This window comes from Camelus ferus, chromosome 17 (assembly GCF_009834535.1).
Source record: "Camelus ferus isolate YT-003-E chromosome 17, BCGSAC_Cfer_1.0, whole genome shotgun sequence".
Classification (NCBI taxonomy): domain Eukaryota; kingdom Metazoa; phylum Chordata; class Mammalia; order Artiodactyla; family Camelidae; genus Camelus; species Camelus ferus.
The window spans coordinates 16,543,892-16,615,980 of record NC_045712.1 but is presented as its reverse complement, the minus strand read 5'-3'; the positions used below and the strand labels follow the sequence as shown (position 1 = coordinate 16,615,980).

At 38.4% G+C, this 72,089-nt stretch overlaps 1 pseudogene; it reads right to left on the bottom strand.

Annotated features, from left to right (window-relative positions):
- Positions 1-50,375: 50,375 nt before the first annotated feature.
- LOC102511532 lies at positions 50,376-69,011 on the bottom strand (annotated as a pseudogene).
- Positions 69,012-72,089: the final 3,078 nt, after the last annotated feature.

Here is a 72,089-nt window from a genome sequence, read left to right as displayed (position 1 = left end):
TTTCCTAATAACTTCCAATGAAACCAGGACTATAAAGAGGAAGTGCAGCTATGAAAATGGTATAGGACCACTCATAACTCCCCTGCTTGTTACTTCCTGGCCAATTTCACCATGGTAATTATCTATAAACGTCCTTACAATAGAAAGGGATAATGTGCTTATTTTCAGGGGCAGCAAAAGGGTGAGGAGGGCTGAGGACCCTTGATGCCATTCCACGGCCAGGCTTAGGAAGAAAGGACCCTCAAGAAGATGAACATGTCATCATAGCTCTGAAAAGGGAAGACAGAGAGGCATGGTGAGTGTGTCCAGGAGTAACAGTTAACTCCATGGAAAATTCATCCTAGTTCCCCAGCACTCTTCAACACTGAACTTGGGCAAGTTATCAATTAGGATTATGTTCAGCAATGTGAAACAGGAACCCCTCAAGTAACACTGGCTTAAAGGAAAATGAGCCTGCTTCTTTGTTACACAGGAGAATTCTCACATAGTAGGAGGTCATCTGAGGACTGATCTAGCAGCTCCATGATGTCATGCCGGTCTAGGCTCCTCCCATTCATCCTTGAGGAGATGCCTGGAGGGCAGCCCCACCCTCCTGGTCTCACATGGCTGTTTGATCTCTGCACGAATATCTTCATTCCAGCAAGGAAGGGTACACTCATCCTTTCCAGTAGACCTCCTGGAGTCCCATGTGACTCTTCTGTTTATTTCTCATTGGCCAGAACTTATTCACACAGGCATGCCTAGCTGCAAAGGAGGGAGTGAAATGCACCCAGCGTTCTGTTACTAAAAGGAAAGGAAGGCAAGCAGTAACCTTTGCTACAGGTGACAAGACTGGCAGAGCACCAGATGGTTTGTTATTTTAAGATTTCCAGGATCTGACTCATCCCACATTTTCAGTTTTATCTCTCTCTTTCTCTCTCTCTAGCAGGACTAGACACCACTCTTTTTGTCTTTCCATCATCATACCTTTGCCCCTGCTGGTGCTGGTGCTAGAGTCCCAGCCCCCACCACCCATATTCACTCAGCTCCAAATGCCACTTCTGTGATTCTTTTCTCAAGCCTCTCCTTCCTCTGAAAACTCATCGCACTTATTTGTACCTTTTCCCATTTTAACAGAGGAGATAAATATTATCATGCACTTTTCAGCTACCAGACAATATGTTAGGATGCAAATGTGAATAAGAGGAGGACCCAGCCTTCTAAAAATGTATAGCACTCAATTGATAAATGTTGAATAACAAAAGACTAATCTGCTTTGAAGCCTCAGATCAAGCTTTGATTACATATGGTTTTCATAATCATATGCATTACTAACGTTGAAATGTGGCCCATGTATATCTAACTCAATAGGATTTCTTTAACACCTCCTTTGTGCTTGATACTGTTTCACACAAGATCCATCCATCTTGCACTCATATAGAGTTTATTTAATATCTACTACGTGCCTAACATGGTGCAAGGCACTGGGCATAGAAAGAAAGGCCTGATCCCTCTCTTTAGAAACTTGGGGAAAAGACAGACAAATAGATTATCACGATACGATACAATAAAGAACTAGGTTGGAGACACCTGTGGAGTGATAACAATGTGAAGCCTCGCCTAGAAGGTTTAGAAAACTCCCATCCAGAAGTGGCACTTAAATCTGAAAGGTAAGCAGAAGTTGACCAGGCCTAAGAGAGAAAGGGTAATATTGTAGGGTTGAGGGTACATCATCTACAAAGGCCCAGTGGCGAACAACAGAACACGGTGCATTTATGGTGCAGGGGCACAGCCAGAACTTAGGATACGAAGTTGGGAACAATAGGAGATGAAACTGGAGGTGTATGAGGTAGACAGCTTCTCAAATTCAGTAAGGAACTATATCTGACTGTGAGTAACATCTGCCCAAAGAGTATCATAAATAAATAAAAGGTTCTATTTTTCTCTTTATTTAATTTTTCCTTTTTTAGCTTTATTGAGGTAAAATTGACAAGTAGAAATAGTTTATATTTAAGGTGTACAACGTGATGTTTTAATACATGCACATATTGTGAAATGTTTACCACAGTCAAGTGAAATAACACTTCCCTTACCTTTCATAGTTACCTTGTTTTTATTTTTTGTTTTTGATGAGAACCATTAAGACGTACCGGCAAATTTCAAGTATACAGTACAGTATTGTTAACTATAGTCACCCTATTGTACATTAGATCCCCAGAACTCATTTATCTTGTATATCTGAAGCTTTGTGCCCTTTGACCAACATTTAAACGTTTTGATTTTTCTAATACAACAGTGACTCCCAGGGTCAGCAGTCTGGGGGTGGTACAGGAGCAAGAAGGTGCCACCAGGGACTCAGGGCCCTTCTATCACTAGGCTTGGCATCCTTAGGGTACTCTTGACCCTCATGGTCACAGGATGGCTGCTCCCCCTTCAGCATCTGTTCTGCAGTAGCAAGCAGGAAGAGAATGAAGGCTGAGGGCAAAACCTATGTACCAGTCGAATCTGCCTACCTTTGCTAGAAGTCCCATCTTGCAATTTATTTCTTATTGGCCAGAACTACGCCACAGTCCCCAACAAAAACACAACTGCTGGAGAGGCTGGTAAAGAGAGCTGGGCCTATTGTTGCCCCAAACTTTGAGGGCTCTGTCCCTAGGGAAGAGGGGGGAAGGGATGCTGGGTAGACAGTCATCCACGTACATTCAGAAAGTTATAAAGAGCCTAGAAGGCCCCAGCCACAGCTTAAAGACTATTCCTCTAGCATTGGGAGGGAGGGGCCTGAAAAAGTTTAAGCATCAGAGCTAGAAACTAAAAAGACAGGCATTTTAGAAAGTCCTGAAGATTAAGTAAAGGGTGGATTGGGGCGTGAGGAGAAAACAAAGCTGGAGACAGAGAGTTTACCATTAGAAGGCTGTTGTAGGAAGGGCCAAAACTTAGAACATGACAATGGAATGAAAAAGTCTGAAGTAGGTCAATTAGTGGGCTCCCCTCTACCTGAAAGTCATGTCCACCCAGAACCTCAGAATGTGCCTTTCTGGGGGAGATAGGGTCTTTGCAGACACAAGTAAAGTAAGTATCAAGGTGAGATCACAGTGGATGAGAGTGGGCACTAAATCCAGTAAGAGTGTCCTTATAAGAGACATGAAAGGAGAAGGTGATGTGAAGGTGGAAACAGAGGTTGGACTAATGCAGCACGAAGCCAAAGAACATTGAAGATTGTTGGCCTACCAGAAACTAGGAGAGAATCATGGAACACTTCTCCCTCAGAGCTTCCAGAAGGAACCAACCCTGCTGACATCTTGACTTAGGACTTTTGGATTCCTGAAATGTGAGAGAATAAACAATAAATTTCTGCCGGCTGAGCCACCCAGTTTGTGGTAATTCATTATGGCCACCCTAGAAAACTAACATAAGGTTTAAAGAAGCATTAAATGAGATCAAGTTGACAAGACTGAGTAGGCGTGAGAAAAGAGTCCCTGCTTTCTGGTTTGGCTAACTGGGCAAATGCTGGTGCTGTCACTGAGGTGAGCAACAGAAGAGGAAGGACAGAAACAGGAGAGGAAAAATAGGTTCCACTGTAGACAAGTTGCTTTGGAGGTGCCTGCGGGACATGGAGGTGACAGGTCTGGGATGGAAATCAGAGGGAGCAGCACTTGAAGCCATTACAGTGGATCTTGCCTGCAGGCTGCGTAACATTTTGCCAGAGGGACGAGACTTTCATGTGGGAGGTGGTTCGGGAACACCCTGGGAGAGTGTACCACATTGCCAGAATGTGGAGCATAGCTATTTCAGGAAGCTTGAATTAGGGGAAATTAATGTAAGGTGGAGAAAATGGCCCATGACTCTATACTTATGAGCAGGGTTGTTTCATTTTTATTATTAATTGGCACAAACCTGCATTAGCCTCTGACCAAACAGGCTGTACCAACTCAGAGACTGGTTTTCATCACACGTGCAGATAGTTACTGAACATTAGAACCGGAAAGGACACATCCTGCCCAAACTCCTCCTCTTACAGATGGAAAAGCAGAGACTTTGAAGGAGGACTTGCCTAAAGTCAGTAAGAGAACCAAATGAGATCGCAGCTCAGGCTTGGCCTCCACCGTGAAACTCACATAATAAAGTGAATCATGAAAAGCCTTACCTGAAGGAAAATCATGTGTGGTTTGATCTATAAAAGTTGAAGGATGTAGAAAATGAGCAGATGAAAATACTATCAGGTTCCAGAGCCAGAAAGACCTGGTTTCCAGTCCAAATGCAATCAGGGCATATTAGTAAGAATGCCTTCGGTTTACAGAAAAATCACAACAATAAGAAAATTATTGGTTGGCACAATTGAAAAAAGTCCAGTGGCAGGAAAGACTTGGAGTGTGGTTTGAGAAGGGTTTCAGTTTTGTTTCTGCTGCTAGCTGGGCTCTCCTCTGCTCTCTGTAGCTTCACCCTCAGACTAGTTTTCTACCGCAGCCTTACGGAGCACACAGCATCTGTACTGTGTGCAGATGGTGGCTCACTAAGGGCAGGGAGCAGGGGTTGGTCCACCCAAGGTGCAGACAATAGGAGACATGTTAGCTGTAGAGAATGTTAAAGCAACAATAAAAACCAATAAAAGTGGGTCTGTTATTAGCATTACTGTCCAGTAGCATTTTGAAACAAGGTCAGTGACGAAATGCTCCAACTGCAGCCACACCCAATGCCTGGCACCCTAGTGCATCTGTGCACTAGAATCTCCAGCAGAAGAAAAGAGAGCCACACTCTGGACAAGGTTAAGTCACCTGGCTACACCTAAACGAGCCGTGGGCAGCGGGAGTGTGAAGTGTGCTGAGTGGCTTAGCTTAAGTCACAGGCTGATTCCAGAGGTGGAATCGGCTTTCTCAGACTCCTAGATGTTCCCAGTTGAAACCTTAAATGGGAGAGATGGGGAAAGATGAACGGACGCTGGTGAAGCAACCACCAGATGTTCACCGCACCTTGTGATCTTAGGCAAGTTTTTTGACTCAAGTCTTAGACACGTGCTAGATACTGTCCTAGGATCTCTACATGTACATAAACTCCAGCCACAGGAGGTAGCTATTCTGATTATCTCCATGCATCTGTCAGGATCCTAACAGAAAACAAACAGCACACTCAAGTTAAAGCACCTTGAGGAGGGCTTAGGTGCAAAGAGGCTACTTACAAAGGTAGAGGCTGGGTGTCGGAAACTACAAGGGTGAGTGCGGGACCTAAGGAAGGGAGCAGCAGAGCTGTCACCACCCCTGAGCCTACAAAGAGAGCGAGGAGTTACCGGAAGCTGAAGGAGAGAGTGAGTTGTAAAGAGATGGTCTCAGAAGCCATGACGTTTGCCTGTGAGCACAGTTAACCCAAGTCAGCCTCACAGCAAGAGAGCCTGGGAAATAAACGCCCTACCCTCATGCCTGTTCCTCCCAGCTGTAGCAGGGTCTCCCTGTGGGCCGGCCTTAATGGGAAGCACAGGGTGCCATAGTCTGCTGATGATATCCTCACAGCTTATCTCCTGGAGCAGAAATCAGGGGAGGAGTGGGGAGCAGACTTGGAGGGACAGAGAGAAAACAGCCAACCCACTCCATTTCACAGATGAGGAAACTGAGATCTGGAGAGGTTAATTTACTTGTCTGGTCCAGAGCATATACTCTTTTTTTTTTTTCCCCCTTTTTTCCAGCTTTACTGAAATACAACTGCTAAATCAGAGCATATTACTGTTAAACACTATACTGTGTAATCTCTCAGAGCAAGTGAAAATCCAGGCAGTGTCGTATACATAATACATGCTTCACAGATGTTATTTTTTCCGCTTCATTTTAACCTCCACTGGCAAAGAGAAACCATTGATAAAATCACAGTGCCCTGGCCTTCCCCACGCAGGGTGCTCCCCCCCAGTGAGTGAACTAAGGCTCCCTCCCAAGGAGTCAGCCCACATCTCACAGTCCACACGGTTCCAAAGCACCAGGGAGACCACAATATAAATGTAAAAGACATGCTGCTTCTGCTCTCTGCATTTCTAAACTAACTTGAATCGCTGGCTGCACCATGAAAATAAATCAAAATGTGAGAGTCTGTGAACAGCTCCCATTCAAGGTGCAATTGATTTGTTACACAATGCACACAGTAACCAGAGCCACACAGACTAAGTAAACAGGGTGTCTGACAATAGGCACAGACTCCAGCAAGCGGTGCCGGCGCATCCCCTCTCCAAGAAAATCAAAATCAGAGAGCTTGACTGGCTTCTTCTTAATCCAATTCATGCTCTCGCCTCACTCTTGTCAGAAAGGTGGGTGGCAGATACTATTTATCATTCCTGTGTCGCTGGTGGGCTCCGAGAGTGACATGATTTACCTATTGTCAAACGAGTTTTCATAACAGCCTAACTCCGTTTGACACATTCTTTTCAGCAAGCCAAATATGCTGTCGGTCCATACCTTGAATGTTGTCAAAATAATTTGCAAGTGACACCCACATCCCCATCCCATTTGATAGAGTTGGGTTAATCACTTGGAAGAGTCGCTAGGGAGGTTATTCAGAAAGGAGGAATGCCGGAAAATTGGAGCTTTGGGGGCTGTGTCTCACATGGACAAGGCTCATAATTAATTATAACACTGATGTAAATGAGTGAGAGGTTAGTGCAGGCAGGGCTTTTCGGCTATGCCCTGCGCTTGTGTGATCCCATTTAATGTGCACAAACACCCTATGAGAGGGTACTCCTGTCTCTTACCATTTTACAGAGGAAGACTTTGAGTCCAGAGAGATTGAGTAACTTGCCTGGAAGCAGGGCTGGCTTCTTGGATGTGCAGCTTAGAAGGGATCAGCACTTGGTTCAATGCTCTACTGTCTCCATCTTGAAATTCTTAATAACTTCTGAATAAGGGACCTCCATTTTTATTGTGCCCTGGGCCCTGTAAATAATGTATCAGGCCCTGCCTGGAGGCATCTGTCCTACAAACACCTACACAGTATGTCCCAGGCACTGAACTGGGCAGAGGTCAACAAGATGTTCATGTCTTTGCTCTCACAAAGCTGCCATTCCGCAGAAGGAGAAAGATGACAATTAAGGGAACAGCAAGATAACTAAAGATGATGATGAATGCTGTGAAGAAAGTAGACAGGGTGGTGAGATGAAGTAAATGTTGTAGGGGAGGGTGCTGCCTTATGGGGGGGGGGGGTCATCTGCAAACAGGTGACACTTAACCAGACCTGAGGCTGAGGAGGAGCCAGCCTGGAAGGACCCAGAGAGAGGTTCAGGCCACGGGCCTACAAACAGGGCAAGGGACCAAAGGAGGCAAAAGCTGGACAAGCTGAAGTACCTCAGGTACTTCAGCTGTGCGATGGAGCTGAAGCACAGACAGAGAGATGCAAGGTAAGTTGAGAATTAAGCAGAAACCAGATCACACAGGGCCTTTTAGGACAAGGTAAGGAGCTTGGATTGGATGCTCCCGCATTGGGAAACCAAGGAAGCATGCTCAATGAAGGCAAGAGAGTAGTTGATGCATAAGATCACTCAAGCTATTGTATGGAGAACAGATTAGAGGAGGGCGAGAGACATGGGAGCAAATCACAACTATAACCCCCTGCCCCACATTCCAGCTTCCAACAGGAGCAGTTAGATGGAATGGGGATTCTATGAAGGGACCCACAGAACCTACATATAACTAATTCACATTTCATATGCATAGGTGTGTGTGTATGTATATACACACATGTACATTTATAAGGCATCAGAAGAATCCACATATAACTGATTCGCATTTTGTATGTGAGTATAAATATACATATACATACATTTTAAGTAAAATGTAAAAAATCAATATGCACACACAAATATATCGTATTCCAAATTTACATCCAATGTATTAATTTGTGAAGCCAGATTAATTCGTGTTTGTATGTAAACCTGATATTTAAAATTCCTTTGCTTTCTCTGCTTATTTGGAGAGTCTCCTAAGATTGCACAATGAGATGATTAACAGCACCGTCACTATTTAAAACCATTTATTAAGCACTTTCTAATACTGTGCAACCAGAACAAAATAAACAGGATGCTGGGACCAACAGAAAATTTTAACTATTATCCAAAGTCCACAGTTTCACGTTTGGTGATCCCTAGCTTGTCACTTGCTATCGTTAAAGAAAGTAAAATGCTACACATTTAAAGGCATCCCTGTGTTTTTTACTCTTAAAGACCAACTTACCTAATGTTGATTCAGCAAACAGTAATAATAATGAATACTGACACAAGGCAGATCCTTATCCTAAAGCCTCACACATACTCACTCATAAAACCTGACAACAGCAGAAGGATTCTATTCTTACCACCCCTCCCACTTACACAGAACTTAATGACTCCTCATATGAGTAACTGAATAACAAGGTCACAGCTCATAAGTGGCAGTGCCAGGATAAACACCCAGGCACTCTAGCTGAAGAATCCATGTTCCAAGCTAGAGGTGGGCAGATGCGGCTGGTAAACTACAGTGCATGGGCCAAATGCGGTTCTTCACCGGTTTTTGTAAATAAAGGTTTATTGGAACAGCCATGCTCACTGGTCTACATGTCGTCCAAGCCTGCTTTTGCTCCCGCAGCAGAGTTGAGTAGTTGTGGCAGAGATCACACGGCCTACAAACCCTAAAATACTTACCACTGGTCCTTTAGAGGGAAAGTTTGTTTTTCTGAAACCTGCTCTAAACTATACTGCATCTACTGCTTGGCAGCCACCGTTCGAGGCACTAGGGAGGGAGTGCAAACAGAACGAATGAGACTCCTACTGTCACAGTGCTTATAACTGCATAATGGACTTTGTAAGACTGTATGAGTACGCACACACATACGTGCCGAGGAGCAGCGTTCTGCTGCTAGAAATGTTGACCGTCCAAATACAGATGCTCCCTTACATCTTATTCCTTTGTTTTAAAAAAAAAATCTAGTAGTAGCAGAGCCTTGGGTGTCTTCAAATTGCTTTGGAAGGGAAACCAATTGATACAATTCTAGGACCTTCTGTCATAGGCGAGTTACAAAAAGCATGGCTCTGACTCAGCAGGGTAATTCTCATGTATAAAATACACCTGCCTATTAGATTGTACAGCTGCCTTGTTCTTGACAAATATGCCAATAAAAGGATAATTAATAGAAACAAAGATTGCTACAATTGATAAATGTTTCTAGTAACCAAATCTGAGCTTGCAACTGAAAAGGGAAACCTGGCTAGTACCGCCGGAATTAAAATGTTTCCGAATCAAAACTCTACCTGCAATATTTATTTTTTCCTCACGCTCTCAGTGGTCTCTATTAAGAATTTGTGATTGTCAACATTACCATAGCAACCTGTCTGAGAAGGGCTGCAAAAAGATGCACCTCAGGCTTCCTTCTAGCTGATACTCGCCAATAATGCTCATCTTTGACTCAATGGGTGAAGCACAAACTCTTGATGTAACCAGCATCCTATCCCTAAGGACTTGCTTTTTAAATTTTTTTTTTTTTTTGGCAGTCTATCAGATAATTAAGAAAGTCACTGAATTCCTAATACGAACTGAATTTTGGTAAGATTTCACATTTGTAATCAAAACGTGGTGAAAATCCATCAATAGAGAACAGTTTGCTGATCATATTATCATAATTGTTGATTGAGTGATAGATGACATTAACAGTCTAAACACAGATTTTCTTTTCTTTTAAAAATTCACTCTTAATTCTAACTTGTAGCCTTATCTCATGAATTTTGAAGCCACTAATTTAGAATTTGTGATTCAAATTCAATCAAAATGTATTGAGTTCCTCCCAGGTGCCTTCACATGCATCTTTCATTAATTCTGTTAGCTGCACAACCATTCTTGGAAGTAGGTATTGTCACACCTATTTTGTAGATGAGTAAACAGAAACTCAAAGAGGTTAAGTAACCTGCCCAAGGTTACCTAACAAGAAAAAAGCAGACCCAAGAGTCTAGTGTCTACTTGTCTGCTTATGATATTTCCAGGCTGAAGCTAATGTCTACCGTTCTTGAGCAATATGTTCTTCATAGACTGTTGATTATAGATAGGGTGAGGAGAAGGGTGGTATTAAAATAAGTGAGGCAATTATTTTCAGGTAGCTCCAGCTCTTTAAAATCTAATGCCTCTATTCAAATTCCTACATGTTTGATGATTAAAAATAGCTCTCTTGTTAAAGTAGTCTACAGAATTTTCTAGAAAACACTTGGCCTATAGTTGAAGTTATTGGATGAGCTTGAAAGAGACTGTGCTGAATATTCTCCATTTGTCCCTTCAGACACACCCTCCATCACTGTCCAGCCTATTCTGTGCTCTAGGAGGCTTTTCTTACCCTCTGGCTTCCTTTTGGGTTCAATCAATGGGCAGCACCATAGGAGACCAGAGGACAGAAGGAGAGAGAAGTCAGGCTATTTATTCCCGACTGCCTTCCTGCAAGCTGGTATTGGCTGCGTTCTTCTAATGAATGCTGACCACCTTCCAGGCCACCTTATCCTAGAGCTGTAGTTCTCACTGGGTTTCAGCTGAAACTCTCTTTTCTTGTGCCTTCAGGCCTAAAGGGTGGTAGTATTCTGGACCACGGCTAAACCTGGGGTGCTTCACCATCCCTTGTTAGTTCCCTTTAACCCGGCCCTGACCTTTATCAACAGTCCCTTCATTGAGTGCTTTTCAGTGTAGGCTCTGGAAGTGAGAGCTTAAATTAGTGAACTGAAAACTTTCCTCTTTTCTAATATAAGCATTAATGCTGTAAATCTTCCTCTCAGCATTGCTTTTGCTGTTTCCCATAAATTTGATATGAAGTATTTTATTCAGTTCAAAGTTCTGTTTATTTCACTTGAACCCATGGATTTTAAAAGTATGTTGTTTAGTTCCCAAGTGTTGGTAAACTTTTCTGTTATCTTTCTGATATTGGTTTTCTTGTCCATTTGCGGTCAAAGAACACACTCTGGTTTCAGTTCTTTTAAATTTGTTAAAGTTTGCTTTATGGCCCAACATATAGTTTACATAGGTATATACACCATGGGCACACAAAAAGAATGTATATTCTGCTTTTGTTGGATGGAGTGTTCTGTAAATGTCAGTGAGATTATGGGTCGAGGGTGCTGATGAGTTCTTTTGCATCCTTGCTGATTTTCTGTCTAGCTGCTCGTCAGTTTTCAGCTATAATGGTGGGTTTGTCCTTTTCTGTTTTAGCTCTGTCACTTTTGTTTTGCATGTTTTGCAACTCTGTTGTCCTGGCACCTCAGTTGTCACCTGGCATGGTTGGGGCTTGGCCCCCTAGTCCATATTTGCAGGTGGGAGTAAGGGTGGGGCAACAATTTTTTCTGTACAGCAGCTTTTTTCTAAAAGGTTTCTGTCTTGCGAGGTTACCCTTTCCCAGTCCTTTAGTTAAAGAAAGCAGGCTTTTGCTGGGGCTCATTTTATTTGTACCCATTGGTCATTCTGGGTTGCCGGTTTCTTCAGTAGCCAGTCTAGCATGTATGAGACAAAACAAACCAAGAAACAAAACCCAGGGGACTGACTGCCATGTTGTTATCTGGATGCTGAGGTCCCTAGCCAGTCTGCCTTCTCTCCACCTTTCACAGTCTTCTTATATATGCTTTATATTTGTATAGTAGTATAATTATTGTATAAATATATGTTATTTATATTTATAATATACATAATTTGTATTTATATAATTATTATATTATATTGTATTGTATTATTTCTAGGGGTTTTAGTTACACTTAGCAGAAGGAACAGGGAAAATCTGGAAGCCACATGTCAAGGGAGCTGAGGAAACATCACTTACAGGGACACTGAGTAGAGCAGGGGGAGGCAGGGAGCAGATATGAAGAGAAATAGATGACTGGCACACAGATGAATGTTTATTTTAGAGCAGCCTTGGATATGGGGTCAAGGATCCTTAAGAGAAGTATAGGATAATGGCAAGAATATAGTAAATATGTCAGAAGCCACAGGAAGGTATCATTAATGGATGGCCCAGTGTGTGCCTGGAGTAGGAGAAAGACCAGCCTGACATCCCCTAAAACATCCAGGCAATTTCCTTAAAATCCATCCACCTTCCTCTGGCTATAACCACCTAGCTTGAAAGATAATAAACACCAAATATTTATTCTTGTGACTCTGCAATCTTTAGACTCCAGTGTTCTGATAATTGGGGGAAAATAATCCCAAAGGTCTTAGGTATGCACACCTCAGTAGTTCTTCTTTACTGAGCTAGACTTCTTGGGATGTGTTTTCTTTTCACTCAGTAGTGAAATGATGCATGTTTCCGTGCACCTAGGTGATCTGAGTAGAAGTTGGCTGTGTTCTCCTTTCAGATGGATACATGAACTTAAAAAGAACATTAGAAGAAGTTCCATTTGAACAGGGAAAAGTCAACATTACTACAAGTAGATGTCCCATGCCTAGAAGTCTTATGAGTAGATCAACCCACAGAGAAGACTAACAGTCTTTAGACAGACAACTACCATTTGCCATCAGTGATGTTAACTTGGTGGCAGTCCATGTGAAACATCTGGGAAAGGGTCTGGGATAAAGTTTAATTCAGCAGAATCTATGAAGTTAGCAATGAAGACGGATAAGTGGAAGAACTTAAGCCAAATATTTTAAAGAATGCTTTCAAAGAACCCATTTTGATGAACAAATACTGCATTCATCTAAATTCTTATCCTTTCACTGTATTTTGGAAATGCATTTCTAAACCTGAGAGACTAAATCAACATTTCCAAAATATTTTTTAAAATATTTTAAAATAAATATTAAATATTTTATAACTCTGATTTATTAGTATACTTCTCTCAATGGTGTGGGGGGTTAGTTCTGTACTCCATGAAGGAATTTATGTACAGGACAAATAAGCTATGTCTTTTCTCACAAGTGAGTAACTGTCTTGATTGACTTTTTTTCCCCTAATTAGCAAACTATAGCTGACTATACTAGTGTGAGAAGGCCAGTACAATAAATTATCCTTCAATTGTCATTCAAAACAAAGTTCAAGAAAGAACTAAATACCAGGCAGGGGTGGGGGGAAGACACAGTATGCATGGTTTATTAGTAATGTACAAGGATAGCCAGCACAGTCCTTGAATGAGATGGGGGTGACAAAAGTCAATTAAAATCTTGAGACAGTTTTTTGAGATTCGGAATATTAATTAGAGAAAGCAACAGCAGAATACTGGCATAACTAGGCACACATTTGAAATCTTGTTTGTAGTTCAAGAAGCCATTTCTTAAAGAGCACTTGAGAGACTGAAAAGATGCATCTAGAAAAGAAAGCAATTAAAATAATTCAGAGCTGGAAGATGTTAGGGCAACTTGATGCATGTAATATAAAAGGATATGGTGGTCAGTAGGGCACTCCAGGAAAACTACTAGGACAGCTACTTCCGTGGGACCCTGTAGGGTTTTTATTTTTTTCTGGCAAAGGCCACTTTAAAAACACAAACGTGAGAAAGTCCATTACAAGTGTGTAGAGTTGCAAACCATTATGAATTGCCTCTTTCAAGCATAAGTGAAAGGAAGGCCATTTCTGCTCTGGTTAAGCAAATCATATTTGTCTACAATAGGATTAGAGCTGCCACAGGCTGGGCAGCTTGGCTTTATTTCTGTGACAGGATGTCTACCCTGCAAGAATAAAAATAACTAACATCTTTCGAGAGCCTTCTTGTGTATCACGCCCTGCAGTAAGTTTCTAAATGCTTCAGTCCTTCCAGAATGTCAGCTACAGGAAGGCAGGGAAACTTACTTGCTTTGGACATTATTGTATCCCACATGCCTGGCACACAGTAGGGACTCAATACATAGTTCATCAATGAATGGCATTTTTCAACAGTTGAACTTTTATGCATACATTACTTTTGTAATAAGAGAAAATTAAATTGTGGTTTACCACCTCCTAATAGTCATGCCCTTGGGTAAGTCCCTCTCATTGAGGGTAGGCTGGATATAAGGGCTCACTTCTAATAAATAAGAATATAATGAAAGTAGTGGAATGCCACTTCTGAGATTAGGTTACAAAATAACCTGGATTTCTGTCCTGCCCTCTATTGTTCTTTCACTTGCTTATTCTGATGGAAGCCAGTTGCCCTGTTGTCAGGAACCCTATGAAAGGGTTCAAGTGGCAAGGAACTGAAGGTGGCCCCTGGCCAACAGCCAGTGAGGAACTGAGGCCGTCAGTCCAGTGCCCCATGAGGAACTGGATCCTGCCACCAACTACATGAGTGAGCTTGGGAGTAGACTCTCCAGCCTCAGTTGAGTCTAGAGATGATTGCAGTCCTGGCCATATAGTCTGTGAGACCTTGAGCCAGTTACCCATTCAGTCTATGCCTGGATTCCTGACACATAGAAACTGTGAGATTAAAAAGCATTTGTTGTTTTGAGCTGATAAGATTACATAATTTATTACATAGCCATAGATAATTAATACATAAATCTACAGAAAAGTAGTTTTCTTTTTTAAGGGTTTTGTTTTGTCTTCTTAATGGCATTATCATTTTCTACTTTCTACTCTTCATGGAATGTATTTGCTTCTCTCAAAAATTGACCCTGCTTTGGCAGTGTGGTAACAGCTGCTCCTTCCATGACCAAGGGATGGAGGTAGTATTACAACTGAACATTTATTTTCCCATTTTAAAATGGTACCCCAGCATATTTACAAAGGGAGCTTTAAATAGTTCCTAGATAACTATAATTAAATCAAAGTTTAGAAGACACTTTAAAATCCACTGGTTTATTCAACATAGCATTGTACATATCATAATGATACTAAGGGTTAAAATTGATCTTCAGTCTCCTTCCTGTTGAAGGTAAAATGAGTTCTCTCTATCTGGTTGTATCTATGGTATAATGACATCCATCTGTTTTCTTTCTAATAGGGCCAGACAACAGCTGTACAAATGAGTCCTAAAGATTCACAACAGTGCACCATTCCATTCCAAATATAGTTAACACCCTGTTGTCTAACACCCTGCCCCCAAATTCCAATGATACCTACACATTACAGCTTACTTTTGTACTGCCAATGTATAAATCCTTAAAATCTACAAGATACATCTAATACTACAATGGAACCAAAATAATTTAATCTTTGACACTGGAAGGGTCTTATGAGTCACCATAATGAATAGCAAGTATTATTCTCTTTAATTAATGTGGGCCTCTTACAATGTCCCTTTATCACAGGCCTTTAACTTATCTCCCCAGGCTGCAGGTATTCTGTTCTATCACTGAGGAGTACCTGACATATAGTAGAAACTCATTAATATATGCCTAATGATTTAGCACAGGAACTGAACCCTCATTTGTTCATTCAAAGACACTTCAGCATGACCCTAGCCCTCAAGAGTTGATGGGAAAGGAGAGGAAATACACAAATAATCATGATATAAAACAGTAATAAGAACTGCTTTGAGAAGTATTTAAAATGATACTGGGGATTCATTAAAAATACACAAACCCCTGGGCCCCAGCCTCCAGATGAATCTCTAATTTACTATATAAGGGGTGTTACAAGCAAACTTTTTCTATAAAAGGCCAGATAGTAAGTGTTTTGGGCTTTGCTGGCCATATAATCTCTGTTGCAGCTACTCAACTCTGCTACGGTGGTGTGAAAGCAACTATGGACAACAGATAAACGGACGTGGCTGTGTCCCAATAAAACACTGTATGTGGACAGCGAAATTTGAATTTCATATAACTCTCACATGGCAGGAAATACTGTTTTAAAAAAATCTTTTTTTCAACCATTAAAACCATTCTTAGCTCTTGGACTGTACAAAACCAGACAGCTGGCCATATGTGGCCAACTCTTGGCACAGAAGGAAGAGCGCAGATCCTGGAATCTTCTCGGCCTAAGTTTGTATTCCAGCTCTGCTCTTTACTAGCCGGTGACTTGGGCAAGATACTTACCCATGGGAGTCTGTGTCTTCACCTGAGAGATGAGAGACCTCAGGAATACCTACTTCATGCTTGAGGTGCAAAGAAACTTGAAGACCAAAAGGGAAAGAAAAAACAAAACAAAAAACAAAACAAAAAACCAACAGGCTAAAAGGCCTGTCTGCTAAAACAACAACTGTGCTACTTGAACTAACATAGTAAACATGTTTTCTTTTAACATGCCAATCAAGGAACTAATTTGGACATGGGATTTAATTAAATGCAGTTGGCTGCACCACTAATATACTCCTCTCCCTTCATTATATTCTATTACACAGTAGTCGCTTCTTTTTGGCATTTGTTATTGTAACGTGATGAGACCTCACCATAGTGTGTCACGGAGTGCACCAGGCAGCATCTTTTATTTTTATATGACTAGGTTTTAATGGGATTTTACAATTTAGCTCTAGGATGTCTAGCCTGCCAAATCATTCAGCATAATGCTAAGGAAATTGTCTTAACTAGCATACTGCAAGTAAATGGTTCAATTTAATGCATCATAAAAATAATAAAAAGAGGAAAATAAAATGGATAAGGAAAAAAATCATTTTGGAGAAAAGCCTAGTTTTCTCCTGAATTAAGATGTTAAGAAACAGAGTTTATCTTTAATTTCTCCTATTTAAAGAGGGAGAGGCATTACAGCTACTGTGATCATGATTCCCTGCAACTCCCCCCACCCCCCTGAAAAGACACATTCTTAGTTTAATCACATTTACTTTACACCGCGCCTGACAAGTGGTCAGACATCCTGAGTCATTTCAAGTCTTTCCCTGATAAAGGGGAGTCTTAAAGGAATGCCTTAACCCAAGAAAATGAATATCTAAATAACAGAATATTATACATTAAACTAGAGGCAAGTGTGCAGTGGTGAGGGTGGTGCAACAGTAGAGTTATAGATAGAAAATAAGTCCTTCCCTGTTATTTTTGGGACCCAGGGAAAGAGTACAAATAGAGACCACACAGCATGTTGAAATATTTAGAAATTATAAACCAACCTAATCCCCAGCCAGCAACTCTCCCAAAGCCCTGCAGCCCAATATCTAGGACTAGCCCTCCAGCCTGGATGTTAAAAGCCTGTGCGACTGTGTGATAGCACAGGGCTATCTGGGTGGTAACTAGACTAAAAAACCATTTGAACTCATGATCAAGTTCAGCAAGGTTGCAGGATACAAGATCGGTATATAAGTATCAGTGGTATTTCCAGATACTAGCAATGAACAATTCAAAGCCAAAATTAAGAAAACAATTCCATTCACAGTAGCATCAAAAAAAATAAAATAATTAGGCATAAACTTAACAAAAGAAGTGCAAAGTATATACTCTGAAAACTAGAAAATATTTTTGAAAGAAATTTTTAAAAGAACTAAATAAATAGAAAGATAGTCTATATTCAAGTATTAGGAGACTTAATATAGTTAAGATAGTAATACTTTCTAAATTGATCAACAGAGTCAATGCAATCTATATCAAAATCTCAGCTGGCTTTTTTTTTTTTTTTTTTTTGCAGAAATTGACAAGTAGATCCTTTTCATATGAAAATGCAAGGGACCCAGAATGGACAAAACAACTTGGAAAAAAGAAAAGCAGAATTGCAGGACTCATAGTTCCTAGTTTCAAAACTAACCACAAAGCTGTAGTAATCAAGACAGTGTGGTATATGTCTACAAGGCTAGATATGTAAATTAATGAAAGAGACTTAAAATCCAGAAATATAATGTGAGTTGATTTCCCACAAGAGTGCCAAGACAATTCAAAGGGGAAAATATTGATCTTCTCAACAAATGGTTCTGGGATATTCACAAACAAAATAATGAGGTTTGATCCATACCATGCAGAAAATTTGACTTGAAATGGATCAAAGAACTAAATTTAAGAGGTATAACTATAAAAGTTTTAGAAGAAAATATAGAAGTAAATCTTTATGACCTCATTAGGCAAAGCCTTCTTAGGTATAACACCAAAAGCATAAACAGCAAAATAAAAAATAGGTACATTAGACTTCATCAAAAATTCAGACCATTGTGCTTCAAAGGGCACCAAGGAGAAAATACTTGCAAATCACATATCAGATAAGGGACATGAATCCAGGATATACAAAGAACATTTACAATCAATCATAAAAAGACAAATAACACATTTTAGAAATGGACAAAGATTTGAATAGACATTTCTCTCAAGAAGGTATACAAATAGCCAATAAACACTCAAAAAAACCCCAAAAAAACCCGCCCGATATCATTACTCTTAGGGAAATATAAACCAAAGTCACAACAAGATACCACTTCATACCCACTAGAATGGCTATAACCAAAAAGAGACAATAATAAGTGTTGGTAAGAATGTGGAGAAACTGGAACCCTCCAACATTTCTGGTGTGAAGGTAAACTAGTGCAGGCACTTTGCAAAACATTTTGGGATTTCCTCAAAAAGTTAAACAGCCTTATTATGTCACCCCACAGCTCTACTCCTAGGTAGCCAAGAGAAGTAAAAATACATGTCCACACAAAAACTTGTACGTGAGTGTTCACAGCAACATTATTCTTAACAGCCAAAAGGTAGAAACAACCCAGGTGTCCATCAGTTGATGAATAGACGACGGAGTATGTGACGGTAAAAAGGAGTGAAGAACTAATATGTGCTATGACATAGATGAGCCTTGAAAACATTCCTTGAAGTGAAAGCAATCACAGAATACCATATATTGTATGATTCCATTTATACAAAATGCCTAGAATAGGCAATGCTCTAGGGACAGAAATTAGATTAGAGATTGTCTATGGCTGAGGTGATTGGGAGGAAATGGAGAGTGACTGCTAACGGGTAGGGATTTTGTTTTGGTGTGATGAAAATGTTCTAAAATTGATTGTGGTGATGGCTGCATAACTGAATATACTAAAAACCACTGGACTGTACGTTTTAAATGAGTGAATTGTATGGTATATGATTATATCTCAAAAGGCTGTTTTTTTAAAAAGCCCCAAATTCTATCACCCAGTTATCTGAGGAACCCTGTCTATCCAGACATCTGCTTACTTACTGATTCATTTAGTCATCAAATATTGATGATGTACCCACTTATGTGCAAAGTACTAGATTGAGACTTTTTGTGGGCAGGAAACGTTTCTTCACTGACATCCCTAATTCATAGGACTGTGCCTGGCACAGAGGCTGTGATTTTCCCTCCCCATCCCTCACCTCCTAAACTTCAAAGCTTTCAGGTTCAAAGGTCATTCATTCCTCCTTAGTTGCCATACATTCAATTGCTTACTCATCTTTCTTACAAGAGTGAAAAGAAAAAGAACCTTTGCGCTTGGATATCTGTCCTATGGGGGATCGTTTAAAACTTGGTTCTTCTCTTGGCTTGTGTCTAAGGGCAGAACCAAAAGGGACTTCTGGGAGACCCACTAAAGCACATGGGCAAGGCAGTCAGGAAACTCCTGGATACCCAGTTACTTCTATTTGGTACTCAGAGAACATAAAGGACTTGTCAGTGTCCTCCCCCGGTTTGAAGGTTGAGCATCACTGAGTTGATTAGTTCCCTTGACCCCCACACTACTCACCCATGCACATGGATGAAGATTTCAGTGTTCTTTAACAAATCCAATGACAACCTCAATGGTCTAGTGTAGGAATTGGCAAACTTTTTTTTAAAGGGGATAGATATTACACATTTTAGGCTTGTGGAACATACATCTAGATAGTCTATGGCTGCTTTCAGGCTACAACACAACTTAGACAAATGTGTATGGCTGTGTTCCAATAAAGTTTTGTTTATAAAATCAGGCAAGGGGTAGCTACCAGCCTTGTTTGTCAATCCTCATCTAGAGGAGGCCTGCACTATCTTAAAACCAAGCCTTCTAATGCAACAAGATACACACGTTGAGAAATAATCTTTAAACTTTCTGGATATTTTTATCCTCTCCTCCCTAGAGTGGAGCCAAGCTTTGCATCCTGTAGAACTAAGCTTCCCCTTATTTCAGAGGAGAGTTGAAGACTATTTTATAAAACTTTCAAATCACAGAGCAATGTATTGATAATTATAATAATAGCTGACATTTACTAAGTGCCAGGCACAGAGCAAATCAATCTTTATGACAATTAAATTATTTCATCTTCACCATAACCCTATGCAGTACGATTCATTATCGTTCTCATTAGGTAGGAGACTGAGGCTTAGGAAGCTCCAAGGCATAGACAGCTCTGGAAAGAGTAACAGTTGCAGCCTGGGAAGAGCCTACAATTTTAATTGCTACACATTTTAGAAAGTTAGAACCTGGTTGTGGCGCAGGTAAAGGCTTTTGAAGGGGTGGAAAGTAGTCTGACCCCTTAAAAAACTGGATTCCCCTAAAACTAGGGAAATGGAAGGGCTCAATGAAGACGAAGATGCCCATGGGCAAAAACTTTGACGGGGGAACATGTGGGACTGAGCACCAAGCTTAATGGTGTTGAAAGATGGTAGGAAGTCTCAGTAGCCAAGCATGGCATGACAAAGAGGGAGGAGGAGTGTCTTCAGAGTCCCCCTCCCCCAGATGAACCCAGGTTAGGGAGAAACAGAAGAGTCAACTACCTGGTTTTTCTGGACACTCTTAAGTTTCTGTGACCATTTCATAGCCCTGGGAAGAGGGCCCAAAATACCACTGATTAGACTTCATACCAACAAGACTGTTGAGATCTGGGTTAGATGCAGTTTAATTTGGCAAACTAAAATATGTTTTGTTATAACCCAGAATCACAGAACAAATTCATACTACAAAGTTTGGGAGAGGGGGCATGGATGCTATCTGGGGATGAAATAGAAAGTTTCTCATTTGAAGGAGTAGAGTTGGTCACTGGAGGAACTAGCTTTGAGGAATGAGGTGGGGGGGGTGATGTAAATAATCTAATTCAGTCTTCATGAATCGTGGCAGGAAGTTAGGCAACACTGTCCTAAGAACCCAGACCAAATTTGCTTTCTGTTTCTGTGCTAAACAATATTGGGACCAAATTATAAGTAACTTACTTGTTTGCTCCGAGGAATGCCAGTTCCTGGAAGATAAAACTGAACTAAATAATGTAGCGTACTTATCAAGACTAGCAGCTTGTTCACCAACATTTGCTTCAAAATTTCATCTGTGCCTATCAATCCAAAATTAGTTTCCCACAAACTCAGCCCAATTTCAGTCAGTTTCTGCCTTGTAAGATTTGCCTTAAAAACACCTGAAGCTCTATAAATAGCCTTCTCGGACCTCCCCTTTCTAAGACACTGGTAGGATTCTGTGAATGTGTTCTCCCTACTGCAGTTAAGTCCAATAAACTTAGCTTTGCTTGATCAACAGGTTTTCCTGGTGGTCTTTTTGAGGAGTATGCAGTCAACAATCCAAAGTGGATAAATTAAAAAGTAGTAGGAAATGAATGTTGTTGAGAGATATTGAAGTAATCACAGAGAACAGAAATGATTAAAAGAGTCTCCCTCTGGTGGTGGGGAGGAGTAGAGCGGGGGACAATGGCATTTCATGTTAAGTCTTTCTGTGCAGTTGCATTTCATGTTTTCTTCCTGTATGACTAGGTTTTTAAATATGTGTACATATTACTCTGATAAAAACATATTAAAAATTTTTAAATATTAGTAACAGTAACACAATGGGTATCAGGCCATTTCTCCCAACTTTTGTGTGTATCAGGAGAGCTGGCATTCCTCTTTCTAGAGTTAGCCCTGAAAAAATAATACTGAGCTAACAAACATTAAAAGTTATGGCCATGCCTGTTGCAGCACCACAAAAGTCACAGCATAATAGGCATGTTTTACAGACACAAAGATGAAGCCAAGAGAATCGAAAATATTGCCAGAGTCCGTAATACCCTTTATCTGCTGCTGTAGGACTTATTAGGTATTGATTATATCTTATGAATTGACATAAACAGTTTTGAGACTGGGTCTTCCTTCTGCCTGCTCCTAATAAGAAAATATCACAAAGGAAAAAGTCATTTTTCTTATAGGAAAGACCTTTTTCCTGAGCCCCAATTATAATCTTACACCTTAAAGAGGGAATTAACCTTTTTAGATTGGAAACTGCACTTTCTGCCTAGCTCCAGCCTGAGTTTGCATATGAAGTATGTACTCTGCTATGAGACATTATTGGGAAGGCTGATGGGAGAACTCAGAGAGGGATTATAGAAGTTATTTAAGGGGTCTCAACAGACCAAATGCAGATACACAGCAGTTCAAATAATAAATATTTATGTGGAGCACTTCTTTGAAAGTACATCTCTAAATACACATACACACACGTACACACACAAATGTCATGTGCACAGAGCCTCTTTCCACAGTCAGAGACCATAAAACAAGTTGAGTCTGGATCCCAGGAGGCCTTCTTCCCCAGACCTTGGAACAAAAAGGAACTATCCACTGAGGCAAGCCCCGACACGTCAGAATCCAATCCCAGAGTGGCTAAGAGACACACATTCATGGCAATGATGTGGCTTTTTTTTTTTTTAAGCTTCAACCCTTGGTTGGGGTGGGAGATAGCAGAAATACCAATAAGTGTTCATTTAATAATCATTCATTCAACAATATCCACTGAGCATCTCCACATGCCAGGCACAGTTCTAGGCACTAGGGATAGGGGTGAACAACATCAAAGTCCCTGCCACAACGAGTCCTAATCTAGTACTTTACACATAGCGAACATATCATAAATATTTGATGATCAAATGAACCAATAAATAAGTGTTAAAAATTAAGTCAAAAGATAATAAACTCACTTAAGCATTAGACTTTTCTAATTCTTTGAAAGTATAGTTTTAAATGCTAATAAAAAGTAAACTGGGAAAATATTCATTGATGGGAAATGTCTACAATACTACCTTAGGGAAAAAGGACAATAAAAACTCTATATACAGTTTCATTTATTAACAAGAAAAAAAATATGAAACATATATATGTGTGTATGTGTGTGTGTGTATATACACATACATATCACTCCATAGGAGGGAAAAATCTATAATGCAACATTCCAAAATGTTAACTGTAATTTTCTTTAGGATTATAAAGTATTTGTTTTTATATTTTTACTTTTCCATTAAAAATTTTTTCTATACTGAAAATACATTATTTGTATAAGGGAAGAGAGCTATTTTAAAAAGAGAGCAATATTTCTGTGGTAATTCTGCACTTAGCAATGGAAGTAAGATCTTCAGGAAACATACTGGATTGACAAGGTAACTAGTTTCTGTCAACTTTGTCCTTGATACCAAAAGACAACTTTATTTTCTCTTCTCAAATCTTATCCCTGTATTGTGAGGAAGTTGCTAATTCACCGAAAAGGAACCAGCAACTCTGTCTCCAAGAAGAAAACAGAGGAGAAAGCACAGAATCCAGGACACAATGAGGAATCTGTTTAAGGCAGCATACACCTGGCACAGGGGAGCTCTTAAACTCACAAAGGGCTGGAAACGTTTCAACTTATTTTTATTTCATCAGTTCCCTAAGTCATGAAACTCGTAATAGTATATTTCACATTTAGCATCTATAAAAAGAAACTTTCTTTAAAACGTAAATGGTAGGTATCGTGAAACAAATAGCCACTAACAATTACAATAATAGCTATTGTTTCTGAGTGATTGCTCCATTCTAGGCACTGTGCCATCGCTGTACATGATGAGCATGCATTATGTCACTGAATCCTCAGTCCCATGAAATAGCACCATTATCTATCACACCTGGAGATGGGAGAGATGGAGAGGAACTCGCCCCAGGTCACAGTGTTGCATGAAAGAGGTGCCCTCAAACCCAGGGCATCTCATACTCCTAATGCATAAGATTCTTAGTTATTTACTATTATCTTTCTCTTCCTGTACTAAAAAGTTTTCAGAACATGATATTAGATATTTCTTTCCAAAAACTGAAAGGGGAAAAAAATGTAAGGCTTAAGCATTAGCAACCTCTGTTTACCCATTCACCCATCTTTTCTTCATTTTTTCAAGAAAGTGATACTTTGAGGAAGGAGACATGCTAAAATAATTTAAGTCTGAAAGAGTTAGCTGTTACATGATATGTGATCATTTCTACATCACTTTTTGTCTTGTATTTTATGCTGGAAAAAAACACAGGCCATACCACTGTTTGGTATTTCCGCCAGTCTCAGGGTGTCTGATATAGAAAACTGCGTAGGCAGAATAATATTCCTTCTGATGAATTTATTGCTACAACTTAACATTTAGAATGTAGTGGAAAGAATCACTAGGCATATACTCTTCTTGGGAGTCATAAACATTTATTTAAACAAACTCAATATTCCTTTTGTGTACATTTGACACATAAGCAGCTTGAAATTGGCTAGGAAAGGAACTATACCCTTAACAATCTCAGATGGAATGGAAGGGAATGGGAGAGGGATTGTATGAGAAAACACAGCATGTATACACTCAAGGAGCATTATTCTCTTTTATTATTTGATATTTGTATAAATTTGGTAGGTTGGGTTTGGATAAAATATTAGAGCAGAAAGTAGTGGTTCTCAACCTTAGGACCATGAAGAAAAAAATGAGACTCATTGTATCTCCCATTTCAGAGAATTGGCCTGCCCCGGGCATCTGGGAATCTATACTTGACAAGTGTCCCCTGGGATGAGATACAGGTGGCACATGACTCACACTTCAGAAATACTGCTGTGAGTAACAGTGAATAAGAGCGTGGGCTCAAGAGCCAGCCGCCCGGGTTTGAATCATGGCCTTCCACTTACGCACAGGCTGTCCTTAGTTAAGCAACTTAATCTCTCTAAACCTCAGTTGCTTCATCTGTGAAATACGAGAAGAGCAAGAGTTTCTTCCACAGTTGTGTGAATTTTTTTAAAGATTATATAATACTGATACCTATAACTATACAGAGAGAGAGATAGATACACTTATGGAGAGAGAGAGAGAAGGAGATAAACTTCCCACACTGCCCAAGACAAAGTAAATGCTCAAGAATTGTAGCTCACTGATAACAAATTATTATTTTAAAAGAGGAAGCCCCAAAGCTCTAAAACCCCCTGCTTTCATGCTCTCTCTATTTCTCAGCCTCCTCTCAGGGATATTGATTCACTTTCACATTTTCTCTTAGTTAAATCTTCCAAGAGTATTAATCTTAACTTGCTTTGATCGTGAGGTGCCCACATTTTGTAAAAGCATTTTTTAGAGCATTCAAACAGATCCTTCCACATTTCACAATATTACAACATCAGGACCATCTATTGCCTAATTTGGCCTTAGTTGGTACAATAATTGCAACTGGTCTCCCTGGATCCATTCATGCGGTGAATAAAATAAATCCCAAAGCACAGAAGACCAATTAATTAGTTTTCAAAGTAGAGTGTCGATGTTTTCTAAGAGCATTCTATGTATGTTTGATTTGTAAAGGATATGTGCACACAAGAACTGACACCGAACTGCTCTTCCCATTATCTTTGAATAATACAATAGTCGCATTTCCCATTTCTAAATCTCACTGAATTTTTGCCTGAAACATTATGTTATAATTTGTATTATAAAGCAAGGTGAAAACATGTTTTAAAATTCAGTGGGGAAAAGGGTACAGCAGTGGTAGAGTGCACACTTAGCATGCACAAGGTCCTGGGTTCAATCCCCAGTCCCTCCATTAAGTAAATAAATAAACCTAATTACCTCCCTCTCTAAAAAAATTACAAACTTTAAAACATTTTTTAAAAATACTGAAATTCAGGTTTCCAGGGGATTTGTGTTTCTGGCCTTTTTATTGATCTATAATATTCATGCAGTTAAATGCACAAACCTTCAGGATACTTCTCAGTGAACGCGGACAAAGTTGACGTATTCCTGTAACCATCAGTGAGACTGAGATTTAGAACACCACCAGCACTGCAGAAAGTTCCCTCTTTTCCTCTCAGTCACTACCTCCCAGATAGGTAACCACTATTCTGACCTCCATCATCATTGATCAATTTCATCTACTTTTGAACTGTAAATAAATGGAACCAGGAAGTGTGGATTTCCTCTTCAACATTAAGTCTCTGAAATTCACCCATACTTTTGTTTGTAACAGTAGTTCATTTTTATGTCATCAACATATAGTATTCCATTGTATAGATGTGTCACAAATTATTTATCCATGGACATTTTTGTTTGGGGCTATTATGAATAAAGTGACTCTGAACATTCCTGTCCATGTTTTTTAGCACACGTGTTCAGCAGAGCAGAACAGCTGGGAGGTAGGGTAGGTGTATGTTCAGTTTTTGTTAACACTGCCAAAAAAAAGTTTAATATGCTGATCTTACCAATTTATACTCCCATGGGCAGGGTATAAGAGTTCGTCACTCAGCATCCCCACCAGTTTTGGTATTGTCTGTCTTTCCATTTTAGTCATGTTGGAGGATGTGTAGTGGTGATTTATTGAGGTTTTAATTTGCATTTTTCTCATGACTGATTAAATTGATCATCTTTTCTTGTCTGTATTGGACATTTCAAAATAATCTTTTTTTTAAGGTCCTCAACTTTTTGCTCACTTTTTTATTGAGTTATCCACCTCTTCTCTTTATTTTTAATAAATTTGGGGGGAGGATAGCTTTAGTTTTACAAAAAAGCTGAAATGAAAAAGATGGAAAACGATATGGTGTACAAACACTAACCAAAAGAAAGGTGTTTATCTATAGCAGTGGTAGACAAAATAAGCTTTGATCCAAGAACTATTACTTGAGATAAAAAGGATCATTTCATAATTATTAAGGGAAAATTCAACAGGAGGATATAACAGTCTTAAATTTGTGTACCTAATGTCATAGACTCAACTACATAAAAATGAAAACAAATATAAATAAAAGGAGAAATAGCCAAATCCATATTCATTATAGAGATTTTTAAGCATTTTACTCAAAGAATTTAGTAGAGATATAGAATATATGAGCAATACAATTAACAGATTTGCCTATGTGCATATGTGCATATGTTTGGGACTGGACCAAACACATGCAAAATACACATATCCTTTTTCAGGTGTACATGGAATATTTACTAAAATAAGCCATCCTCTGAGTCATAAAGCAAGTATTGACAGATGTCAGATTATTCCTTCCAAAACACATAATTTCTATCCAATCATAAGAAAACCATGAGACAAACTGAAATTCATGGACAGTCTACAAAATACCTGACAGATACTTCTTAAAACCGTGAAGGTTATACAAAAAAACAAGAGAAGACTGAGAAATTCATATGGACCAGAGGAGATTAATAAAATATAATGACTAAATGCAATGTGTTAGCCTGGCTTGGATTATAGAAGACAAAAAGGACAGTATAGTCTTTCTGTTTAAGGCATGTCTCTTGTAAGTAGTATATAGTTAGGTTATTTTTAAAATTCAGTCTGACAATCTTTGTTTTTAATTGAAATTTTTCACTCACTTACATTTAATATAATTATTAATATATTTGAGTTTAAATGTACCACCCTACCACTTGTTTTCCATTTGTTCCATTTCTTTTGTGTTCCTTTTTTCTGCTTTCCTGCATTCTTTCTGATTACTCAAGTGATTTTTATCATTTTTAAAAATTAGATTGTTAGTTACATATTCTTTTTTGTTTATTTAGTATTTACCTTAGATATTGCAACATGCATCCAGGACTTATTAATCTTTCTATTAGTAATCTATTAGTAATTGTTCCACTTCCCAAATAGTACAAGAATCTTACAACATTTTAACTACAATTACTCCTCTCCTGGCTTTTGTGCTATTGTTGTCAGGTATTTTAATTCTGCATGTAGTTTAAACCCACTAGACTTTATTATTATTGTTTTACAGAGTCAATATTTATTCAGAGTTTTTTCAGTGTATTTATTTATTTAGATACACTTACCTTTTCTGTTGCTCTTCATTTCTTCCTGCATTTCCATATAAGATCATTAAATTACTGCCAAAATCACCCCATCGTGATTATTTTAGTGTGGGTTTTCTGGTAACAGTTCCTCTCCATTTTTATTTGAATAAAAATGTCTTTACTTCATTTTAACTTTTGAAGGGTATTTTCTCTAGGCATAGAAGTCTTCTTTGGCAGTTATTTTCTTTCAGTTTTGTATAAACATATCATTCAGTATCTACTAGCTTTCATCATATTTTTTGAAAGGTCAACTGTCAGTTTACTGTTGCTCTTTTAAAGGCAATTTATCTTTTTTTCCCCTGAATATGACTTAGATTTTCTCTTTATAGGTGTCATCACTGTTTTGCTATGATATTTTGTATTTATTCTGTTTGGGGTTTATAGGGCTTCATGAATCTGCAGTTTGATCTCTCTCTTTAGTTTTGAAAGTTTGGAGCCAGTATACCTTCAAATATTTCTTCGGCTCCATCTTCTATTTTATTTTCCATTTATTTTTATTCACTGCACTTCAAACTTAATATTTTCTACTTACTTATTTTCAACTCATTAATTCTCTATTCTGTTGTATCTATTCTGTAGTTAAACTCATCTTTTGACTTAATTCTTTCTGTTCTAGAATTTCCATTTGGTAATACTTCCACAGATTCTGATTTTATGACAACAGACTACTTTTCACCTACTTTCTTTAACATATTAATCATATTTTAAAATTATATTTTTGTTAACCCCAATATCTGTATTACCCATAAGTCTATTTTGAGTGTCAATTTGTTTTCTCTTAGCTTTTGTCATTTGGTCTTGTTTCCTGGCATAGCTAGTAATTTTGGATTGAATGCTGATATTATGCATGAATATGGATGATGTTATATTTCTCCAGAGAATCTTTTTATTTTCTTCTGCCTGACAGGCTGGAACTCTTAATCCAATTAGAGACTGACATAATTGGAGGCAGTTTTTAAGACTTTGTGAAGGTTGATCTATTACTAATTTATCCAATCATTAGCCATAATACTTCAGAGGTCTGTTTTTAAAAGCCTGAGGGGTTTACTGGGATCACTCCTCCTTGGCAGGTTCTAAATTGTAATTTTTGTCTCTCCTTTAGCTCTGTGAGATGGTCAAAAGCTCTGATTAGCTTTTTAGCCCCTTAACAACTACTTTTGGGGAGGGCGGGGGGTAGGGAGGTGGTTCTTAGCTTTTTACTCTACTTAAGCCCAGCTTAAGAATTAGCTAATGCCCAGAAGGGAAATTGTATAGTGAATTCTGAATCACTTCTCTCAAGTTCTCATTTCTTCAGACCTTGGCTCCTTAAGTCTTGGCTAATTAAATAGCCCTGAAGTTAAATTTTGGGTTCTCCATCTTAGTATTATTGCTGCAAGCTCTAAGTCTTTGCTTTCCCTTCAGTCTCTATGCCTTGCAAGGCAAATAAGCAAAGGTTCTAAAGGCAAAAGCATCAGTAAATGTAGGGCTCACTTTACACTTCTTTCTTTTTGAGATGCCAGCGCTTCAAGTTTTGGACACCTTGGTTATTGTTTGATGGCTTCAAACAGTGGTTGTTTTGCATTTTACCGAGATTTTTATCATTGTTCTCAGTGGGAAGGTTACTCTAATACTAGAGAATTTGGTTTTAATTTACCTTACTACTTGCTCAACCACTAACAAAGTTGAAATCAATCTTTAAGTAGGGTGATACTATATCCCAGTTTGCCTGGGGATGGTTCTGATTTATGGATTTTATTCTGGAACAGTTATTACTAGTGCCCCCTTTCACTTTCAATAGTGTCCAGTATGTGCAATAAATTATATGATTACTCTGTCTCTAAAGGTGACTTTTATCCTTCCTGCCTCCCTCCAAACAACTATTAATTACTTTTAAAAGAATGCCATATGACAATAAAAAAGAACAGAGATTTCATATATATTGTTTATGTCTTAGAATTAGTATTTCTTCTATTTGCTTGCATATCAGACACACCATTCTGAATTTTTAAAGAAGGATTTTTTATTTTTAAAGATCAAGGAGATTTCCAGAGATTGGATAATCAATTTCATTGTCTAAAAACTAATACCATGCATGTAAACATAAATATACATAAAAATACAATGTGTTCATTTGCAAAAGTCAACTGTTTTTCTATATGTATAATATTCATAGTCTCTTCGGACTAAAAGAAACCTTAAGATGATTGAACTCAGCCATATATTCCTTTTACAGAAAGAGACACTGAGGTCCCCAAAGTTAATTTAGGGTAACCAAAATTATTTATCCAACATCACAAGTAGATCCTGAACTCTCCTGGCTCCCAGTCCAATACAATTCTCTCTCTACCTGCTCTCTACATACTACCTAACCCGCTGTTTTCATATGAGCAAATTCTTTCTCTTCCTACAGCAAATATCTCCTGTTCCCATATCTTATACAAGTATACAAGGAAAAAGGATTTGGGAATCCTTCCACATTGGGATATAAGGATCAAGATTTGGACCTTTCATACTAGGATATAAAGGACAAAAGTTCTTCCTGTGAATTTCATAAAGTAACCGTTTATATTTTTATCCACTAAACGTTTGCCAGAATACCTACTGGTTAGTCCCCAAGGATTTGGAGTTGCAGATGGTTCATTAGGATTCTTTGTTTATTTCAAATGGAAGAATTTACAGAGTACATGATTTATTAGGTAGCTGCAGAAGACACAGCTGGTGCCCTGAGTCACATCCGCTTAGACTTATATCTGATTTTAGCCAGGTAGGAATACATAATTCAATAGATGCTTAGATTTGCTTCACCTGATAGCATCTCACCTATAGCTCACACTGAGTATCTTTACTTTCTGCCTCATGGCTGTCTTGGATGCTAGCAAGAGTTTTCATATATGCACAGAAAAAGCAGGGGCAATCTTGACTAATAAACAGGAGATAATAAAGAGTAAATAAACACTTCTGCATCCAAACCATTATGTAGATAATTCTTAGGATGTTTCAGTACAATTAAGCCCTGTTGCCCAAACATCACACTTAAGTTTCTCCTTTCCAGTCTCATTCTTCCTGCTCCCTCATTCCTGCCCTACAAGATCATCTCTTAAATAAACAAGCACACAAGCCTTTGTCTCAGGGCATGCTTTTGGAGGAACCCAAACCACATAACACTCAACCTCTAAATTCTTCCACTTATAAAATGTTGCTATTTCAAAGCCCTTTCAACTTCAGTTTTACGCAAGAAGACTACTCTTTGGCTCCTTTGTCTATGGCATGTCTTCCTAGACAGTAAAAGACAAGTGTAATGAATGTGTTCTATTATAGTGCCATCTAGTGGCAAGGATGAATCAAAGCTCATGGCATCTAAGTGAGCACGTTGTAAATATGAAACTTAAACACTGGTAATTTCATATTACACGAGATAGATAGATGTATTCAAGAGCAGGCAATCTTACACAATTTCACTGAAGGTCAAAAAGATAAATGTTTGTGACAGGATATTAAAAGGTTGGGATAATTTTATGATATGTAGGTAACACAAGCTAAGACAATGACAAAGATAATCAAATCGCATGAAAAGCCAAAAGCTAATCGCCGACAAGGTCAGGTAGAGTTTTACCTCTGTGTTTTGACTTTAGCCGAGGATAAAGCCATATTAAACACACAAAGTTGGTTCACAAGGTATAGAAATCTGCCTCAACAGCCAGTGCTTAAGAGATCTCAGGACAGAAATTAGCAGTAACATGAAATAATAATAATAAATATTAATAACAACAACAATAGCTGCCATTTAAGGAGTACTTACTATGTTTCAGGCCCTGGGCTAAACAGTTTATCCATGTGAGCTCATTTAATTTTTACAACAGCCCTATAAGGTAGGTACTACTGATATCCTCATTTTTTGGATAAAGAAAAGGAGGCTTAGCAAAATTGCTGAAGTTCTCAAAGTCACACACCCAGTAAAGAGCAGAAGGTTCAAACCCAGATCTGCCTGGCTACAAAGTCTGTTCTCTTACCCAGCTCACATTTTACGCTGCATCAGAAATCATGCCTAATTTTCCACCAAGTACATTGTTAGTGATTGTTATCAATAATGACCCCCCCCCTTTACTGATAGAATGCTGAAATAGTCATGGTTAAATATCTTGCCTTGAGTCGCCTAGAAATCAGGGGCCCGTCTGAATTAAGATTCTTTGGTCACTGGACTGTAGTCAAAACATATACTCTTTCTCTTTACTGACTTCTGCCAGCAATTAATTTATATCCCTAAGCAAAAGATCTGATTGTCTTGTCCTAGATTATGGAACCGAATATGCTATTATTAAATATGGTATTCTGCAAAACTAAGAAAAAAATCTTCCCTGAATAATTTAACTCTGTGCCATCTTCTGACAGTGAGTTTCATCGTTCAACCAAGTTTTGGGTAAATCAAAACTCAATGGTCAGCATTTATGGTCCTAGTAGTTCATCCTAATACAAGAATCAGAGATGGGATGGATTTACCACCAAAGGGCATATGGAGCTTGATCGTGATAAAAAATAGAATCTCCTTAGTTACAGGCATATCCCTCTTAAGAAAGAAGAAAAATGCTTCTGGATTCTGTTGAAAAATCATTAGTACAACTTTGGGTAGGATATTTAACCTTTCTGGGCCTTAGTTTTTTATCTTTGAATAAGAAAAATGAAACCAACTTCACAGAGTGGTGGTAAGGATTCATCTACTTAAATAATCAAGAATAACACATGATACATAGTAGAACCTTAAATGATTCTTTTCTTTTATATCCTTTCTTTGTTTCATAAAGATTTTTAAGTTGCTTTTGAAAATAGTCTCCAAAAAATGTTATCTCTCTTCTTCCTCTGGTTCAAAGAAAAAAAAAGATCTTGCAGCAATTTGAGTACTGTATAAGACTTAAGAAATGAATACTTTTGAAACACCTGGGCTTGGAGTGGAGGACGAGTTAACAGTATCACAACTTACAAATGCAAATACTGTTTGATCTATCATTTTTACCTATAGGAATTTATCCTACAGATAAATGATTTATATATAAGGCTATTCACTGCAGCATTAATTTTAACAGCAAAATATTTTTAAAAATCTAAATGTCCATCAATAGAAGATTGCTTACATAAATTATGGTACATGGTACATCAATACAAGGGTATAGTATGCAACTGGAAAAAAATTACAGAATATACTTTAAGTGAGAAAGCAAGGTATAGAACATTATACATAATATACTACTATTGTATAAAAAGAAAGAAAATAAACATATTAATATTTGCTTGGATATATACAAAGAAACTCTAAAAAGATACCCCCCCCCAAATAGATTCTGGCAAGCAGGGTAGGAGAATATTGGATCCATGTGTGGAAAGGAGGTTTTCACTCAATTTTACCTTTTTTAAACCAGTGGCAAAAATTTAACAAATAAATTTTTAAAATATTTTACTTGGCCTTGTACCTACTTCCAAAAGTTTAATATTAAAGTTTGCCATCTTATCTCACACAGCTTGTAACAGACAAGTGAATGAACTGAGCTATAAACTACTAGATTTTCAATAATTTTTCTAAAAAGTGAATTTAGCAAGATTATAGACTATACAGTCAATATACAAAAATTAGTTGTATTTATATTAGTGATAATCAGAAAATTTGAATTTAAAATACCATTTACAATTGTGTAAAATTGTACCAATTGTAAAATACCAATTGTAAAAAATGTAAACACTTAGAAATGAGTTTAAGAGGAAAACAATACAACCTATACACTGCACATTACTGAGATTAATTAAAGAAGGCATAAATATATAAAGAGGCATACCATCTTCATGGCTTAGAAGATTCAATATTATTAACATGTCACTTCTCTTTAAATGGATATAGATTCAACAGTCCTGATCAAAATCTCATCAGTATTATTCTTGTAGAAATTGACAAAGTAATTCTAATATTTACTTGGAATTTCAAAGAGTTTAGAATACATCTGTAGAACACATCTTTTAAAAAAGTTAAACTTAAAGACTCATATAACCTGATTTCAAGAGTTACTTTAAACCTATAGTAATTACAACAAAAACAGCAAGACGATTCAATGGGGAAGAGTTGTTTCAACCAGTTGTGCTGGATCAAATGTATATTGCATGAAAAAAAATGAAACTCAACCTCTACCTCACACTATATACAAAAATTTACTTGAATTTACTTGAAATGAAAGACAAATCTAAACATAAAATGAAATTATGATACTTCCAGAAAAAATGTAGAATACCTTCACAAAGTTTTGATGTAAGGCAAAGATTTCTTAGACAAGGTATCAAAAAAGCATTAATCATTAAGAAAAAATTAGTAAACTAAGTCATACCAAAATTTCAAACGTAGCTCTTCAAAAGATCCTGGAGAGAACTGAAAAGCCAAATACCATACTGGCTGAAAATATCTAATAAAGATCTTGAATCAAGAATATTTAAAGTATCACTTAACTGTGCACTTTAAAATGATTAAAATGATAAATTTTACATTATGTATATTTACCATAATAAAAACAGGCAAAAAAAAGAGAATATATAAAGAACTCAAATATCAATAATAAAAAGATAAAAATGGGCAAAAGATTTGAACAGATACTCACAACAGAAGATATACCAATGGCCAACGTGTATATTAAAAGATGCTCAACTTTATTAGTCAATAAGGAAATGTACACTCAAATCACAATAAGATACCATTATACTCCTTGTAGAATGGCTAAAATTAAAAAGAATGACAATACCAAGAGTTGACAAGGATGTGAAGCAACTGATACTTTCATACCTTGTTGCTAGGAATGCAAAATTGTACAATTCCATTAGAAAAGAGTTTAGAAGTTTCCTTAAAATTTAAACATAAATCTAACCCAAAGTTTTCTCAGCTTCAACACTATTAAGATTTTGGGGCAGATGTTTCTTTGCTGTGGAGGCTATTCTGTGCACTGCAGGATGTTTAGCAGTATTCCTGGCCTCTACCTGCTTGATGCCAGTAGCACATCCCCATTAATGATAAAAATGTACTTTTCTGATGAGACTGGTGATGATAGTAATATACATTATTTCTTTTATATATATTATGTCTTCCATACTATGCAATGAAACTTGTCAATATTTGGAAGATCTGTTCAATATCACTGGAAGGCAGTGAACTACTATTTCCTGAATATCCAATGCATGCATGTTATAAAATTATGCATGAATAAAAAATCCTTTCAAAGTTCAAGATAGATCAATGGATTGTAATATAACAGCATACAAAAAGTTAATTGATAAAAGTTTCAGATTCCACATTGCAACTAACCTTTAAATACGACGACTTTTCCACTTTTGATATAATACGGAAACAGAATACCCAAAACTCTCTGAATAAGGTCTTAAAATATGCTTCTTTTTTAAACTACTTATCTCTGTGAAGTTGGATTTTCTTCTTATATTTCAGTAGAAACAATATATCAAAACGAACTGAATACAGGAGCAGATATGAGGATCTGGTTGTTTTCTATTAAGCAGAGACATTAAAGATATTTGTAAAAATATAAAATAATACCACTCATCACTATTTTTTCTGTTTTGGAAAATATAATTATTTCCAACAAAAAAATGATATTTATGTTAACATGCAATGGGTTTACTATTTTATTTTTAAATGTATTAATAATTTTTATATAAACATTTTTTATTGAGTTATAGTCATTTAAATGTATTAATAAATATTTTTAATTTCTCAATTTCAATTTTGCAATCCATAAATGAAGACTCCTATAACTCACATAAACCAAAGCTTTTTGGGGTCTTCAATAACTTTTTTCTTAATTATGGTAAAATATACAAAACATAAAATTTACCCTTGTAATTAGTTTTAGGTGTACAATTCAGTGGCACTAAGTAAATTCACAGAGTTGTAAAACCATCACCACTATCCATTTCTAGAAAGTTTTCATCTTCCCAAACTGAAACTCTGCCCATTAAACCGTTCTCCATTCCCCCTATCCTCCAGCTCCTGGTACCCTCTATTATACTTTCTGTCTCTATGAATTTGCCCATTCAAGGTACTCTCTATAAGTAGAATTATACAATATTTGTCTTTTGGTGCCTGGCTTCTTCACTTAGCATAATATTTTCAGGGTTCATCCATGTTGTAGCATGAATCAGAATTTCATTCCTTTTTAAGGCTGAATTATATGCCAGTGTGTGCATGTACCTCATTTGTTTATTTATTCATCCGTTGATGGACATTTTTTTTTTTTGAGACTGTACAAGCAATTCTTTAGAATATATACCTGGAAGTGGAATTGCTGGATTATATAGTAATTCTTTAACCTTTTGAGAAATCCTCAGTAACTTTCAAGAGTACAAAGAGAGGGGTCTGAAACCAAAAAAGGTTGAGAACTGCTGTCCTAGAACATTCCAGCTTTACCTGCATAATTCCTGCTCATGATTCAAGATAAAGGCAGGCATCATCTATTAAGAAAAATGTGAAGTCCAACCCCAGGTTGTGTTATGAGGTCCTCCCGTGTGTACCTCCATCTTGGCTCTTAATATGCTATATCTGAATCACCTGTTAACCTCACTTTCCTCTCTCGAAACTATTAGCTCTTTAAGGCTGAGGTTCAGATTTCTTATATGCCCAAATGTCTGGAACATAACAGTGCAAAAAATATTTGTGACATATTTCAGAAGGAAATTAAAGATGATTATTTGAAATGCTCTATAGGAAGATTGATAAAGATTTCACTCATATGTCACCTCTAATTGCCTAGGAACGGCTGCCTGGAGGTCTGTGTTGAAAAAGATTCTGAGGTCATCTAGAGGCTTAGCAGGAAGGAATGCAGAGACTAATTAGCAATGTAAGTGAGATGTGGAAGGATCCAATACCCACACTAGATGATAAGTCCCCTTTCAGTTCTAACATTCTATGAAGGAAATGCAATTGTTTTTGCCTTCAAATCCTCATCCTTACTAGTTTAGTGTAAAAATCTGATACCTCTTTTATTAGTAAATTAAATGTGACTATGTTGCAAAATCCACTGGATGAAAAAACACAAATATTTCCTCTTCAGTCTGCATCCCTACCCCCGGATCCTGCCAAGATCAAAAGTTCCTTACAGAATTCTTCTTGGATTTTTACAAATACATCAACACAATTTTATGATAATATGAAGCTGTTAGATTTGAAATGACTCACACTGCTTTCATCTGGGGACTCATTCCTTACCCAAGTAGCATTCAGAGAAAAATATATACAGCCTGCATTTTCATTTTATTTCTAGTTTCATGTCTTTGGTTTTTACTTATAAAAAGCTATACATTGTTAGAAAATGAAAACCATTCCAATGTATTATTACATTATTTCTATGATCTCTCTTTTTATGAATGGACAGCTATTGGAGTTAAAGAAGTTACTGGCTAGGATAAAAAAAAAACTAATTATGCCTTAGAAGCAAGACTAACAAGATACATTTGAATGGGGAGTCTGAAATCGTTATGGCTTCCATTTCAGGAGGAAAAAAAGGGAGACATCTATCAATTAAGTGTGCGTGTGTTATTATGCACGTAGGTGACATAATATGTTGATACACCACAGTGTTAATTTAACAGCAGATTCATCCAAAGATGTTCAAACTGGACTGGAGATGTTACTCCCAGAGAGATCCTTTCATTTGTGCTGTTTAGATTTGTTCAAAGATTAGTAGGCCTCAGAGAATCAGCTATGTACTTATCTTAAACTCACCCTGGATGGTGTAGAAACACTAAATGAGGAATTGAGAATTTCATGACAAACTAAGTGATAACCACCTTCATAAAGGAAAAGGAAAAAATTTTCTAATTTCTTGAGGATACAGAAAAAGGAGCAAGAATGCTTTTTCCATATGCATATATGTGGAGAAGAGCTAATAAACAATGAATTTGATAGAAGACAACTTTGCAGCCAAGGCGCAAAAAAATACTGCCTTGAATTTTACAGCACTTTTTGCTTTTTAAAAACATGCTCACATCCATTATTTTATTTTATCCTCCCAAGAAACCTGTGAGGTAGGTAAGTCAGGTTTCATTATCTCCAAGATTTATCTAACACTCTTCCCACTACTATTTTAAGATAGGGTTCATGGATCCAGAGAGAAGTATTCCTTGCTTTATGGCCATATCAAGTGACTCACAAGAACTGGAGAAATGAATTAATGAGTATGCGTTACGAGGGACAGGGACACTCTTTCTTAACTTGGGAGTTGGCTTTCCCTTATAAATATTCCACCAGCAAAATTAGCAATAAACACATTTGTTCTGCTGTGTTGCAGTGGGGATTTCCAGACAAACCGCTTTTGACTTGCTAGCACAGCATGGGGGATAACTATGAAAGGTGACTCCCCGTGACTGTGTGTAACAAAAGCACTGGCTCGTAATTTTCTATTCCCTTTCTCTTTTTCTTATTTAGCCCTCTTTCTAGCCTTTAAAACATCAAAAATTAAGAGAAGGGGATAGGAACATTTTAGGCGAGACAACGCAATGAATAGAAATTTCCCTGTGTAAACAAAGCCCGTGTTTCTATTTAATTTAAAACTAATATATGTATTATTTATTCCATGCCTTATTAGAAATATGAATGAATAACACTTATTGAATGATAATAATATACCAGGCAGAGTCAAGAAATTTGCTTATAAAAACACTAGCTCAGTTTCAAAGTGTGCTCTTCTGTTACAGTGAGAAGCACTTCTTTAGGAGTCAGGGAGGAAAGAGCTTTTGGTCAGTTATGTTTATCAGTATAGCTTGTTCACTTGTTTACAGCTAACATTCTTTTGACTGATGACGGGTGCCTGTTTAACATTGCACATACCATCCCTGACATCAATGTTTGCTATTTTGCTTTACTTTTGTGTAAGCTTGCAATTACATACATACACATATATATGTGTACACATACATGTAATTCTATATGTGTGTGTACAGGCGTATATAGCATGTGTATTATACATATTTAAAAAAGAAAAAACTGGTTTCTCTAAAGCACTTCGTCTCCACTTGTAAAGTGGAGAGGCCCACTGTGCCCAGAGGTCCCTGCTCCAGAGCCCACTCAGTTCTGATCCCCGCAGCCCCTCTCACCAAGTTCATTGTCTTAGACTAACACAGCTAAGAGTCTGTCCTCCATACTGGCTCTTAGAATCAAACTCAGTTCTGTGATGGCGTACATTTTTTGGAGGCAATGAGAATGCTATGCAGTGGTATTATATAATAAGACACACATTTAAATGTCAACAATATTCCAGGAAGCCTTTACTGACTGTTGTTTTACCTGTAGCTGAACAAATCTGGCCAAAAGATTTTCTTGCTCCCCCATTGTCCGCATCAGTTCAGTCTGGTTGGATAATGCTGTCTGGACACAGTGCAGCTAGAACTTTGTTCTTGTTAGTAGCAATTCACTCTTAAACAACGAGAGAGGAAGGCAATCTTCTCTCCCTTCCTCTTCCTGCTGTACTTTATAATCTAGTGGTTAGAGCCTGGGTTCTGAAGTCACACAAGCCTACGATTTGTGTTCTAGCACCTTTTCAACTGTCTTTAGAAAATAGTTTATAGTTTTCCTGACTTGTAAAATGAGGTCCTGTCTCATTGAAGAGGGTTGTAAGAATTAAATGGAGTCATGCTTAGGACACAGGGCTCAGAATGAAATAAATGCTCAATGTTAGGAGGGTACATTTAGATAGTTTAAAACATAGTTCTTGATCCTGATAGCAGGCAACTTTATGAAAGGTGAAATATGCTGAAGTCCTATTTTCTGACACTGCTTCAGACAGAGCCCAAGGTGGGTACATATCTAAAGTATCGACTTCTGAGGCCATGCTAAAATATAATGTTGCCTTTTCATAGCTCTTATAATCAATTCTTTCCCATCTCAGTACTACCATTGTACCTCACATTCACCTGTGTATCATTCTACACAATTGTCCTGTCTCAGGGAATGGGCACCTAAAGAATGGGGATCTTTTACTTAGTATCAGTGTCTGCTACTCTAGCTCTGCAGATGTGTTCTTACATTGGTTGCCTAGGACTTTCACGGTGTCTATAACCAAAATATTTTTCATTCCTGACTTCCCTGGGTGTCTTTCTCCTTTGTACTCAACTGATTACTTAGGGTTTCTAGAAACCTTCTAAAAGCTGCTCTTAGTTAGTTCTCCTCTGACCTACCTCCTTATTTTTCTTCTTCTCTGCCCAACCACCAAATACTGGTATTCCCACTAGGCAGCAGCCTAAAAGAAAGAGGTAGCTCTCTATGTGCTAATGTAGACAGATTTCTAAAATATCTAATGAAATGGTGGGATAAAGGTGTTTTCGGTTATAATTTGTCTTTCTTTTTTTTTACATATTCCAACCATGAATATGTGTTAGTCTCCTAGGGCCACTATAACAAAGAATCACAAACTGGGTGGCTTAAAGCTACAGAAATTTACTCCCTTATAGTTCTAGAGGCTGGAAGTCTGATATCACAGTGTCAGCAGGGTTGGTTCCTTTTTGAAGGCTCTGAGGGAGAGTTGATTCCTTGTCCTCTTCCTAGTTTCTGGTCCTTACTGTCAATCCTTGGCATTCTTTGGCCTGTAGACTCATCACTCCAGTCTCTGCCTCTGTTTTCACATGGTGTTCTCCCTGTGTGTCTCTTGTCTTCACATGGCATTCCCCTCTGTGTGTGTCTGTGTCCAGTTTTTTCTTATTTTATGAAGACACTGGTCATTGGATTAAGACGCTCCCTCCCTGATCCAGGATGACCTCATCATAACTTGATTACACCAGCAAATAACCTATTTCCAAATAAGGTCACATTCACAAGTTCTGGGAGTTAGGATTTCAACGTATCTTTCTGAAGGACACAATTTGACCTACACAATATGCTTTACTTTTAATTTTTAATGTTAACAAAGGTAGTCTTCACAGAGAAAAAAATGTGACAATGAATATATATATGTTCATGTATAACTGAAAAATTGTGCTCTACACTGGAATTTGACACAACATTGTAAAATGATTAAAAATCAATAAAAAATGTTGGAAAAAAAAAGGTAATCTGAGAAGTAGGTCTCTATGACCCATTTTCTTTTCTTCTCTGTGCCTTGTATATTTTCTTAATCCAACAAATATTACATAGATGCACACAAATATAGGTATATAGGTACAGATAGCCACATATGCACATACATATATATTGACATATAATAATTAGTTCTCTGTAACTTTCTATCTTGAGTCACCTGGGTCTCCATCCTTGGGTCAACTATTCCCTTCTATCTACTCTACAGTTTCATCCATCTCATGAATTTAGTTCTGGCCCATATGCTGAAGACTCTTAAGTCAGCATCTCTAGCCCTCACATTTTAAGAGCTTCAAATTTGCTTTCTGCTGGATGTATCATTCAAAACGTCCACAGCAAAATTATCACTGGCTTTTCAAAAATTCTCTATCCCCATCTTGCCCAGAGACAACCAAACCAGAAACTAGGGAGTCCTCCCTGAGGGCTCCTTCTCCCCAGCCCTCATACCCAGTTAAGCACCACCCTACTGATTCTGTTTCACTGATATCTCTCAATCCAAGTAGTTGTGGTATATTTATACAATGGAGTATTACTCAGCCAATAAAAAGAATAAAATAATGCCATTTGCAGCAACATAGATGGCCCTAGAGATCATCATTCTAAGTGAAGTAAGCCAGAAAGAGAAAGAAAAACACCATATGATATCACTCATATGTGGAATCTAGAAAAGAAAAGAAAAAAGGACACTATAAACTCATCTATAAAACAGAAACAGACTCGCAGACATAGTAAACAATCTTATGGTTACCAGGGAAAGGAGGTGGGAAGGGATAAATTTGGGAGTTTGACATTTGCAAATGTCAGCCACTATATATAAAAATAGATTTTAAAAAAGAAGTTTCTTCTGTATAGCACAAGGAACTATATTCAATATCTTGTAATAACCTTTAATGAAAAAGAATATTAAAATGAATATATGTATGTATATGCATGACTGGGACATTGTGCTATATATACACCAGAAACTGACACATTGTAACTGACTGTACTTCAATTAAAAAAAAAGAGTACCTCTCCATCCTACTGCCATTGCTTAAGTCCATGCACTCATTATCTCTTACCTGGATCACCGCAACAGCTTATTAATTAGGTTCCTTAGCATCCAATCCTGACCCCTTAAATTCATCACTTCCAGAGTAGCTAAAGTTATTTATATAAAATGCAAATTAGACTACATTGCTTTGCTGCTTAAAACCTGTGTCCTCTCTTCTGCAATCTATACATCCTGTCATCCTGTGTCTTGCCTCTCCTTGCTTTCAGTGCACTACTAACATCAAGCAGCTTGCTGATCCTGGTTCGCATGTCTCTTCTTCTTCTGTGCTAGCCCCTCTGCCAAGAATATCCTTTGTTCTGCTGCCTAACTTTTATCAGCCTTCAGGATGCATTCCATGTCTATCATGGCTTCCAAGAAGCCTCCTAGAATCCCAGGTGAGGCAGTGTTCTTAGTATGTGGGACCAGAGCACCCTGCTACACTGCTCTCTTAATCTTTCCCATATGTGTTAAATACCAAATTCTGTATCTGTAAGTACCTGAATGGTAAACACCATGTATTTTAAACCAAGGCCACTACAGTGCCTCGTCCAGTGCCTGGAATGAAGGAGGTGCTAAAGAAATGCTGGTCAAGTGAATAAAGGAAGACATTTTGTTATTTGAGAATTTCCACAAACTGTTGATTAACAAAGGAATAAGCTACTGTTTAGTTTAATGGTATTAACATCTCAAAACACTTATTTTATGTAGAATAGGTTTTTCAGCCTTGGCACTATTGACATTTGGGCTGGATAATTCTTTATTGCAGGAGTTGTCCTGAGCATTATAGGATGTTGAGCAAAATCATTGGCCTCTACCCACTAGAACTTTCAGTTGTGACAACCAAAAAAATTTTTTTAAATGTCTCCAAACATTGCCAAATATCCCCTGGTGGGGAAGGAGAGAGAAAAATCACCCTCAGCTAAGAGGCACTGGTATAGACTGATGTTCAATATAGATTTTGAAATTTATAACACCTGTGAAGGCAGGATTTCCCATAACATTTCATTTGGTCCCTAGGAATATCAATTATTCTTTGTAAGAGAAAATCTGCCAAAGTTTATCCTATGTTTTTAAAGGCATTTAAATCAACTGTATGTAAAACTTTTAAGAGTTTTTCTAACATAATTACCTTGTAAAAAGATGAGATCATGTCATTTATTGTTCTATAAAAATGTAGGGTTTTTTTTTTTTTCAAAGCATACGTATGTGCTGGTTCTTATTTGGAAAGGAAAGAGGTCAATAATTTAATTTGAAAGATGCTCTCCTCTGGCTGTGAGAGCAGGAAGGAGTGAGAGAAAGTGGAAGGGAGAGAGAGAGGAAGAGGATTCTTTTAATCCAAAATTCAGGGAGTTGGGGAGCTTTTTATGTTAACTCCCCATTTCCTTTGCTCTCTGCATGATTCTAACCCACTGTTATTGACCAGTGTGGTCAACATTAAACACAGAACAGTGAACTCTCCTACACAGCCTAGTCAGGCAAAGGTCAGTCCAATATTCTGGTTGACACAGTTTCTAATATTCAAAGTATTCTACTAGTCATAAACACACCAAACACGAAAGCTATACTAAAATATTTTAAAAATGCTTTGAGGCAAAGGGAGCACCTTCTATGGGCCAGGAACTGTAGGTTTTTGTTTTTTTTTTTTTCAAATGAGCCACACAGATATGATCTCTATTCTCTGAAAGTTTATGGTCTAGTACGTGGATATAAAAATTAATGAAACAGTCACACTGATAGGGGTATAATTAGAAATTGAATAAATGCTATGAAGGAAAGTAATTGAGGAACATGACCTGAACTTGAGGAAGTGACAATTGAGTTGAGATCTGAAGGAGGAATCTAAGGAATTAAATAAAAGTGACAGAAGAAGAGCAGCTGCGGGTGGGGGTCGCGGTGTCAGTAGATGCCCTTGGTTGCAGGGAGCACATCAGAACTGAATGAAGAGAAGAGAGGAGGCTGATGGAGCTCAGGAGCTAGGCTGGGGCAGCCAGGCAGGGCCTACTGGGCAGATAGAAGGGCTATCAACTGATGTAGGTGTAAGAAATTCTGGCTACAGTGTGGAGAATGGATTGGAATAGCAGGAGAGAGGGGATGCACGGAGACTAGCATCTTACCAAATCAAGATCCTCATTGTTCTCTGAAAGCGCAGGCAAAAGATTGCCAGCTCTACAATACGGATGAGCCTTGAAAACACGATGCTAAGTGAAAGAAGCCTGTCACAAAAGGCCACATGTTGTATGACTCCACTTACATGAAATGTCCAGAACAGGCAAATCCATAGAGACAGAAAGCAGATCCGTGCTTGTCAGGGGCTGGGATGAGAAGGGAATGGGGGTGACTACTAATGGGTACCAGGTTTCTCCATGGGGAGATGGAAATGTTTTAGAATTAGATAGTAATACTGGTTGCACAACTTTGTTAATACACTGAAAACCAATGAACTGAACACTTCATAAAGGTGAAATTTATGCCATGTGAAGTTACACCTCAATAAAACTGTTAACAAAAAAAAAGAAAGAAAAGTCCCTCCTCTTTTGTTTTGGGAGAAAACAAGTTCTAAATTCCTAAGCAAAAACAAGGTAATGAACTGACTTTTTAAATCTTAATTTTAAAGTCATGATCCTTAAAATGCTCCTTGCATTCTAAAATTCAATTATCTGAAATTTAAGAATTATACTGGAATGGAGGCATTTAAATAAGAACAGCTGATCAGGGATCTAGAGAGAGCCCCATAATTCCCAAATCGTAGTTTTTGTTAAGAAAAATTGTAAAATCACCAGCCACTGGGAATTAGATCAATTGGAATTTTACTATTTTATCAATTCAGTCATATAGTGGATTTTAACTTTCAGCACAATTTTCATTTTCTACCCAGACAGCCACTTAGCAGATAGATGTGATATCAATCTTGATTTCCAACCTCAGGTTTCTGTATGAATTTAATGGGGGAAGTAATTATGCAAGAATGTGTTTTAAAACACAGATCTCAACTACCCTATTATTACATTTACAGCTCACTAACACTGTTCTTGAAGGAGTGCAGTATAAAGTACGGGATACATGGAACAGCCTCTAACAACGATGACACTGCCTAATATTTATTTTTAAATTCAGATTTACATTGAAACTATTATCTAGAAAAAAGTAACTAATGTGTGGGGTCATTTTCTACATCAGGACTCTTTTTGGTACAAGGGATAGAAAATCCAACTCAAAACAACACAAGTGAAAATATAATTTATTGGCCTTCTTAACTGCAAAGTTCAGTGGTGGTTGCTACCTTCAGGCACAGCTGGATTCAGGGCTCTCAGGCTGGTTTTCTGACAGACTGGTTTCATCTTCAGACTCAAGGTTGTCACTCCTGATGGCAAGATGGGAACAGCAGCTCTCTCCCGTCTCTCTCCCGCATTCTTTGCAAAATACTCACTGTGGCTGCCAGGTTCTAAGTGAACCATGTGCTCGTTCTTGGACCAACTACCACAGGACTCAGGCTGGGACACACGCTCACCCTTGCAGGACAGAATCCCACTCCGACCATCCAGACTGACAGTAGGGGGAGAATGAATCCCTTAAAAAAGGGCAGGTATTGCTGGTAGAAAAAAGGACAATGGAGGCTGGAAGGGAAAATATCAAATATCCCCAAAAGTTTCCATTTAAAAGATGGGCCAAGAGATAGGGCAGAGGGTATGCAGACTGACGGTGAGCTGGGAAGTACAGTGGACCCTTCTGGGGGTATCTTCGCAGTGGATTACCCTTCTCTGAGAATTTCTCCATTTGCCTCATGGGTTGAGCCAGATTCCTTCTACTTGCCCCTCTAAGAGCCACTCTGCACCCTTCCAAGCCTGCTTTCTATCCCAGAAGCCTGAACTGAATGGCCGAGAGTAAAAGGTCCTTGACCCTCTGACTTTTGGTTGGGGTTGGCGACTGGGGAACACCCACAGGAGATCTAAGGGAAGCAGGAGGGGGTCCTTTCAATCTAGTTATATCCCTCCACCAATCATCATGGCCCCCTTCTCCCCAGCTTTATGGAGATATAATGGAAATCTGACACTGTGTCAGTTTGAGACGTACAACATGATGATTTGACACACACATATGTATTTCAAAATAATTACCACAATAAGGTTAGTTAACATATCCTTCACCTCACATAAGTACCTTTGTTGCTTTGGTAGTGGTAGAGAGAACCTTTAAGACATACTGTCTTAGCAATTTTCAAGTAAGCAGTACGATACTGTTAACTCCTGCTACCAGGCTGTACATTAGATCCCCTTTTCTGATCACCCTCTCTACTCAAACTTTTCTCCTTAGCTCTGGTAACCACCCTCCAGCTTGTTCTCTTGGGCCTAGACATGGTAAGGACTCCTGGGGTACTACAGAATTCTTTATGGGTTTCCCTAAACCCTACCTATAACTTTGAAAAATGTCCCATAATTAAACCCTCCTTGAATCATCACAGTTGAGTGCACCATCTGTTCCCTGCTGGGACCCTGACAGATATACGTAATAAACATGGCAGCCACATTCTTTAATGCATGCCCTCACTTTATATGTTATTCCAAATCCTGTCATTTGTTCAATGAAATAGGTATTCTTAACCCTATTTGATATGAGGGAACTGAGGCTCAGAGAGGTTACGTAACTCAACTGAGATCCCACAGCTAGTAAAGGACCCAGCTGACACTGGTCTAATTTCTCATTATGTTATGTCCGAGCTACAACATCTCTGGCCAGGACCACGGCTTCTACTCTTTCCTTCTTATGATCTTTCTCCACACAGTAGCCAAACACCATCTATTTTGTAGATCTGCCAAGGTTGTTAGTTAAGTGCCTTACAAATTTAATACATTAGCTCACTGAGTGAGAGTGTGTGTGTGTGTATGTGTGTGTGAATATATACATGAAAGAGAAAGAGAGATCAGATCGAGTCTCTGGTCACTTTCAGAATTAGATTCCTTGAAGTTGGAAGATCTGGAAGAGACTTTGGAGGAATTGAATCCAGGGGTCCAATTCCTCTGGACACAGCCCACCCATCATCTTCTCTTAGAAGTCTTTCTGATACCCAAGGATGGGTAAGGGTACCCACTCTGTGCTCCCTTAGTATTTATCCTACCACAGCACTAATCCCATGCTGTGTAATTATTATTTGCTTTCTTTCTTCTATTCCACATTCTACTCCATTATAATCATCCATTTGTTTCTCTGTCTCTTTCTAGACTACAAATTTCTAGAAGGCAAGAGTCATATCTATTATTTCTGTATCCCTAGTGTCAGACACACACATTAAGATAGGGGCTAAATAGGTATCTGCTGATGAATGACAACATAGCTCTGAACAAAAACCTGTGCCAAAAGTTCCCCAAGATGGGCTGTCAGAGACAATACTGAAGGAATTCCCTCAAGAGGAAGAAGATGAACTCTGACTGCTGAGATGACAGGCAAACTCTAAAGTTCCCTGATTCTGGATAAGAGAGCTGCACAGATTACAGGAAATGGGTTTCTTTCAAGGAGGTATCAGTTAATTTAAAGCTACCTTATGCTGTTTCTACTAACATTGATTAAATAAGGAAAGGCATTGTAAATACTAAGAGCCTAGGTTTTTCACTGTTGGAGAAAAGATGTTAGTGGAAGAACTGACGGAATTCAAATGTTAATGTAGTTAGTAGCATCACACCAGTGTTCACTTCCTGGTTCTGCTCATTGCATCATGGTTATGTAGGACATTAATATTAGGAGAAGGTAGGTGAGGGAAGGGATAATGAAACTTTCTGTACAGTTCATAAAATTTTTCTGTAAGTCTGAAATAAGTTCAAAATACAACTGTCTGATGGTACATTCTTTTAAAGCCATACTCTTAGAATCTAATACAGGTTACAAAATTTCGCCAAGAAGTACACAGGGGTGTAACATATTATAGCTTGCTGTGTTACTCAGAATCACAGAATTTTACAGTGTGGATGTAATCCTGGCAGTCACAGTCCATCTTCCTCCTACAGAATCTCCTTAGTATCATCCCTCATAGCCTGAAGCCTTTGCTGTGACGTTTCCAGAGACAGCTGCGTACCTCTGCCCCAAAAGTGGACTGCTGAAAGAAGAGCTTGAATTTCTAGAAACATCTTCCTCCTCCTATCCACCAGGCTGAAACTGACTTCTTGGTTTTTCTGGACCCACATGGTGACCCTACAGACACATGAAGAGAGTCAACACCATCCCTCCTGTGGGTTTTCTTCTTCAAGCAAAACACCCTGAGTTCCTTTGCAGATGACATAATGATGTTTTAATAGGGACTGCTGATGCTTTGATGCAGTTGTTTCTAAACTTTTTCATCAAAGAAATTCTCATGTAGAAGTCAGTTTGTAAAACAAATATAAGTAAAACTCTCTGCCAGAGGTGGTGGATGAGGAGACCAAGGAGTATCTGATCCCTCAGTCCCTTCCCTTCCCTAGTGGTCCTTGGAACCTTTAAAACTCCAGAGTATGTAACAAACTCTCCCTTAAACCAAAAGTATGAAGGACATGGATGGGGTCCTCAGATCCCAAAGCAGGTTTGGGGGGCAGATGTTCTGAGTATCTACTTCCCACTGTCCCCAAATTATACCATGTGGACAATCCCATGATTTAGACATCTGTTGGGTCACAAACAGTAAGGATCATAACAACAAGAACTGAGACTTTATATGTATTAATTCAAGAACCATAAGACAGAGATATTAGGATTATCTCATTTTATAAATGAGAAAATAGAGGCATAGAGAAGGTAAAATTTATTCAAGGTCAATAAAAGTGGTAGAACTGGGTTTTTAACCCAGATCTCTCTGACTCTGAGCCACTGTACTCTTCTGCCTCTCTGGCACAGAAATCTAGGATTGTGGGACACCAGCCCTTACTTCTGGCATCCTCAACTGTACGCTAGTCCCTTTACAACCTGGAAGTCATCCTGGAGCGGATTCAATACGGAATCTGCTGTAAACAGTCCACCACTGACATCAAACCTCTACAATATACCCTGCATTCCTTCCCTCAGATATACCCAAGTCCTCATTTAAACAGTATCTCTTGGGAATCTGAGGATCCTAAGGATGAAGCATTTTTGGAATAGTAGGTTTGTACTTGAAGAAGGGTCATTGAGGGACACTCTTAGGCTAATGTCTCACAGAGAAATAGTTCGCAAGGAGCCCTAGCACCTACTGGTGGTTCTGACCTTTGGCTGTTTTATGATTTCATGCAGGGCACATGCTTGGTGAGCCTTGGTCAGCAACTTCTTCTCCCCAAGTGAGGGCTAGGATGGTGTTCATTTGTTGTTACTGCCTGTGTGGCACCTATCTCTCCTGTGTTTCCTTTTGGTGGGAGCCCTCCACCCCCACCCTTCAGTATCTGGGGTCTGGGTTGACAGACCTTGCTTCCCCAGCTCTACTCCAGGGCAAACACCTGGCTGAGCCTGGATCATTAGCATGTTTCCAGTTTCAGATGATCCAAGCTAGACCAATGAGACTCAATATCAAGGCATTTCTTGGAACCGTTGGAGAAGACATCTCTCTTCTCCCTAGGGCTTCTCGGTTGAGAGGTTGTAAATCTTGCAGTCATCTTGTTATGAGGAGACTACCAGATGGATAGTGAAGCCAAGGAGAAGAAAGCAAAGCTGAGAGATGAAAAGAAACAGATTCCAGAAATCTTCACTTCAGACACAGCATCCAGCTGTGCCTAGGGATGGACTCATTATACTTATCTGAACTAATAAATTCTCTTTGTAGTATAAACCCATTCCAGTTGGAAGTATGGCCTTTGAATTCTCTATAAGCCTCTCCTGCTCATCCTTTATAAAATTATAACCTTCACCATACCCTGGCCCTCCCTAAGCCCTTCTCTCATTTATTTTTTTCATAAGCACTTATCTAACACTTTATATGCTTTACTTACCTTATTCATTTTTGGTCTCCCCAACTAAATTCCATAAAGGCAGAGCTTTGACCTATTTGTTCACAGCTGTACCTCAAATTGAATGACCCTAGAACATAGTAGGTGCTCAACAAATATTTGTGAAATGAATGAATGAGAGAACTTGCAACTGAAATAGCTCTAAATGGTTTATATGGAAATGCCTTTTCTTTTTACACCAAAATAATTTGGCAACTTTAATTCTTAGGAATATGAAAGTTCCCTCCAAACCTAATTTGATGTTTTATTACTAAAAGCAAAGACCAGTATGGTACAGTATTACTCAGGAGGAATTAAAGGAAGATCCTTAGGGCTGCTTCACCCACATCCGTTTTATGAATGGATACTATCTCAAAATGCTTTAGGAACCATTACATGGTTCCATATTAGGTTTAAAAAGTGCCTGAAAATTTGGGTACCAGAAAGACACCCCAACAACATGTGTCTAAACTGCTATTCCAGGTTAATATGACTAAAGCAGTTACATTGTGAGAAGTGCTGAAGGTATGTGATGTCTTTCTCGGTACAGAGGTGCCCTTGGTTCTTCATCAGATGGTGTAGCTGCCATCCGAGCTGCCCATGAAGAATTTTCCCTTCTGCTGAGTTATGAGGACATTGGTTCCCTACAGGACTGCCAGCTGAGCAGCATTGGGAGGGCATCCAGGGGGAGGGGGAGGAAAGCTGCCAGCAGTAGCACCAGTTCCAAATCTAGTACCCACATCATACCCTCCTTCCCCGAGTACTGCTGAACCAGGTGGGAAGATGGGACTAACTGGATAATAAGCCAGGGGACTGTGGAACCTAAAGGTCCAGTAGCCACAGACTGGGAAGATACAGTGAAGAGCCAGGAAGTGCAGCTGACATGATGGGGACTGTGGCAGCTCCTGAGTGTACAGAACTTGGACAAAAGAGCTCTGAGTAGGCAGGTGGAGCATCACTGTAGGGTGGAGCCTGAGGAAGAGGCAAAGTCTGAGGGTACACAGGATTCCCAGGAGGCTCAGGGTAGGCTGGCTTTGTTGGATATTGACCTTTGCTGTTCATGGTGGCTGTGGGTCTGGTTTGGCTCTTAAAACAGCCTGTTGGAATTTTGAAAGGGGTCATACAGACACTATAGTTTAACCTGGGGAGAATCAGCACATTAATAATGCGTCTTAGAATAGATTCTCTCTCCATGTTTTATAACATCTTTAGTTTCTCTCTGCAATATTTTGTAATTTTCAGTGTACGGGTCTAGAACATCTTTTGTCAGATTTACCCCTAAGTATTTCATTTTTCTGATGCTGTTGTAAATAGCATTGTTTCTGTAATTTTAATTTCCAGTTACTTTGTTGCTAGTGGAGTTTCTTTTTTTGTTTCTTTTGTTACATTTCTATTTAGAGCAGCTCTCATAAAGCCAAGCCATTTCGTAAGGCACTGGCTTCAGTTGTTGTCTTTGGTGTGGAACCAGCCCAGTCTAATCAGCTGTAGCTCAGAGTGCACAGTCATGTGATACAGATCAGGTACAGATCCTTGCCCCCCTCAGGGATTAGCCTAGCATCACTGACCCTCAGTAGGGTTGGCCCTTGATGAACCCATTTCATACACTGTGTGAAATTACCACAAACAAATCAGTAAAATGATGTGAACCAAATGTTAATTTTGTGCTTTTAAATTTTGCACAGGAAACTTCTGTGGCTGTGGAGAAGGCCAGCAAAAAAGACTCTTGTGCTAGAATTTAAGTATTTATTTCTGCTGGCATCTCTAAATACAACCATATGGTCCTAGAGGCCACAGTGTTACAAATTCCACCTACTACAGGAAGATCTAAATTCCTAGGAGACCATATGTCTAATGATGTATCCCAGCCCTTTAATTTACACTTTGGTCTGTCATAAACTCTGCTTTAACTGGTCTGCTAAGCATAGAAGGCAGCACAGTCCAAGGGATGCCCAGGGTAAACAGCAGGTATCTCCGGTGAACTCCTATTATCAAGAGGATTTAGAATGTTGTGACTGAACCACTACCCACCAAAAACAGGATATCCGGAGCCCAAAACAATTTTAAAGGAAGGCATTTTTTAAAGCCCCATTTTCTCAATGAATTATGTTTTTCAGCACAACTCCTAATGCTTTAGTTTTGCTTTTTAACTCTTATTCATTCATTCATTCATTTTTTTTTTTTCATTCAGCAGTTGTCCATGTAAAACTACTGTGTAAAACTACCGTGGGCTCAATGCTAGGGTGGTGGGAGGGTGAGAGGGAACACCAGGATTCGTAATTCAGGATTCCTGCTCATAAGTAGGGGAAACACACACACACACCAACACAATCTGAAATAAAGATACAAAGTGGAATCTTTGGCACTGTGATTTGTAAAATATAAGGCACTATTTCAATGTTTGTTGTTTTATAGCTCAGAAAAGGAGACCGTACTATAGAAAGTTGGGGAAGGCCTCACAGAGGATGGAGAGGGACTTGATCTGATTTTACAGATAAAGAGGCATTCCTTCACTAGGTGAGAGGGCACAGAAGGAATCCCCATTTTGCCTATCCATTTCTGCAAAGAGCTTAGTGCATCACGTTGGAGGGACACTGGAGAAGAAGTTGTGAAAGAGGGATGTGATCAATTACATTTTCCAAAGATGGCCACATCCCTCATTAAGAGATGGGATCCAGTTCCCGCCTCTTGATTGTCAGCTGGCTTTTGTGACTGTTTCAACCAATAGCCAATGGGAGACACAACACTACTTGTAAGATTCAGTCAGTAAGATTTCACTTCTGTCCTTGTCATCAGAACACTGCTAGAGCCCTGAGCTACCATGTAAGCACTCCCACTGCCCTGAGGGTGCCATGCTGTGGAAGACCAATCTACCTGAACCAGAGACTGCACAGAGGAGACCTGAGACTACCTAAAGAGAGAGAGATGGCTGGTTAGCCTCCAGCTGCTCCATTTGCAGACACCTCTGACTGCAACTGCATAAGACACTCTAAGCCATAATTGCCCAGCTGAGCCCTTCCCAAGTTACTGACCCAGAGACACCATGACAGATAAGGAAATGACTATTGTTGTTTAAGTCACTAAGTTTCAGGGTGAATGGTTACATTAATAGTAATAGGTAGTAATAAATAATCAGAACAGGGAGAAAAGAAGTGACTTGGTTGTTTTCTTTTTTCTCATTTCATGTCAGAAGTAGATTTGGTGGAACTAGCCTAACAGGGCTGACTGGGACTTGGAGATGAATCTGATTCCATAGTGCAAAAGAGATAGTCAGAATTAACCCACGAGCAGGAGTAGAATCTAGATAATTGGTCAAGGAGATGGTGGAGGACTAGGTCCTACAAAGCCTGGGGGAACAAGACAAAACCATCACTGAGGCAGGGCTCCTAAGCTGAGAACCATAGCAGCAACTCAAACACAGGGGGCAAAGACAGAGAACTCACTACTCAAACCAGTGACAAGATCACATGAAAATAAATTAGAAGTGAAGCCTAAAGAAGTGTGACTTGACACTGACTTGACACTGAGTTGTGAAGCTTTGGCTACAGTGTTTTTCCTGACTAGGAAATCTAGAATGATCTCAGAGCCTGAAGTGAGGCAGGACCTATGATCCCACCTGTGTCGATTAGATGGACACAAGATCAGGTGCAGTATGCCAGTCAGGTTATTTTGTTTCCAGCCAGCCCAGATTAACTGCCTATCCCACTCCATCTACTCTCCAGCAAAAAAGGCCAGTAAATAAGTCTAAAAAAATAGTCATAGGAGAAAGGGGAAGGGCTTATTGATAGTATTCTGGAATAATATGCATCCACCGAAAAATCAAATTAGGTACCTACCTTAATCTGGCAACATGTATCAAAACATGCCTGGAAATATTTTTAAAAGGCAGAACAGGATGCAAACACCTAAGCAACTGAAGAATGATGGAGCTGACCCAGTGTTTCCATTAGCTACATCCACACCTAAAAGAGGAACATCCAACAATATAATTGTCCAATATATTAGCTAAATTGCAGAATACTATGGAGTCTGTTTTTTTAAATGATGTTATATAATATGAAAAATATTAATAAAATATTGCTTAGCTTTAACATTTTCCGTAACAGCGCATTTTGGGTCTCCTGTTTCTCTAAACATGCCTGTAAGAATTCCTTATACCAGCAGGTCCTCAAGAAATGTTGGTTCTCTAAATGAATTCTATAGTTAATTTCCACTGAGGACCTACTATGTGCCAGGCATGGTTTTCTGTTCCTTCCACATGTAAATCTCTTTTACCTCCACAAAACCCTAGGAGGTAGGTAATACTACCATTCCTGTTTGGAACAGGTGAAAACAGGGGCAGAGGGTTAAGAAATTTGCCTAGTAACTGGTAGCACAGGACAGACAGTCTGGGTCCATGACACAGTAACTATCTCTTGAGCTAAACAACTCCAAAACAGGTGATCTTAAAAATAGCAAAAAACTAAAATTTAGGTTTGTCCTTACCCAGACTTTACCCCTCAAATCATCAAGAAAAAAATAACATTTATTAGATCTCATAATTATTGATAACAAATCTTCCAAAACTAAGGGCAGAGAAAATGGTAGCAAAGATTCTAAAATTAAGGAAAAGGAGGGGCAGAGACTCTAGGATATTTTTTATTTATATTTTTTTCACTGGCCAGAGGAAATAGAGAAAAAGCAAGGGAAGGGGAAAAAAAAAGGAAAGCAATTTGTTATTAGGTAATTTGGAATCATTATACAGGAAAGAAAGATGTCAGTAAAAATATTTTACATGCAGTATCCTGGGGCCTTCTCCTTCCAGATCCATTTCATCTCCCTACTTATCTGTATGCATTTGTTTCAGCACCGTTACACTGGCGCAATTTGTCATAAATTAATTTAGGTCTGTTTAGGAAAGTTTTAAAAATCTTACCACCAAGAATTAAGATGAAATGAGAATAAAGAAATAGCTGATCACCCCCTCCTCAAAAGACTGTCTCATGCTGTTTCTCAGTTGTCTCTGACTTCAGGTTAAGACCCCCAACTCAGAAACAGGATTAGCACTACATGCACACTTGCCACTTGAAATGGGGATGGCGCCTGCAAGTCGTTACTTCCCTCCCACACCTCCCCATTTCTCTGATAGCATTGGGAACTCGAACTGATTTGAAGTGTGGGTGGTGGAATAGCTGGGAAGTGTTAACCAAAATCTCCCCTCCCTAACTTCTGCACTGCACTGGCGCATATATTATGCCACCCTGCCGCTCTCCACACCAAGAGGAGAGCATATGGAGCCTCGTGATGTGTTTTAATTCATTTCTCTCTTCATTCTCACACTCAGAAGGAAATGGGTAAGGTTAGATAAAATTGCTACTTAATAAGAGGTTACTGAGTGTGTAATTGCTCCCAGAGTGTTTTTAGAGTGATAGTCCGCTGGTAGGAGCCAAGCTTGCTATAAAAGAATCTCGCTGCACTGCCCAAAGACTGCAATTTCATTCATTTGTGATTATTTGAGTAACATACCAAAGATTAAGGAGCATCATTTACTAAAAGCCTTTTCCTCCCACCTCATCTCAAACAGGTCAGCAAATTCAGAAGTTCAAGGTTTCAGTCCTTGAGTTGCAAAGTGAACAGGTTCTGAAGTTAGCGCTGAAGGGACTTCAGAACCTTCTTTCCAGCAGTAGAATTTACTGGCAAGTAGATGTGATCTTTGACAGGGTTGTAGGCAGAATCACGGCACCGTGTAATTTTTTTTTTTTTTTTTAGCACTTAAGAGACTGAAGGCTCATGATTGCGTTCACATGCCCTATATCACGAAGTAGGTCACCAAGCTGGGAGTGGAAGTTAGTTCTTCTGAGTCTAATCTACTGCTCTTCCCATTGTCTCCCAGGACGGAGGCATGGCATAACCGGAACAATGTCGTGGTGACCCGACGAACGGGCAGTCTGACCTGGCAGGTAAGCTTTTGCTTAAGTTGATACAATTCTGTTAGTGTTTCTCTTGATAAAAACTCTGCCAATTTTCCATAGTCTCAGAATTGGTGTCAGCCCTACCCACTTACCAGACTCTGCTCTCCCCCCCCCCCCCACCACACACCTTGTAGCTTTCAAGGCTTTCCTTCAAGGCTCTGTCCTGAGGGTGCCAGGCAGGGGCTGTCCAGGCCTTCCCCAGTGTCCCACGGATGCTCTTGGAGGTGGTGTAGGAGTGCCCTAGAATCCCCGAGTTTGCACTCCTCCCGGGTGGATGGCCTTTCCGAACCCACTTCATGATATCCACTGCAGGAGCGCCACCCCAGAAATGCGTGCACTCCGACTTCCGGTTGTTTCCTCACATCCGGTCGTGGGACTTTCACTTTCCTCAGGGAGGCAACCAAGCCTGTTACATCCGGTTCACCTGCTTTCCCAGAGCTATTTCCGAAGTGCTTTGGTCAGGGGAGCACAAAGGCATGGAGACTTCTTCGTGTGCCTGCATCTCTAGATTGAGGTGTCCATGGGAAGTCTCAGATTTTCTGGACTCTCCAGTCAGTTTCTGGGGAGTCCAGACAGGATTAGGGGCTAGGACTCCACCCCCTTCACCTTTCCAATCACTATAAATCCTTGAGGGGCTTTTGTTTTGTTTTTGCTATTTTTTTTTTTTTCCTATGTAGCTACCATTCTGGGGATTTTATTATCTTAAGTTAAGCTCTTCTGTTTGTTCCATTACTATAGGTGAATTTCTTTTGCTTTATTTTACAATAATTTATCCGTCAGGAAGGGATTGGCTGTGGGTCAATTCTCAGGCAGCCATCTTCACTGCAGCACTATTCACAAGGGAAATAACACCATCATATGCCTGATAAGGCACAATAATACCATCCTTTTTCTTGTATCCATTTTGTGAAGTATTCACATACATTTTTAATCCTTCTCTGTTACTCAGTGTAACTCTAAGTCTACCACTCATGGGAAAGCTCACCAAGGGCAGGACCTCCTATTCTCCTCGTCTTTCCAGCATCACAGGCAGTGTCTAGAAAAGGTAGGCAGTCAATAACAGTTTCTAAAATGAGTAACAGTGAGGTATTCAGGTGATATGAATAATTATTTTTAATCATTACAAAGTGAACTGTGAAATTTGAGAGGAGGAGGAGATGGTCTGATGATTTGGTTTACATATTTGTTTACCTTTACTAATATGCATAATTAGACACTATGTGTCCATAGTTCAGAAAGAAGAAATTGATAAATAATGGTCACAATTGGAAAGGCCTGTATAGAAGCACCTAAGAGTGAGAATGCTAACAAAATGTTCACAAGTTAGCATTATAGCTCTTCCCCTCAAAGCACTTTGGCTATAAGCAGCAGAAACCTACTCAAAGTAGCTCTGTTACGGAAAAATGCTGTTATAGCTCAGTGTTACAGCTCGGTGTTACAGCTCAGTTGTGATAGCAACCTGAATCTGAGCGAGAGACCAAGCAGCACTTGGAGAGTTGGAGAACTCAGGTTTATTACACCAGTGGGCCTAGAGGAGTTAACACTCCAAGCTCTGGACCCTAGGTTTACACAGGCCTAGGTTGCACAGGCCCTAGGTTTACACAAGCTCTAGGTTTACACAGGCCTTTATAGGCTGCCAATTTACACTTTGCAACATCATATGCAAATAAAGTATAACAATAGTTGACCAACTAGGAACAAGCTTTGTAGAAATAGACCAATCAAGAGGGAGAGAAGTAACCAAACAGGAGTGAAGGAAATAACCAATCAGAAGTGAGCTCAGGGAACCAATAGAATTTTAGGGGTAAGTAAGCCGTTTCAGAGGTAAAAAGTGAGATAGAGCCTCTGGGCCAGGGAACCGGATGGTTCTGGCGGGAGAGTAGCGGCCCTGCTTGGGGGGTCCTGCCAGTCTTTTTATGGGGCTTCCCACCTCAGCTCAAGTGAAAATGGGAGGTGGGGCTTCATTGTTACAGCATTCTCACAGAAGAGGTAACAAATTTCAGTTGCACTGTATGCTGATAAGAACATGAGGAGCAGAACAACCAAGATTTCTCTATGGGGCTTTTCTCATTTCTGCATTTCAGAGTCAGCTCCTTCCCTCTTCCCCTTCCCCTTCCCCTTGCCTGGCTTCCTCTGCCTGGTCATCTGAGACACAGTCCAGCAGCAATATCCTCAGACCCCAGATGGTTTGCCTACTCTAGTGCCCATCTTCTATGACAGCCTCTAGGAGAGGGTATCTGAGAAGCCAAATTCATCTGACTTTTGGTGATGCCTTAGAAGTCAGATAGGTGGCCAACCAATGTAGTGGCCACCTTTGGGTCAGATGTTCATCTCTAGCCCAGCCTGCAGTGGCTGAGGGCCAGGAAGGAGGATAGGTTACCTAGAATGCTTCATGAGTGGATCTGACAATGAAACATATCTAGTAGTCTTGTACTTCCAGTAGCCTGTGAATTCCTTGATTTTAGAGATGTTATTTATTCTCTGTATACTTGATACTTCGTATAGGGGCTGGTATGTGGTAAATATTCAGCAGTTATCTGATGGATGGTTGAATGATGCATGGATGGGAATGAATGCCCATTAAACTCTATGAGATACCATGTCACACTGAAGAGTATCTATAATCAAAAAGACACACAATAACAAGTGTTGACAAACATGCAGAGAAACTGGAACCCTCATATATTGCTGGTGAGACGATAAAATGATGCAACCTCTTTGAAAAAAATTTAGAACTTTCTTAAAATATTGAATATAATTTACCATATGAACAGCAAAATCATTCCTAGATATCTAGCCAAGAGAACAGAAAATGTGTCCACAATGGCTGGAATGTGTTAATGGCTGGAACACAAATGTTCCTAACAACCAAGAAGTAGAAATAACTGATGAGTGGATAAACAAAACATGGCATATTCATACAACGGAATACTATAAAAGTGAATTACATTTTGATAAATACTGCAATGGGGTGAACCCAAAAAATTATGCTGAGTGAAAAAAACCCAAATCCCCCCCCAAAAAAACCCCACATAATGTATGATTCTGTTTATGTGAAATATTCAGAAAGGGCAAATCCATAGAAACAAAGTAGATTAATGGTTGTCTGAAAGTGGGGAGTGACTGCAAATGGGCATTTCTTTGGGGAGTGATAAAAATGTTCAAAAATTAGGTAGCTGTGATCATCGCAAAACTATATTTGCTAAAAATCATTGAATCATACACTTAAAATGAGTGAATTTTATGGTTTGTAAATTATACCTCAATACAGCTTTTTCTTAAAATCTGTGAGATAATAAATGGTCAAATGGGTTCTCTTACAGAACCAAAACCCTTTAGCTGATCCTTTGTTTTATTATACTCTGTTTTCTGAACAGATTTGCACCCAATCCACTCTTGGTTTCACGTTCTTCTTACAATCTAGCTTGTGCAGAAATAATCCTGACAGAATTATTAGAGAAATGCAAATCAAAACTACAATGAGGTATCCCCTCACACCATTGAGAATGGCCATCATTAGAAAGTCTACAAACAATAAATGCTGAAGAGGGTGTGGGAAAAAGGGAAGCCTCCTACATTGTTGGTGGGAATGTAAATTGGTGCACCCACTATGGAGGACAGTATGGAGGTTCCTTAAAAAACTAAAAATTTCCGTATGATCCAGCAATATCTGCGCATATATCTGTAGTAAACTCTCATTCGAAAAGATACATGCACCACAAAGTATTGCAGCACTATTTACAATAGCCAAGACATGGCTGTCCATCAACAGATGAATGGATAAAGATGTGATACACACACACGCACACACACACACATATATATATATATATCTATATATATATATTCTATGGAATACTACTCAGCCATTAAAAATAAAATAATGTCATTTGCAGCAACATGGGTGGACCTAGAGATTATCATACTATTGAGTAAGTCAGAGAAAGACAAATATACGATATCACTCATATGTGGAACCTAAAATATGATACAAATGAACTTATTTACAAAACAGAAAGACACAGGCATAGAAAACAAATTTACAGTTACCGAAGGGGAAAGGGGGTAGAAGGAATAAATTAGGATTTTGGATTAGCAGATTCAAACTACGATATATAAAATAAACAACGAGGTCCTACTGTACAGCACAGGGAACTAATTTTAAAAAACCAATTGAATTATACACTTAAAATGAGTAAATTGTATAGTATGTCAATTGTAAAAATAAATTGTATCTCAGTAAAGTTGGGTTTTTTCAAGTAAAAATAAAAATAATCCTAGCAGAATCAGAGTGGACAAACTATTCGTTCTAGGCTATAAAGAGTAATATAACTATGTTGAGATAACATCACCAGCTAAAGCTAAGATAGTATTGACTATGGTAGCTTCTTCATCTACATGACCTGGATGACCAATAAAACTATCCCCTGAAATATAGACAATTTAGTCATCTGGGAAGGTACTGTAAACACACTGTTGTTATAGGGACCATCTCCTTCCTCCAGAAAATAGAACCAGCTAGTCATTTCAAGCATCCATAAAAAGTATAATATAATTGCCCAGTACAGAATCACTGTATGGAGAGTATATGTTATGTTCTTCACCAATAGATATTGTGATGTTTCTATAATCTTTTAAACAAAGAATCTTTCCATCTAGAAGAGGTTAAGGCTTGAGATCCCATAAAGATGTAGGAATAGTCCAAATATTTCTCAGCCACCAGGATCCTCCTCTATCCTGAGTGAAAAGGGAGGATGATGCTGAGTAAATAATGATTTAAAAAATAACAATTTCATAGCTAGATATTTTATAGATAGTTTTATAATTCAATTTTAAAACTTATACATTCAGGTGACCATAACTCCATCCTTGCCATTCACAGGGTACCTGAATACATGATTTGAAAGTAAGAAATCACTCAGCTGGTCTTCTCTTTCTACCGTTTGCCAAAGAGATTTATGCTCTAAAAAGAACTTTTTTTAAAGCTTTTGCTCAATCTCATGGATGAATCCTAAATTACAACAGATATGATTTAAAGAAAACTGATTTCTTTATTTTTTAATACATTGTGAATTCCCTAGATAAGCTGATTCGTTGGTTTAAAATTTTTTTAATGTATTTATAAATGTGCATTAAATATGTATGTAAACATTGGTATTTTCTTTACAAAACTGCTCCACATGGTGTGATATGGGTATATCCAGGATTTTTTTTTCCCTCTGATGATCAAATTGAGATAATGAATGTTTGGGTAATCCCTATGGTGAACCCCCAGCACCATCAAGGGCAGTTACAGACAGGGAGGATAGTGATAGGAACTGCTAGTTAGGGAGAATTTTTAAGGCAATAGAACAAGGACTAGAGTCAAATAGAACAGAAAATAATCAGCACCAAAAGAGAGTGAAAACCCAAAAGTACTGGCCATAATCTCTAGAAATGCACAGAAAAAAATAAGAGTTAAAGATTCTTAAATGCAAAGACAAATAATAAAATGTTACCAAATTAACCACAGCACCTTATAGATATTGATTATAACTTAGGGAGATAATGAAGTTGTGCATCATAAATCAAGCAAGATATATTCTTAAGGCATGATGGATGGAAAATAATGGATTGAACTTATTAAAAGTTCATTGCAAAAACAAAAGGATTTCGATGGTAAACTAATTATACTTCCTGTCTATGGTATGATCTTCCTAAATGAAGTAGACCTTGAAACACATTTTTCAGAAGCTGAGATGCTGATCAACCTGCATTAATAGAAAAAACAAGAAAAAATATCAATCAGGCGAAAACATATGACTCAATGTCTTAGGGACATAATGGGATCACATTTTTGGAAAACTGAAGCAGCTTTTAACTAATATGTGGATGGAGGAATAAGTATTCAAGAGTGTGAATACTATAAAAGAGCACTAATTTGGATTAATGAGTATAATCTAAATTAGCAAAATATGAACAGGAAACTATTTGAAAAGAAAATAAATGTTGTTTTTCTAGTACATGCCTTTGAAATGAAAAAATGGTTAACAAAGTACTGGGCCTCATGTTAGGGCTAGTTTTAATTGGTAAATGAGACTTGTTTATAATGTGCATTAGCTACTTCTTTTTACCTATTATTAATCAAAAAGTATTTACTGAACACTTTATTCCATGCCCACAAAATGCTGGGCAGGACACCAGCAAAATACAGGAGGACTTCATAAATCTGGCTTTCATAAAAGATCAATTAATTTACTGAACAGGCTACCCAGTTAGAGGGTCAAATATAAAATGGTCAGAGATCCCTCAACATTATATAAGAAGACATTTCATAAACAGTCATAATTATGGGCGTTCGTTGTTGGCATGTACCATCGTTCAGTGGAACTTTCAGGAGCTGTCAAGGAGCAAACAGTCCTTGAAGTATTTTCAGTCACTCTTGGTGTCTTCTTCGTATGCCTTCAGTAACAACTCTGCTCCGTCCTAATTATCCTCTCCATTTGTAATGGAAAACTGCATAATGTCCCATTTTATTTTCATTTTAATCATTTTCATTACTTCAAGCAAATCATGACTTTATTATTTAATTTTATTTTCATTTCAATCATTTTCAAACTAATAATTATAATAATAACAACAGATATTGCTGTATGCCAGCCTCTGTGTTAACCGCTCTGGTGGACACCTGACTTTTGTCTACTGGCATCCATTTCCTTTTCTTTTGAAAACAGAATCTAGATTTTACTTTGCTTGTGGGCCATTTAATTTAAGGTGAGTGGACTTGTGAAACAGGCTGAATTTCTGAACATATTCCATCTCCCTTACTGTGGTCATTGGTCAGGGGATAAGCCAGATTGATCCAAGAGAACTGGTTCCTATTTCGACAGAACTTTTTGGGAGGGAGTTGGTCTCTTTCTGCTTTGATGACTGGCTATAAGGATAAAAACGTAAACCTGGGAAGTTCTCTTGAAAATGAAGCCAACACAGAAGAAAGCAAAAGCTAAATATGGAAAAAGAGGCAGAATGTTGACAACATTAAGTCCCCTGGATTCAGCTGTACCTGAAATTTACTCCTAAACTTTTCAGTTATATGAGCCATTATAGCCTCTTTTGTGCTTATGACATTTTGGATTCTGTTTCTGACCCTTGCAACCAGAAATACCTGCTTAATAGACATAACTCTATTTCATTTTCTCTATATAACAATTGTCAGGGTAAGATATTGTAATTATCCATTTTAGGCATCAGAAATCTGAGACTCACAGAGATTAAGAACTTTACCCAGTGACACAGTCATTAAGTGATAGAGCCAGGACTCAAATCCATGTCCATCTAACACCGGTGTCTGTGCTCTTAACCCCTGTAGTCATCTGCCTTCATGCTTCACTTCTCTGTCTCTCCAGAATTTAACACAGGTTCTGACTCGTGCTCAATGTTTTGTCAATGTTTTATGAACTGGTTGGCACTAGAGGAGAGGGAAACAGGCTTTCCTGCCTAGTGGACAAAGGCATATAATAAATGGCATGGAAGAAGATAAACTGGGGAGTGGGAGGTTAAAAGGGGGAAGGGGAAGTTATAAGATAAATTTGACTAGAGCATAGGGTTTTGGAGAATTCCTGGAAACTGGCCCAGTTAAATCCTTAAAAAACAGTTGATTCTCAAAAGCGGGTTAAACATTTACCCAAACTATCTTATTTATCTGATTCATTTACCTTATAACCCCATACTTCATAGATAGTACAGAGGTAAACTTCAGAATGGTTACATTTACCCAAATTCCAAACAAGTAAAGGCAAATATTCTTCTCCATATTTAAGACAAGACTTTTCACTTTGCTACTTTTTTTTTTTTAACTCGCAGTAGTTAATGGTCCCAAAAGGGCCTACTTCCTGCTCGTGTTCCACAGGCTGTGATGCTTACCTGAGAACGGATCTCTCCCAGAGTTGAAAGGGGAACTCTGCCCTCAGATATGCTCTGTGAAATTGTTTAGCAAGACAAGAAACAAACTTAAATGGGACATGTAGACACATCCTGTCCTTATTAAATAATATCCCATGTGGCCTCTGGCTTAATATTACAAAATGCACCCCAAATATCATTAGCCGCATATGCACGGACAAATAAGGACCAGCACTACAATCCAAGGCAAAAATGTGCAGTATGGAAATGGCTGCAAAACTATATCCATGTCATAGATCTCTGCCAAGGATGGCTGACAAGCCTCACCGGTCTGGTTCACTCATCCTTTGCAGGTCTGAGTCCATTAGGCAGATGATGAGGAAGTGAGGCTAAAGCAAACTGAAGATAATAAGGCTCCATACGTCCATGAAAATGGATGATTGCACAAAGATTCCATCCCAAGTGATAGCCCAGGAGGTAAAAAACTCACCAGGAAACCCTATAAATTGTCATTATTTAGCATGTGTAAAATATGTGAAATCCTACAAGTAGTTTCAACTGGAAGGCTTGCTCTAGTTCAAGCACTTTGCGAAACGTCCTGCATTCCTTATCTAATCCCCATAACCGCCCAAGTGGTTGTTGCTGTTCTTAATCATGCAGATTCCAGAGCTATGGAGGGTGAGGCTCAGTGAAGTAAGTAACCTGCCAAAGGTCACACAATTCGTCAGTGATGAGGCTGGGGTTCAATCTTATGGCTGGCTGGCTGGCTCTGGAATGAGAATACTTATCCACCATATTATACAACCCCTATGAGATGCTGCGCAGAACATTAAATATGTCCTCTGGACTGCAATTTGGTTCAATTGCATTCTTTTTAATTTTTTTTATTGTGGTAAAATATACATAACAAAATTTACCATTATTACCACCTTCAAGTGTACTCTTCAGTGGCATTAAGGACATTCACATTGTTGTGCACCACTGTCAAATCTCCAGAACTTTTTCATCCTCCCAAACTGAAACTACCCATTTTGCAATAACTCCTCATTCCTCCTCCACCTAGGCCCTGATATCCACTATTGACTTTCTGTCTCTATGAATTTGACAATCCTATGTACCTCATATATGTGTGAACGAAAAATACTGCAAACTGTATCAGTAAACAAAGAATGCTGAAACCAAGTCATCAGCGGCTGATGCCACCCCAACCCCTTGAAGACAAGCCTGCAGCTCAGCCTCTGCAGCCACTCACAATGGTGCACTCTGAGGGGACTCAGAATAAGAAAGGACAAGATACTGGCCCTAGATAGCTAGATGCTTGTCAAAGGAATGAATTCAGTGAGTCCAAATGTTTGCTTCCTCCCATACATAGAAAAGTCCTAAATTCTTTAACTTGAGATGCCTGTTTTTCTTTAGATAACAAATAATCTTTTATTGTTCCAACTACTTTTCTTTCTTTGTTGTAAAGCTCCTGTATATCCTAGCTCCTCCCTACCTCTTCTGAGCAGTCCCTCAGAGCCATCTGAGAGGCTGTCATCCCAGCTCGAGTCCTCCCGCCAAATAAAACCTAACTCTCAACTTTTAAGCTGCGCCTTTATTTCAGACAACAATGGAAACATACAGTATTTATCCTTTTGTGTCTGGCTTATTTATTTAGCACAATGTCTTCAAGGTTCATTCCTTTTCTAGCATGTATCAGAGTTTCAGTCCTTTTTAAGGCTGAATAGTATTATATATATACCACATTTTGTTTCTCTATTCATCTGTCAATGGACATTTAGGCTGTTTCTACCTTTTGACTGTTTTGAGTAATGCTGCTATAAACATCAGTGTACACGTATTTGTCTGAATCCCTGCTTTCACTTCTTTTGGTTATATACCCAGAAGTTAAATTTGTGGATCATATGTGTTTAATTTTTGAGGAATCACCATAATGTTTGCTACAGTGGCTGCACCATTTTACACTGCCCCTAGCAATGCATGAGGATTTCAGTTTCTCTACATCCTTCTCAACACTTGTTGTTTTCTGTTTGTTTGGGGGGTTTGGGATTATTTTCTTTCTTTCTTTCTTTTTTAATAATAGCCACCCTAATGAAAGTGAAGTGGTATCTCACTGTGGTTTTGATTTGCATGAATTGCATTCCCCTAATGGTTAGTGAAGTTGAGCACCTTTTCATGTGCTTATTCATCACCTTCTTTGGAGACATATCTATTCAAGTCCTTTGTCCTCTTTTTGTTTTTTTACATTTTTTTATTGAGTTATTGTCATTTTACAATGTTGTGTCAAATTCCAGTGTAGAGCACAATTTTTCACTTATACATGAACATACATATATTCATTGTCACATTTTTTTCCGCTGTGAGCTACCACAAGATCTTGTATATATTTCCCCATGCTATACGGTATAATCTTGTTTATCTATTCTGCATATGCCTGTCAGTATCCACAAATTTTGAAATCCCAGTCTGTCCTTTCCCACCCCTTAACCCCTTGGCAACCACAAGTTTGTATTCTATGTCTATGAGTCTATTTCTGTTTTATATTTGTGTTCTTTTTTCTTTTAGGTTCCACATATGAGCGATCTCATATGTTATTTTTCTTTCTCTTCTGGCTTACTTTACTTAGAATGACATTTTCTAGGGACATCCATGTTGCTGTAAATGGTGTTATATTGTCATTTTTATGGCTGAATAGTATTCCATTGCATAAATATACAACATCTTCTTTATCTAGTCATCTGTTGATGGACATTTAGGAAGTCCTTTGTCCTTTTTGAATTGGGTTGTTTGTTTTGTTGTTGAGTTGTAGGAGCTCTTTATATATTCTGGATATTAATCCCTTATCAGATATATGCTTTGCAAATATTTTCTCCCATTGTGTGGTGGCAACAAAAATTCAATTAACAATCAAGCTAAGAAGAAAAACAGAGAATTTTATTCAAGACAAACTGAGGATTATAAAACAGGAGACACACTCTCAGAAGCTCTGAGAAATGTCCCACCAATAAAGTTACAGATGCAGTTTCATACATTTTTGATACAAAGATACATGTATCATACTGACAGATTAACATTATTCATAAAGTTCATCAGAGATGTTTTGGTCAGGTATGCATGTATAGAGTGAGCCAATATGACTCCCTGTACAGGATAAGAGAGAAATAGTAATTTTAAAAATTACAATGCTGGCATCAGAAGAAAGGGACCATTTCTTTCAAAGGTTGATTATATCCTCCTGCCTTGAGGAGGTCTGGTTAATGTTTAATGCAGATGCGCATTGAACATTGGGAAAGGCCCATCACAAGTGGAGGCATGTTATATGTGTTTCAGTTCTGACTGAGTCTGATTGTCCTGTCATGGAGAAATTTATGATTTTTCCCCATCAGTACATTGCCTTTCACTTTGTTGTTGTTGTCTTTTGATGCACAAAGATTTTTTTTTAAGTTCAATTACATGTTAATGAAAAGATATTTAACACCTGGATACATAGCATTATGGTCAGGAAGAGGCTAAAATGAGTGACAGAGATCCTCTGTATCAGGGAGTGAAGCCCATGAGGCATTATATGATTAAAGCCATATGGAGACGAAAATTAAGTGTTGGGGGAAAAGGATGGAGGGAGTAATGGCTCATGTCAACAATAGGAACCTGGAAAGCCTTCTCAAGTAGGAATTACTGCTTAAGAAGTGAGGCTGGAGAAGGTAGAGACCCTTCATGACCACCTATATGTTCCCTAAAAGAGGAAGACAAGGACCCACCTAGGAAGATGGAGAAAGACAAATTAGAGGAAAAGGAGGAGATTCTGTTGATCGCTGTAAGATATTGACATGTACACTGGGCACAAAGTCTTGAGTTAGTGTCAAAAAACCAGCATTCAAGTCCTAGCTCTGCCAGATATCAAAGATCTGGAACAAAATCACTTAACATTTCAGAATGTTGGTCTCATCTCTAAAGTGAGGGCAATGGGACCTGTTCTTTCTATATTCATATTTGCTATAAGGATCAGGTGAGACAATATAGTTGTCATCAACTGCAATGCACTGTCATTGTAGAATTATGAAAGTCAATAAAAGAGGCATCAAGTATATAAGAATTTAAGAGAGATACAGCAAGGAGGTCCTTGGCATCCAAGCAGACACCTTCAAGAGAGGAATGGCAAGGGAGGAATAGGGGGAAGATTGCCATTGAGCAAAGAGCAACTGGGATAGGAAGGAGTTAAGTCTGTAAAAATGGAGCATGCTTTCCAGCTATTTGGCAGTGAGCATTTGAAAGGGAAAGAGGGTCATGGGAAGGTCATGTGATTCTAATGGATATGGCAAATGTACGAAATCCACTCTTCACCACTTCATGGAATGCATGGCCATAAGACTTTGGGCTGGCTGGCTAATTAGAATAGCACACCCATTCATCCATAATGGTTGACTTCCCAAACCCTGCAAACTGTGCCGTTGCCTAATCATATTCTACATCCATACTGTAATTTTCAATCACCTGAGCACATTAATATTAGAGGAAATGATAGTATAACAGCCTCCGTGTTTTAATTCCAGCATAATTTATCTGTAGTTAAAAACACACATTCTCCCTACCTTTATAACAAACTACCTTTCTCCAAGGTTCAAGTCAAATATCTATACTTTTATTTTTTCATGTGATTTAATCATTCTCATCACCATCATTGTTTTGTATTTATTTCTGTATTTCACTTGTACTCCAGGAGTGGTATGGATCAGGAAATGCATTCAGTAATTCTGTAAATTCATAAATTGTAAACAAGATTTCAAAATGGTGGCCCCTGTTACTGAAGTATCTGCCTGTGGTAGTAATTGAAAGGAAAATGTTTATAAAGTGTTTAGATATCTCCATAGCAGAGCAATGTGTGGGTCAAGAAATTTATAGCACAGGGTAAACCACAAGGTTCATTGCCTAGTCAAACAAACCTAAATCTTGGTCCAAAACAGTTGGGCCCAGGAAAAAAAAAGAAGAACCTGAGAAATGCAAAAGAAAGAAAAAGTTAAATCACATAGTACAATATTGTTCTCCATTTCTTTTTTAACATTAACCTATTCAGTCTATGTTGGGTTTTTATGTTTCCATCTCCCTCTCTCTTCTTTCCTTCTCTCTTTTGTGATTTTTCCCATTTTTGTGAATTACCAAAGCAATGTAGGATATTTCTTAAGTAAAGACAAGGAAAAATAAGAACATAAAACCACCCATTGTTTTATTACGGAAAATAGCCATGGGCTAACATTAATTTTTCTCATTGCTAATGTTTAGAATATGTCTTTTCTAATCAACTTTCCACACATACATAAAACCTTAGAAAATGGAGTCTCACTGTATACACTGTTAGGAGTTTACTTGTGAGCACTTCTCCACGTCTTCATCACTCTTCCTCATTGCAGTTTTAATGACTACATTCTTTATCATCGTGATGGTGAATTTCATGCATCAACTTATCTGGGCTAAGGGATTCCCAGAGAGCTGGTACAACATTATTTCTGGCTGTATCTGAGAGGGTACTTCTGGAAGAGATTAGCTTTTGAATCAGTAGACTGTGTAAAGAAGATCTGTCCTTGCCATTGTGGCTGGGCACCTTCCGATCTGCTGAGGGCCCAAATAGCACAAAAATGTGGAGGAGGGGCAAATTCTCTCTCTTCTTAAGCTGAGTCATCCATCTTCTTCTGCTCTCAGACACCAGAGCTCCTGGTTCTATGGCCTTTGGCCTTGTATTGGGAGTTACACCATCAGCTCCGTTGGTTCTCAGAATTTCTGCCTCAGACCAAATTATTCCACCAGCTTTCTTGGTTCTCCAGCTTGAGATGTTATGTTGTGGAACTCCTCAGCCTCCATAATCTTGTGAGCCAATTCCCATAATAAATCTCCTCTTATGTACCTATATATAAAAAAATAGAGAGAGAGAATTCTGATTAATATGACCACTTACTTAACAAATTTCCTATTGTGGGACATTTGGGTTGTTTCTGATTTTCAGCCAGTGGAAACAACACTGCAATGAGCATACTCATATCTGTATTAATAACTTCACCTGTGTTTTTCTTTTTTTATTTTATATTAAAGGGGAAAGAAATGATCCTTAACCTCTACTATTATACCTCTTTCATTTCCGTAACACTATTGATAAGGGAGCTTGGATGAAAGCATGTACATAATTTTAAACAATTGCATGGCACGTGCTTACATACAGTATTTGTTCAATGAATGATGACTATTAAACAGCCCCAAGAGAGCACAGCCTTCCTGACATCAAATTCAAAGGGCGATTTTACTTAGCTGATATTTATAAACTTTGATGTAGCCTTTTTTAAAGCAATTTAAGTGTTTGAATGAAGCCTGTTAAAAAAAAAAAAGAAGCAATCTAAGTGTTTGTGTTTTGCCATTCCTCAGAAAATAGGTTCCGTTTAGTATAGTACTCATGTGAAAAAAAAATAGATATTCTTTTGTCTCATCTAGAATTCAGTGTCCCCCTCATCCTAATATTTCAGGATTAAATGAATCCATTCTTAAACAGCTCAAAATATGCATAAAACTTAAAACTTAGAGGGACATATTGTATGCAAAACAGAATTCACTGGTTTTAAAAAAAAAGATTTTGATACTTTTAAAAGGAAAGATCCAATCACATCAATAGAAATGAATAAATGGGACTAAGGATTTTCACTTTTTATGTTAAATTTATCTAAAATGTTTTATTATGACTGACAGATAATTATAATTTTTTAATGGATTAAATACTATTAGTAAGAGGGCAAAATTTCTTCCCTGCTTGGTTCAGCATCCTACAAGGGACTTGTATCTGTTAGATTTTCAAGTCACCAGCCTTCCAACATGGCAAATCTTCATTTACATGTCAGCAGAGAATTTCTGTATATTGCAGGGTTTTGATGAGTATCTAAAATAACCATCACTTTAGGCACAGTAAGGACTACCTTGGAGAGTGTTAGAGCCTAGCACTCAGCTTAGGGCCCAGGATATAGGTAACAGTTAAAATTTTATTAATAAATAAATGAATGAATCAATATCACTAGGTATTGCCTTTGACCATTAACATCCCGGAAAACTTGGATTTCTTCTCTTTATTTATAATTACCATTAATTCATAGCTTCTCTTGTCTCCTTCATCTGTACGATGGGAATAGCAGTAGTGCTTTTGTACCGTTGTGGTGGTGATTCAGTAAGGTAGTGCATGTGAAGCACCTAGCATCGAGCATAGTGCGTGATAAGCTCTCGACAAATACTAGCTGTATTATATTAACAGCAGCACCACCATCATCATCATCATCACTCTGGAATGCAAATGCCATCTGTCCTGCTCTCTTTTTAAGCAGGCCTGAGCCTAATTTTCTCCTTGAGAGGAAAGTTCTTCTACTCTGGTGGAGTTTCCAATACATTCCCCACCTGAGGGCATGACGTGGAAGAGAGTCAAAGAGTGAGAACTGGAGGAGAAAGGGAGCCTGTTAATTTGGGGAAAGCAACAAGTTTCAGAAAACCTTGGCCTCGTGTATGAGAAAAATGGACTTGGTAATTACAACTGCTATGAAACTAGTGTTTTATAAAGCTACAGGCTGGAACTGTACAATGAAACAACTCGGAAATATCAAAAGGCCACTTTAGGTGGCCTGCCAACAGATTATAGACATGACTTTTATATTGAGAGGGATTGTCTGGTGTTGAATCAGAGGAACTATATGGTTTGAGCAGCTGGATATCAGTAGCTAGTTTGGGCTTAAATTTAAAAGAAAATCCTAATTGGCAAATCAGCACAGCATAAGCAAGGCCTAAACAAAACACATAAAGGAAGAGGGAGCTCCATAAACATCCACCTCTGGAGGAAAATGCTGGGGATTTTTCTTTCAAGCATTTCTCTCAGCACACCAAAACTTTTCAAAGACGTTAACTGATTTTTAGGGAGACATTTAACATTGCAATCTGTAGGGGAACATTCATCAAGTTAAGTTAAGAGCAAATTTATCATAAAAGCTCATTTTTTCTAATTATTGAGGGGAGAGTAAAAAAAGACTGCAGGTTGGAAAGAGACTGAGGGAAAAAATAATCCCTCCAATTTCCTAACACAAAAGAAGAAAGGAAGTGTAGAATGTCCTTTACTGTAAGCCACACCTGCAAAAGTTAATGAGAGCATGGCACTGCGGTGTCTGTCAACCACTGATGGTTGATAAGCAGCTAGTCTTCTAAATGTTACCAGTTCAAATGGAAGCAAAAGCATGCACAAGTTTTAGCCCATAATTGGGCTCCTTCCAGAACTCAGCAGCTTGCTACTCCCTCTCTTCAAGACAGATTACTGATCCACGTGCCATTCAAGTTCTAAATTCATATTTGCAGCAACCCTGGCCATTTCTCATCCACTTAGCATGCAACATATACCAAATGTACAAGGCAGCAAAATGGAATTATGTCTTAGGATGCTTAGGAGCC